Source organism: Doryrhamphus excisus, linkage group LG15 (assembly GCF_037039965.1).
Source record: "Doryrhamphus excisus strain RoL-2023G ecotype Guam linkage group LG15, RoL_Dexc_Guam_v1.1, whole genome shotgun sequence".
NCBI lineage: Eukaryota > Metazoa > Chordata > Actinopteri > Syngnathiformes > Syngnathidae > Doryrhamphus > Doryrhamphus excisus.
This window is the reverse complement of record NC_136371.1, coordinates 13880724-13950318: the sequence shown is the minus strand read 5'-3', so window position 1 is coordinate 13950318 and position 69595 is coordinate 13880724. Positions and strand designations below refer to the sequence as shown.

The following is a 69595-nucleotide window of genomic DNA, read 5'->3' as shown; positions in this document are numbered from 1 at the left end:
AGCCTCATTCCAAACTGAATTAAATTCATCTCTTACCTCAAAATTCTACACAAAATACTCCATTATGACAATGTGAAAAAAGTTTTTTTTGACATGTTTTGAATTTATTAAAAATAGAAAACAAAAAAATCACATTTACATAAGTATTCACAGCCTTTGCCATGAAGCTCAAGATTGAGCTCAGGTGATTCAGTTGATTGGACATGATTTGGAAATATAATAACTGTCTATATAAGGTCCCACAGTTGACTGTGCATGTCAGAGCACAAACACCAAGCGTGAAGTCAAAAGAACTGTCTGTAGACCTGCGAGACAGGATTGTCTTGAGGCACAAATCTGGGGAAGGATACAGAAAAATGTCTGCTGCTTTGAAGGTCCCAATGAGCACAGTGGCCTCCATTATTCGTAAATGGAAGACGTTTGGAACCACCAGGACTCTTCCTAGAGCTGGCCGGCCTTCTAAACTGAGCGATCGGGGAAGAAGGGCCTTAGTCAGGGAGGTGACCAAGGCCCCGATGGTCACTCTGTCAGAGCTCCAGCGTTCCTCTGTGGAGAGAGGAGAGCCTTCCAGAAGGACAACCATCTCTGCAGCAATCCACCAATCAGGTGGATTGAATCAGGTGGATTACTGCAGCAATCCACCAATCAGGTGGATTGCTGCAAAAACATCCCCACAGCATGATGCTGCCACCACCATGCTTCACTGTAGGGATGGTATTGGCCTGGTGATGAGCAGTGCCTGGTTTCCTCCAAACATGGCGCCTGGCATTCACACCAAAGAGTTCAATCTTGGTCTCATCAGACCAGAGAATTTTGTTTCTCATGGTCTGAGAGTCATTCAGGTGCTTTTTGGCAAATTCCAGACGGGCTTCCATGTTCCTTTTACTAAGGAGTGGCTTTCGTCTGGCCACTCTACCATACAGGCCTGATTGGAATGAAAAGCATATTTATATGCAAGAGGCTTTGTACACTATTTACTCAAGGTGACCTTGCTGCTTAAGGGGTTCATTTGGTTGGCATGGCAATTAGACTAATGAATCACATCCAGTATGATTGACCCCTAATTCACATGTGTCATGTTCTTTGACGCATTACTATTCAAAATATGAATCCAGCTTTTGTCTGCTTTTCACAGTGGCAGCTTTCAGCACAAGCATCATCAAAGTAAAAACGTTGTGGTTGCACCAAGCTTAGAAGATCGATAATTTCATTGGAGCATGCCTTGGCAAAAATCACTCCAGCTAGCTTGTGCTTTGCTTGTGCTAAAGTACAGCAGTGACTGTTGACCTTTCCAAGGGTACTTCGATTTCTTGTTACAGAGCTGCTAATTTGGGCTTGCATTCAAGAGATGCTAATTGAACTTAGCATATGTGTGTAGTGGTGGAAAACAGGCATTTTCATGCCCCATTTGGTTACACTGTTTCATGGTTTGAAATGAGCTAAACTCAGAGATGCTGGATGTTGCATTTGTGTTTCTTCTCTTCTTCTCTGTGTTCATGTACCATGTATGATTATGTCATTCCACCCTGTGCCTCTTTGTCCAGCCAGAAATACCACAGTATGAACTAAAAGGCTCTAGAGCCCACGTCGTTCTTTCTGGCTCTCAGGATTGTCAATTGTCAATTGTTCAGAAGACCCATATGAATAAAAACAATAAAAACCTCGCCCGGATGTGGGATACCAGGGCCTCACCTTGAAGCCAGGCCCGGGGGAGGGGCTCGCAGGCGAGCGCCTGCTGGTCGGGCCTTCACCCGTGGGGCCCGGCCGGGCCCAGCCCAAAGAAGCCACACGGGATCTCCCCCTCGTAGACCCACCACCTACGGGGGCAAGCATAAGGGTCCGGTGCATTGTGTGTTGGGTGGCGGTCAAGGGCGGGTGCCTGGGCAACCTGATCTTCGGCGGCCAAATCTGGTTCTTGGGACATGGAATGTCACTTCTCTGGTGGGGAAAGAACCTGAACTTGTACGAGAGGTTGAGATATTCTGACTAGACATACAGTAGTTGGACTCACCTCAACCCACAGTTTGGGTTCCGGAACCAAACTCCTCGAGAGGGGCTGGACCTTGTTCTACTCTGGAGTTGCTGCAGGGGAGAGGCGGCGAGCTGGTGTGGGCTTATTAATAGCCCCCCGGCTTGGTGCCTCTGTGTTGGAGTCAGCCCCTGCGGGCTGGGGAAAGGGTCCTGACTGTCATTTGTGCGTACGCGCCAAACGGCAGTTCAGAGTACCCGGCCTTCTTGGAGTCCATCAGGAGGGTGCTGGAGAGCACCCCAGCTGGTGACTCCATCGTTCCACTGGGAGACTTCAACGCCCATGTGGGCAATGACAGTGTGACCTGGAGGGGCGTGATTGGGAGGAAAGGCCTCCTTGATCTGAACCTGTGTGGTGTGATGTTACTGGACTTCTGTGCGAACCACAGTTTGGCCATAACTAAAACCATGTTCGAACATAGGGATGTCCATAAGTGCACTTGGCACCAGGACACCCTAGGCCGCAGGTCTATGATCGACTTTGTAGTCGTATCATCAGACCCGCGTCCGCATGTTCTGGAAGCATGAGTAAAGAGAGGGGCTGAGCTGTCAACTGATCACCACCTGGTGATGAGTTGGATTTGATGGCAGGGGAGGATGCTGGACAGACCTGGTAGACCCAAACGAGTAGTGAGGGTGTGCTGGGAACGTCTGGCAGAGTCTCCCGTTCGTCGAGTCTTCAACTCTCACCTCCGGCAAAGCTTCCAGTGTGGCTCCTGGGGGAGGACAGGGATATTGAGTCCGAATGGGCCATATTCCGTGCCTCCATTGCTGAGGTGGTTGACCGGGGCTGCGGCCGCAAGGCGGTTGGTGCCAGTCGTGGCGGCAGGCCCCGAACCTGATGGTGGACACCAAGCTGAAGAAGGAGTCCTATCGAGCATGGATGGCTTGTGGGACTCTGAAAGCAGCTGACATGTACTGTCAGGCCAAACGGTTCGCGGCTTCAGCGATTGTCGAGGCAAAAACTCAGTCTACATGTGCTTTGTGGATCTGGAAAAGGCATCCGACCGTGTCCCTCGTGGTGTCTTTTGGGGGGTGCTCCGGGAGTACGGGATTGGTGGCGTGCTACTGCGTGCTATCCGGTCCTTGTACAAACGGGGCAGGAGTCTGGTTCGCATTGCTAGTAGTAAGTCGAGCCTGTTTCCGGTAAATGTTGGCCTCCGCCAAGGCTGCCCTTTATCGTCGATTCTGTTCACAATTTTCATGGACAGAATTTCTAGGCGCAGCCAAGGTGTTGAGGGAGTCCAGTTCCGGGGCCTTAGAATCTCATCTCTGCTATTTGCAGATGATGTGGTTCTTATGGCCTCTTCGGGCTGTGACCTTCACCGTTTACAGGGACGGTTTGCATCTGAGTCTGATGCGTCTGGGATGAGACTCCAAATCAGAGGCCATGGTTCTCAGTTGGAAAAGGGTGGAGTGCTCCCTTCCGGTTGGGATTGAGGTCCTGCCCCAGGTGGAGGAGTTTAAGTATCTTGGGGTCTTGTTCACGAGTGAGGGAAGGTGGGAGCGTGAGGTCGACAGACGGATCAGTGCAGCCTCGGCAGTAATGCGGTCGCTGTACCGGACCGTTGTGGTGAAAGGAGAGCTGAGCCGGAGGGCAAAGCTCTCGATTTATTCTATGTTCCCACCCTCACCTATGATCATGAGCTTTGGGTCATGACCGAAAGAATGAGATTGCGGATACAGGCGGCTGAAATGAGTTTCCTCCGTAGGGTAGCTGGACTCACCCTAAGAGATAGGGTGAAGAGCTCAGTCATCCAGGAGGGATGTAGAGCCGCTTCGCCTTCACATCGAGTCAGTTGAGCTGGCTCGGGCATCAAGTCCAGATGGTCCCGGACGCCTCCCTGGTGAGGTTTTCCGGGCATGCCCAGCTAGGAAAAGGCCCCGGGGCAGACCTAAGACACGCTGGTGGGATTATGACTCACAGCTGGCCTGGGAACGCCTTGGTGTCCTCCCGGTGGAGCTGGAGGAGGTGGCCGGGGACCGGGAAGTCTGGGCTTCCCTACTAAGACTGCTGCCCCCGCGACCCGGACCCAGATAAGCGGAGGAAAATGGATGGATGGGAGTGTCAAAAGAATATCAAACCAAGATTTTTTTATTGGATAATGATGCTATCAGCAAAACTCAAAGTGGTCTCCTTAAACAGGTGACTTTGTTTAGCTGGGGCCAATAATCAAACGGCGGTGTCAAACAGGATATATTGCGAGTTAGTCGGCTTCTTGTTTTCAAAGTAAAAGCGGTGATTTATCACTATGTTTTTTGTATGAGAAAAGTAAGGGGATATTTTATTTTGTGAAAATAACGAAAGTGTGTTGCTCACTTGGGCTAGCTTAAATTTTGCTGAATTCGTCCAAATGAAATTGTACCATCACCAAATGCTATTGCAATTGCAGCACTAATCACAAAATGTTTCCACATAGACACACTTGCCCTTCTGATTATTCCAAAAGTAGGGATTTTGTCACGGTTGCGCAATACGACCCCAGGATGCAGAGAGCAGGACCAAAAGTGCAAATAAAAGGTAGTTTAATGCAGGAATGGCAGCAGCAGGAAAACACAACAAAAACAACCGCTACAAAGCAAAGACAATTCACAATGAAACCACAACAGAAAGAGCACGCACCTGAAGTAATTGGGATAATGAAATTAGAAGCAGGTGTGTGAAAAGAGCAGGGGTAAGGAAAACAGAAGAGAACAACAAAGGAAGTGGTTAACAAAATAAGGGCATGGAAACCAGAACAGAGGCAAAGAAGAAAACTAAGAGCTGTGACGAGGGGGTGAAGCCCGCTCGTGACAGTACCCCCCCCCCCAGGACGGATCCCAGACATCCCAAAAGTTCCACAAGCAAAGAGGGATGGGAGGCAGGGGGACCGGAGGTGGGTTGCTGGCCGGACCTCTCCGGAAGTCGGCCAGGGTGGCAGGGCCACGCAGGGGGGCGGCCTGAAGGGTGAGCAGCCCGAAGGGAACCGGGCTCCTCTGGAGGACGCCCCTGACGGCAGGCCCAGCAGCAGCCATGGATGAACCCCTCTGGGGGGCGGCCAGGGTGGCGGGCCTGGCAGGGGAGGCCAGCCCGCCGTGGAAGAGGTGGCGCCGGAGGAGGCGGCGGCCTGGCGTCTCGCCGTGGAAGAGGTGGCGCCGGAGGAGGCGGCGGCCTGGCGTCTCGCCGTGGAAGAGGCGGCGCCGGAGGTGGCGGCTGCCTGGCGTCTCGCCGTGGAAGAGGTGGCGCCGGAGGAGGCGGTGGCGGCGTGGCGTCCCGCCGTGGAAGAGGTGGCGCCGGAGGAGGCGGTGGCGGCGTGGCGTCCCGCCGTGGAAGAGGTGGCGCCGGAGGAGGCGGCGGCCTGGCGTCTCGCCGTGGAAGAGGTGGCGCCGGAGGAGGCGGCGGCCTGGCGTCTCGCCGTGGAAGAGGTGGCGCCGGAGGAGGCGGCGGCCTGGCGTCTCGCCGTGGAAGAGGTGGCGCCGGAGGAGGCGGCGGCCTGGCGTCTCGCCGTGGAAGAGGCGGTGCCGGAGGTGGCGGCTGCCTGGCGTCTCGCCGTGGAAGAGGTGGCGCCGGAGGAGGCGGTGGCGGCGTGGCGTCCCGCCGTGGAAGAGGTGGCGCCGGAGGAGGCGGTGGCGGCGTGGCGTCCCGCCGTGGAAGAGGTGGCGCCGGAGGAGGCGGCGGCGTGGCGTCCCGCCGTGGAAGAGGTGGCGCCGGAGGAGGCGGCGGCGTGGCGTCCCGCCGTGGAAGAGGTGGCGCCGGAGGAGGCGGCGGCGTGGCGTCCCGCCGTGGAAGAGGTGGCGCCGGAGGAGGCGGCGGCGGTGGCGTGGCGTCCCGCCGTGGAAGAGGTGGCGGCGGCGTGGCGTCCCGCCGTGGAAGAGGTGGCGGCGGAACACGAGGAACGGACCCACGGTCTTGGCTGGACTGTGGAGCAGAGGTACGGCAAAGTGAGTCTTGGACGAGAGGTAACCTACCGGACAGCACATCCCGGTCAGCTGGCAGAACCGGTTGCGCTGGCGGTCCGGCGGGCTGTTCCTCCTCAGGCGACCAGCTGAGGGCATCATCCCCACACTCCTCGGACAGGGTGTGATGTGCGTCCTCTGACGCACTGCTGGTCGTACTAGCCCCCCCTTCCGAAGGCGGATTCCAGACGCCGTATGCCGCTGGACGTGGAACCAGGTAAGGGAGGAGGGGGACCTGGAGGAGGGTCTTGAGTTCCACCTGCTCAGCTGCCTGGACCAGGTCTACAAGGGACCTCAGGCGGGGTTTGGGCACAGGAGGAATCCGGGCTGTCACGCTGCTTGGCTCGGGAGCCGGGGTTTGGGAACCCTTGGGGCTGCGCGGTTTGGGCACAGGAGGAATCTGGGCCGTCACGCAGCTTGGCACGGGAGCCGGGGTTTGGGAACCCTTGGGGCTGTGCGGTTTGGGCACAGGAGGAATCTGGGCCGTCACGCAGCTTGGCACGGGAGCCGGGGTTTGGGAACCCTTGGGGCTGCGTGGCTTGGGCACAGGAGGGGAACGTGCGCCCTGGTCCTCTTCGTGTTGCATTGGAGGCAACGGGGATTCCGAAGAGGTGGGCAGCTGGGGCTCGGCGGGCAGTCGTGACGTGGGAGGCAGCAGCGAGATGGGCCAGCACTCAGTGACTGCGTGAGCTGAGGGTTGTGCCCTGGCTTGGCGTGACGAGGAGGAAGAGAGCGGTTTCACCTTTTGACGCCGTGGAGCCCTGGCTGGAGGCGGCCGTGACCAACGTCAGTGTCGCGGCCAGGCTGGTTTGTCGTCTACGGGGCCCGGATGAACCCACGCCATGGGTACGAGCGTGCCATCCGGCCCCCACACCATGTCCTCCGCGAGGTCGTCGTTTGGTGGTTTCATTCTGTCACGGTTGCGCTTGGCAGTGTTGCGATACGACCCCAGGATGCAGCGAGCAGGACCAAAAGTGCAAAAAAAAGGTAGTTTAATGCAGGAATGGCAGCAGCAGGAAAACACAACAACCGCTACAAAGCAAAAACAATTCACAATGAAACCACAACAGAAAGAGCACGCACCTGAACTAAATAGGGATAATGAAATTAGAAGCAGGTGTGTGAAAAGAGCAGGGGTAAGGAAAACGGAAGAGAACAACAAAGGAAGTGGTTAATAAAATAAGGGCATGGAAACCAGAACAGAGGCAAAGAAGGAAACTAAGAGAGCTGTGACGAGGGGGTGAAGCCCGCTCATGACAGGTTTTATTATTTGAATTCATCAAACCAATGTATTCCAAACATTCTGCCTTTTTTATACCATAAAACAATGAGTATTTTAATTCTGTTTCCAAGTGAATTTAAAATGAGTGCCAACAGCATATAGACAGTGGTGAGACATATATATGTATATCTGTGGTGAGACAATGTGTATATACTTCAGGCTTCAATGCCTTCCAATAAAGTAGCATGTTCTATGGCCTACACTGCAACTACTGGTATTGGTGGAGGGTGTATTGAAGATGTTTTGATTAGTTAGAGGGGTCCAGTAGATGGATACATCATAGAAACGAGACAATGGACCATATGTGCTTGAGCGAGAAGTGCTGTTTTCTCTCCTATTACTAATTTATTAACCCTAATGAGAGAGACTGTCGGTGTCTTTCGGCAAACCAGTGACGTTAAGTCAAGCTGTACATTATATATTTGAAAAATAATCAGACTGTGGATGGAGCTGAATGAAATGAGCCACTTTGTCTTTAAATGTATTCCTTAACAGTGTACGTTTTTATATCTGCTGGGCAGTCCATTTCCATGATAGTATCCTTTCCCAGCAGCATGATGATCTGTACACTCCCGGCTGGGTAAATGAAGAAAAATGTAAAGGCTCGTGCAAAGGCGTGGAGTGTGGATGGGTGAAGTGAAACTTGAGTGAAACCAATTGATGTATAGCACCTCGTCTCCTCAAGGAATGAAATAATTTTTACTTTTACTCTAATCTCCTCTCTCAAGTTTGAATGTGGACTCACTCTTCAATGTGAAATATGGTATTGCTGTAACTTATAATAGAATCTACCTGCCCCTAATTGGGGGGACTGCTGTCCTGATCAGGACCTATGGAGCATCTTTTGTATATGGACCGACACTCTCCACAAACACACCTCACGGCACTCACAGCTTTGATGCAATTAAACTGCATCTAAAACCAGAGCAGTTGATGGCCCAAGATTTAAACATAATTAAATACAGAAATTTGGTGGCAATAAAATAATAAGTCTTAATCAATAATATGTCTCCTACACTACTTTATGCTATATAGTATCAGGGATCACCAATGTGGTGCCCATGGGTACCAGGTAGCACCCCAACAACCACATGAGGTGCCTGCATGCCTGCTGTTTATTCAGGTTTTCAGATAATAATGTGAGCAGATTTGTTTTGTTTGGTCTGAAATAAGCTATGAAAATAAATGTTTCCAAAATGAGCAACTCTTGGCCATTTTCATTTTGTAAAAGTAGATGTAGATGTCACAAGAACAAACGTTGGAGACCACTGCTGTATGCATTTGAAAGGTGCGATATTTACACAATACTAGGATGCTTACATGTAAAACTGTCATGAAAAGAAATCCATATTGCTCTCAATGTAAAACTCGCATTGACATGTCATCTATTTGTCAGGAACTAGCGCCCCTCTGTGGCTATATGTTTTATGACAGCCAATGTAACACAACCCATGGCGAATTAGTGCCTACAATTTCATCCTTGTCTTTGTATTAATGTCGAAACCTTGAGTGTTAATAGTGTAATTGTGCAAAATTACGCCACCTCGGTCCCACTATCAAGTACCCGCTTATTAAATTAGGTGTTATAAATCTGCAAGCTAAGCAGTGACCCGCCTGTCCAGTGAGGGCTCTGTTCCATATCTAGTGAGCGGATGTGCCGGTGTTGTTTATCCGGTATTGAGCCGCGTCGTCGTTGGAAGTGGAGAAGCGATGTCTGCCAATGTGGCTAAACAAACGTCTAAAAATGTCTCTAAAACCAATGCAGGAGGCGCGGGGGCAGCGGGAGGGAGCAGTGTCCCCCCAGTAATACCGCTAGCCTCTCCGCTCATGGGGAAAAAGAAGAAACCGTTCCTGGGCATGCCCGCCCCGCTTGGTTATGTTCCCGGTCTTGGCCGAGGGTAAGCTAATCTTTTTAGCTAGCTTGCTAACTATTTCGTGTGTTTATCACTGGTACTACCTTCCATGGAATTAGAATGTTAATGAAATCTAGCGGTACGTTAACATTTAACTGTTATATGTTGTTGTAATTGCTGTGAAGTGTAGTCACCGTTGTCTCACATTAGTGGAGCTGATATATTGTAACTCTGCTACTAGCAATGTTGCAAAATTTAGAAATGCGCTAAACCAAGTCTGTGATTACTTCTACCTGATAAAGCATGACTTGAATTTTAATTTGATATCGTGTTCACTTCTCTACTCCAAATATTAAAGACGTTAGAGCATATTTGATGTGGGAAAATAGTGCATGTGGAGTCAAGACAAAAGCTGTGATCGACCCACGGACCTTGGCGAGTACAACCGAACTACAAAATATATAACTTAGGCTGTGAACATCTGTTTTAAAAGCCAAAAGTGTAGCCATTTACATTGTTTTGGTGATCAAAATGTCCAGGGAAGAAAGCGGTGTGAGATATTTAATGTAATGGCACACTGCACTGCAGCAGCACGTAGCATACCAAACCCGCACTGTAGCATGAAAAAAAATCTCATAGTGAGAGTCCGTGCAGACGTCATTACAAATTATATAGATATCGGGTGCATTTTCATAGGTGATGTTTTTTAAAGAGATTACTTATTCATCTTCAGTTTCACATCGGATTTATATTGAGTGTTGGACCACACCAAGTCAGTTCGTGGGCTGTGTTTGAATTCCGGGTCTGCGTCCTAAAAGTGCGCATTGTTAGGCTGCATGACGTCATCTTGCTGCGCGAAAGCTGTCCGAATTAAAAAGTCACTAAGGCTCCTCCAAATGCGTCCTCCATGAAGAAGTCTGCATTCTAACCAACCTTCGTGGGCCATCATATCCCAACATTCTTTGCGCACTTAAAAAAGTCAACATTACGGTGCAAAGCTCACAGAATCAAGCATAAGTATTGATTAATAAGTATTCAATTGTTTGTACATCATAAGTTTTTTGTTGGGTAAGCAGAATTTGATGTGCGCAGCGTTTGAATGTAACATAATTCTTTAATAGTTTGTACAACGTGAAGAGATGTGACTTTTGATATTACTACCGTTTATACTTAACACTTCATATTAACATAAATGGAGCATTATTTGTGTACATAACGTACATGTTTTATTGGCAAATTCAGTGTGTTAACGTTTATGAATGGAAATATTAAGATGTGTTGCTGCTGATCAGCGTTGAAGAAATAAGGAAGTAGCCAAAAAGGCGCTATGAATATTGCCACTGTTTAATATGTCAGGTTTAGCTATGAAATGGAGATACATCTGTAGGATGCAAGTTCTTCTCTCTCCTGTAAAAACTAATAAACATGGATAAACATGAGAACACGTGACACAACTAGGAAGTGTGGGGAAGGTTAGAACGTCTAAATTCACCAGAACAAGACCCCCCAAAGGTCTGGTCCTCGTAGACCGGGTAAGCTACTGGCCTGGTAGGATTCCAGCCGTTACCCCAATGTACGCTAGTGTATTGAACGCTAACCACAATGCAAACACGACATGTAGTATTTCCGGGCAAAAAAAACAAACAAACAAAAACGACCAATTCAATTTTCAATCAAATTTTGCCTGTAGATATTCAAAATAAATGAATCTTCCATAAACGGTTTATCTTCTTCCATAGCTCCTGTCCATGAACATAAAATGCTTTAAATTGGAATTTTCCAAACACTTAATTTAAATACGGTGTGAAATGTAAAGTAATGTATCGGATCACAGCATGTATATCAGACGATAAAACGTTGTTCTAGGTTTTTGTAGAGGGCTTCATAGTCGAAATAGGAGGGACCCAATGTCGTGCATTGGTACGAAAATTACCCCAAAAAGTCCAGGTTCCTGTTTTTTCAAAAATTCATGTAAAAACCATAAAAAACGGGATCTATAGTACAGAAATTTCAAACCACTGGAAATGATGTTTAATTCAATACTTGGTTGCAGCTCCTTTTGCATGAATCACTGCTTTAATTTGGTCTTACATGGGAACAATCAGCCTGTGGCACAGTTGAGGTGTTACGGGGGCTCAGGATGTTCGATAGCAGCCTTCAGCTCATCTCAGTTGTTAGGTTTGATGTTACTCATCTTCCTATTCACAATACTGTACACTACTTTTTAAATGTACCAAATCACGGGGGAATTTGCACCTGCAATCGGCTCAGTATCGCTCATACCAAGCTGAAGCTTTATACAGTATCGGCTCGGAAATGAAATCAATGGTATCGCATGTCACTGGCGCTCACACTGCAGCAATGTTTACTTCCATAAACACATGGAAATGCAAGTGATATCTTGCTTTTGGCCATGCAAGTCACTTTCCATATGCTTTCCCATATTAACATATGGTACATGTTAATATGCCATATGAACATGTAGTATTTGTTTGCTGATAAACAAAAAATCTGAATTGTGCATCATAGCCTGAAGTGTGAATGTAGCCTTATTTGTCCTTATTTGTTCACTGGCTAATGTTGGGTTTTACAGCATTTCCATCTTTTCACTTGAACTGCAATGATTTTATATCTACAGCAGAGGTCACTGTTGAGTGACCAACAGAGTTTGTGTAATGTGTCAATGCACTCCTTGAGGTATCATCAACCCATCACTAGTTTGAGCTTCATAATCCAGAATTTACGCACCATTTCCCGGCTGCTTGATGCTAGCTAGCCAGCCTCACTCTCAAGCCCGCCGACCAGTGCAGCTGGTCACATTTTCGAGTTCCAACGTTGTTTTGACTTTGACTTCAGTAAAAATTGTAGATAACGTTTGTTATCTGAATATTGACAAAAATCAGAGAAATAACCTGCAAATACTCTGAAATACACACTGTGTAAATGTAGACGTCAGCTCGTTTGCATAGAAACATTCTTGATTCACTTACAGTGTGTGTGGATTACAAGTATTTACTTTTAAAGGGGAACTGCACTTTTTGGGGTGTTTTGCCCACAATGGGAAACAAGAACACATTTCTTTCCCTTTTCTGTGCATTGTAATGCGAGAAAACTAGATAATATGAGCTAGCTAACAATGCACGTCATTGGGACATACCTATTTTGATTATTTCTTTGGAAAAAAACCTCTCAACAACATTGCATTGTTTGATGTACATGCTGTGATCATGCATTAACAAGTATGCTGATGATAGCATGCAATACCTTGGGTATCTTGCTGTATTTTGATGATTTAAAACACTACCGAAACTCTCATTGGCATGGCTGTTTGTTCCAGCACATGACGCATGCTCCAGTCCTCGTGTGAAATAGAAAATTAGCATCTTTGTAGCGAAATAACTGCTAGTGAGGTGTCATTTTAGGCCCAAGATAAATAAAAATTTTTTACAACGTCGCTGTAGGTTGGTTAATATAGAAGGCCGACAAAGAAAATATTCGCTCATGTGCACTCTCTCGCACCCTGCCTCACCCCACTGGGACAAAGATACTGAATGACTGACCGTAGGGTTCTAGAGCCCTCCTTCATAATTCATGCAACATGTTGGAAAGTTAGCACCCTGCATGCAGTACCAGACAAAGGTAGACTGCACTACAAGGGGAATAAACTTGACATGCATCCAAGGTCTCATTGTTTATGTATTGCATTTGTTGTCGCTGTTTTTCTTCAGTGCTACTGGTTTCACAACCCGATCTGATATTGGTCCTGCTCGTGATGCGAATGATCCAGTGGATGACCGACATGCACCCCCAGGGAAGAGGACAGTTGGGGACCAAATGAAAAAGAACCAGGACGATGACGATGAAGATTTGAATGACACCAATTATGATGAGGTGAAAATAAAAAAAAAATGGCCAGATGACTTGCAGTATTTTTGTCATTTAATACATGCTCCTCTCCATGTCTTCTAGTTTAATGGATATGCTGGGAGCTTGTTTTCCAGTGGACCTTATGAGAAGGATGACGAAGAAGCGGATGCTATATATGCAGCTCTGGATAAAAGGATGGATGAAAGACGTAAAGAAAGAAGGTTGGTAGAAAAGCATGGCTAAAAAAAAGAAGAAAAGCACAGCTACAATGAGCGCTCTTTCTTTTAAGCACAATATCAAAAACAAGCATATAGTTCATATCTAGACTGGATTTAATGCGGTGGTGTCATGTTGAAGATGGCCTCATCTGAGTACAAGCTAGTTATGGCATCTCTGTGTCTTCTGTGCCGTTTTTAGTGTTTAATAGTGCTTTATTTATTACTTTCTTCAGGTTTTTGGTGCCAGACCGATCCCTTAACAAGTGTCCAGCAATGGATGTTCATATTGTTCCATTTGGCTGCATAGAAGAAGTGCACATCATACATGTTTACGACCAATTTTACTCATTGACACGCAAAATTGCGTACCACTACGGGGATACATTGCATGCAAGTGTAAATTTGGCTTAAGATGATGTCTGACCTCTATGTTTTAAGGGAGCTGAGAGAAAAGGAAGAAATAGAGAAATACCGTATGGAGCGACCAAAAATTCAACAGCAGTTTTCAGATCTAAAGGTACAGATTTACTGTTTACTGTTTGTCTTCCTGCTACATTTATTTCCATCATGTCATGACCAGTATATGTCATTGCCTAAATTATGGCGCTCGTGTTTCTCTACACAGAGGAAACTGTCAGAGGTCTCAGAGGAGGAGTGGCTTAGCATTCCTGAGGTGGGAGATGCCAGGAATAAGCGCCAGAGGAATCCACGCCATGAGAAACTCACTCCTGTCCCAGACAGTTTTTTCTCCAAACACCTTCAAACTGGAGACAACCACACCACTGTGGACCCTCTACAGGGGGTCAGTATACATGGTCAAACTGCTCACAGGCTGTTCACATCACCATCAGCAATTGGGATGTCATTGTCAATACTTTTTAAATACTGTTTCTTACACTGTAGTTAAAAGAACAAACACTGTCAAATAATGCGTTAACTAATATATTTCATTAATTATGTAAAGAAAATGTTGTGTCGTTAATGCATGTGCACCACTCTCTGTTATGACGGCGAATGGAAGCACAGTGGCGCATCCCCACAAAGTCACACAGAGTCTGATGTTCTGAACTGTGTTCTGAACTGAACACACCAACAGCAGTACAATTCCAACACCATATACTGTATGTCTCTCCAACTTTAGTCCGTTCATCCTGGGAACAACACTTGACTCATTGTCATTACTAGAGCTAGAGTTGTGTTCGGGGTCACTCCAAACAACACAAAAGCAGTTTTATAATGCCTGTTTGTGTGTGTGTGCGCGCGCGTGCGTGTAAATAAACAAGAAGAAAAAGAAAAACAAGAAGTGAAAACAAGATACTGTTATCACACTTTGTAGCTCTGAATTCAGATGTACAATTCACAATGTTTAATTATGCTTGAAAATACACTGATAAAAAGTAAATTTACCTGGTCTTTGAACGCATTTATAATTTATCTTTTAATTAAATAGAGTAAAATAAGGCATATATCAGTTATTATTGTTAATGCTGACTAATTATGATCAATTAATTTTAAAACTGCGATTAATCAGATGAAACTTCAACTGTCATTCTTTCTTGTCTAGCTTGGTGGACTTAATACACCGTACCCAGGAAGCATGACACCAGGCCTGATGACGCCGAGGACTGGAGACCTGGACATGAGGAAAATCGGTCAGGCCAGGAACACACTCATGGATATGAGACTCAGTCAGGTAATTGTCGCAACATATGCAGCTGATTGCAATGTTAGCGTTTTGTCTGATGTTTGGAGGGAGTTGAGGTCAGTCTAACACCAGTAATGCATGCAACGGAAGTTACAGGTTACAGCAGTCTATATTTTCTAAGATACTGAAATGTTACATTTGTTTCTCAAGTGTGCACCTCTTTTTCTGCCTTCAGGTGTCTGACTCTGTCAGCGGTCAAACAGTGGTAGATCCCAAGGGCTACCTTACAGACCTCAACTCTATGATTCCCACACACGGAGGAGATATCAGGTAGATGTGCACTCGAATGCCAGTGTCATATAACAAGTTCTTAATAGCTGGCCTTCTTTGTATTATCCAGTGACATCAAAAAGGCTCGTCTGCTGCTGAAATCTGTGAGGGAAACAAACCCCCACCACCCACCTGCCTGGATAGCCTCTGCCAGACTGGAGGAAGTGACTGGTAAACTGCAGGTGGCCAGGAACCTCATCATGAAAGGCACAGAGATGTGTCCTAAGGTAAAGAACATATACTGTAGCTGTTGGCTAAAGACCATGTTCAATGACTGAAGTAGGAAGTTGTCTTGCAGATGATTTCCATGTCATTGATTTAGGACTTGCCATGAAAGTTTTTGTTCGCTCTGCCCATCAGAGTGAGGATGTGTGGCTGGAGGCAGCCAGGCTTCAGCCTGGTGATACAGCCAAAGCTGTGGTCGCTCAAGCTGTCCGGCACCTGCCGCAGTCAGTTCGGATCTACATCAGAGCTGCGGAACTGGAAACCGACGTCAGGGCTAAGAAAAGAGTCCTCAGGAAAGGTAAGGTTGCAGTTATTAAATGTTTATTCTTGTTTGCATCTTTCAACAAACATCAGTAAATTGCTGTGTAAATAGTAAATAGTAGCGTACTGTATGTGGATAACAAAAGTCTCCATGTCTTAACAATAAATACAGATCTTATCCCTGCGTCCACAAGAAAAATGTTTTTATTTGTGTGATTTACTTTGGCAGACGTGATTATATCTTATTTATATATATATATATATATATATATATATATATTTTTTTTTTTCCCCCAAGTAAAAAAAAATAAGTAGAGGCTTATAGTCTGGTCAACTTATATTGTTTTATACACTTATACATTTTCAAATGTGTAAAAGACCACATCGTATCCCAAAGCATGAAGTACGGCGCTCATAAAAAGACAACAGACTAAAGAATAACAAAAATTCTTTTTCTATGCCGCTTATCCTCACAAGGGTATGCTGGAGCCTATCACAGCTCGTAAAGAATAACATGTTGAATCAAATCTTATAAGTTGGCAGCAGCCCTGGAAAAACTGGTACCATAATCGTCTCCCTCGCTGGTCAAGATTTGTTGTGCGACCAGTGGACTTCAGAGCTGCTCGAAATAGCTGACAAATGATGTGGCTTTTGTCCAGTTTTCTGTCCTCGTAAAATCTAAAGACGTTCCAAACTTTAGTTTTTTGTTTTGCTGATCTGGTGAAATTATTTCTATGTGACTAATCCACACAAGCGAGGTTGTGTTTACAATTCTATTTTCTTGTTATTTGGAGCGGGTTGCATACAGCCCCTCTTTGAAGTTTCTTGAGGGTCTAAAGTTTCTTGATTTTCACACAGCCTTGGAGAATGTGTCCAAGTCAGTTCGCCTTTGGAAGACAGCTGTTGAGTTGGAGGAGCCAGAGGATGCCAGAATTATGCTGAGCAGAGCAGTGGAATGTTGTCCTACAAGTGTAGAGGTACATTTACAGCACATGCTATCCTTTGTGTCCCACCACATACAGTATAGCGTGAACTTGGTATAATTAACTCATCACTGTTGTTGTCCATTATCTTTTAGCTTTGGTTGGCTTTGGCCCGGCTGGAGACTTACGAGAATGCCAGACGTGTCCTGAACAAAGCTCGAGAGAACATACCCACCGATCGCCACATCTGGATCACTGCTGCCAAGTTGGAGGAAGCCAACGGCAACACACAAATGGTGGACAAGATCATTGAGAGAGCCATCACCTCGCTGCATGCTAATGGTGTGGAGATCAACAGAGAGCAGTGGATACAGGTATGTTTGGCTGCAGATAGAAATCTTGTGTTCATCTCAAAGTAATGAGCATATCTGAGGCAGTCTTGCAAACTGATGTGAGCAGTGGAGATTTGTAAAGAAGGTGCAACATCTGAAAATGAATGCTGTGGCTCATACTGTAATATTAATTAATGTAATAATAATCATTTATTGGGGAGTCCCGATACAACTTTATCGCTTCTGAGATATATATATATATATATATATATATATACATACATACATACACACACACATATAATCATAATAAAAATAATCATTAATTAATATATTTTATCTTCTTTCCTCCGACTCTGGCCATTTCAACATCCTCATCGTCCTGGACCTCACTGCAGCTTTTATCAGCCATTCCATCCTCCTGACTTCTTGTATCAGAGATTTAGATGCAGGCCAACATGATCTGATATTGTTTTTTTTTTTTTTTTTACATCACCCCAATATCCGATATCAATATCTGATCAGGACATCCCTAATAATTATGTAGTACCGTAGTATCACGGTGGTGAAAGTGAAAATGGAAATGATGAAACTCAAAGCTATTCTTTCCTTGAAGGATGCAGAGGAGTGTGACAAAGCTGGCAGTGTGGCCACCTGCCAGGCCATAGTCAGAGCAGTTATTGGGATTGGCATTGAAGAGGAGGACCGCAAACACACCTGGATGGAGGATTCGGATAGTGTGTGTATATGACTTTAACTTAAGACATGCTTAGACCTGGACATCTGCTTGGGTCATCGAGATAGAATCGAATGTAAATGCGATGAGCTTGTGTTTTGTCTTTCAGTGTGTGGCCCATGGAGCCCTGGAGTGTGCCAGGGCTATCTATGCGCATGCTCTGCAGGTGTTCCCAAGTAAGAAAAGTGTGTGGCTTCGAGCCGCCTACTTTGAAAAGAACCATGGTACCAGGTAATAACCAGAAGCTCGGTGCAAATATGACTTTTTGTATTGTATAATCCGGTTTGTATTGTTAGCAATAAATGTGTTTTTATGCCTGTATCTATTAGGGAGTCTTTGGAGACCTTGCTGCAAAAAGCTGTCGCTCACTGTCCCAAGGCAGAGGTGCTTTGGCTTATGGGAGCCAAATCCAAGTGGCTGGCTGAGGATGTCCCTGCTGCGAGAAGTATCCTCGCTCTCGCCTTCCAGGTAATGCGTGTCTCCAAATGAACTTGAATAGCGATGATCCTGCTGGCCTGACACGTGGTGTCTCCCTGTGTGCTTCAAGCTTCTTTTATGGTTGTCTATTGAGTTGACTATTGGGCTGATGGGTTTATCTGCTTGCATCTACAACTCATCTAGTCAGAATATGACATCAAATGGCACAATAAATGCATTGAAGTTTACAATCCCTGTAGTCAAGCATTAACTTGCATGATTGTTCTCAGTGATTATTTTGACTTTTGGTCTGACTCTGGCAGCCTTGTCAAGAATGGTTGTGAATTTTGTGCTATATACAATATTTATTTAAAGGGCACCAGATATGCTCATTTTTCGACCCTTTGTATTGAGTTGAGGTCTCCTTTAGAGCAGCTACACACAATAACCCACACAGAAACCCTTTTTAGATTTTGCAGAATCTGCACCTATTCCAGCTGTATTTCCTTTGATTTGTGCTTCCTCAGGGCTCGACAATAACGATGTACCGATGGCCCTGGGCAAGTTAAAACAAAATTTGGGCAAGTAAATTCAATCAGTGATATTCCCGTCGGGCAAGTGCACTTTAGCATGCCGTACTGCCAAGAGTTTTTTTTTTTTTAAAGCGGTTCTTGTTGGGTGTTGGTAAAACACGGACTGCGTAATTCCGGTGGTAATTTGCAAACCAATCCTTGCAAATCTTGAAATGGACCAATCAGAATCGTTTATTTAGACCGCGGTCCGTAATCCACAGTCCGTGTTTTACCCACACCCGTTGTTCGCGATCAACCAATCAACGATCGTTTGACTACGAAAACATCCATCATGGCGTCGCGGCCAACATCGTCTAATTCTGAAGGAAACAGCAAAAAGTAATGAACCAGTGCCTCCTAAACAAGTATTTTATTAGCAGCAGCAAATCAAATGATGGCACAGGTGAGTGAATCACATTGCTGTGACAATTTGAAGTGGTCACAATGAAACACCACCGATTAGATCCAATACCAAGTGCTGATTTTGCACAAGCTACAAAATCTAGCGCTTCCATTTCTCTGTGTATTTTCCTCACCTTTGCTTCACATATTATTGTTTGACCATTAAGCTTTTTTTCTGGATTAAAAACACTTTACTAGTACACAAATGTGTCTATTCAATAATGTTTCATTGTGGTGCACAACTTATATCACTGCTTGCTACGACTACGATGTGTAAGGTATTTATTTTATTTATTTGAAATTCTCATTATGGCAGTCTTTTCATTTTACATGGGGCAAGTTCAGGCAAGTAGTTCTCACCTTAAGGATTCCCTATGGGCAAGTCATTTTGGTTTTTAATGTAGAGCCCTGTTCCTGCCAAAACGGTCTGTTTGATTTATTCCGCCCACGGCTCGCCACTGATTATTATAGTTTACATACTTAAATTCACACCCTCTCCACAGGCTAACCCAAACAGTGAAGAGATCTGGTTGGCTGCTGTCAAGCTGGAATCTGAGAACAATGAGTATGAAAGAGCTCGTCGACTGCTGGCCAAGGCCCGAAGCAGCGCCCCCACAGCCAGAGTAAGTGCTCCTTTCCTACTTTTCTCTCACACAGTTTTGAAACTCTGGCTTTATCATACCACGGTATACCTGGAAACCGCTAACAGGCCCATGGGTAGCAGGGACCCTGTTTTAATTGCCATGTTTATAAACATAACTACCATAAATCTAGCTTTCAATAACATTGACTTGCTGATTCTTGTAAGTTGTTAAGTACAGTACAGTTGTTAAGCACAGTAGAACAACAACTTTCACCAATAGTTCTGTGGAATTTCAAATGTTTATAACCTCGCCGTACATACTTTCAGTTTGAAATGTGTGGTGGTGTTATCCTTATAGGTGTTCATGAAGTCAGTGAAGCTGGAGTGGGTGTTGGGGAACATCGAGGCCGCTCAGGAGTTATGCTCGGAGGCCCTGAAACACTATGAAGACTTTCCAAAACTTTGGATGATGAGAGGCCAGATAGAGGAGCAATGTGACAACATGGATAAAGCCAGAGAGGCCTACAACCAAGGGGTGAGTTATATGTACACAGTGGTGTGAAAAACAGTTTGGCTGCTTCCTGATTTCGTATATTTTGTTTGTCACACTTGGTTGCACAGTGGCTCTTTGGTCTGTGCCACACGTCTGGTTGGGTGGTAGCTAGCATTCCATTGATACAACACACCTTTTTTGCATCTGTTGCCCATTTTCTGTCCTAACAATTCCACCGGCTTTCCCACAAACGTTGAATGTTTAGTCTCCAGATTTAGTCCAGGGTTTTGTCCGTTTATTTTTTAACCTAGATCCTCTTTGCCGTAAATACACATACGGAACCCACTTCTGTGACTGTCCGTTTGCCCCATGTCTGCGTAAACAAAACACAAGTGTCTTAAAAAATATCAGTATCAATATCTGCAGTATAGGCTCCAGCACCCCCCGCGACCCTCGTGAGGAAAAGCGGTAGAAAATGAATGAATGAATGAATGAATATCTGCAGTTGGAATGGCATTGGTGACTATCTTCCTTCATGACAGCCGCAGGCATTACAGTTTGTTGGACATTTAGTAGCAAAGTGTGCAGAGGTTGACATCCCATAGAAAAGTTAGCCAGATTGTTACCAATAAATACATGTGCTGTACAATTTGAGACAAGTGTATTTCATTATATGGCTGAAGGTTTGTAGATTTTACACAAGACTCTTCTGAATTTCAATTTCATATTGTCATATTGTGATATGTACAAAGGGCCAAATACCTTAATAGGAGGGAATACAGACGAAATCATTAGAAAGGTCAGAGAAGAAATGCTCACACTAAAAAGATGGTTTGATGATAATGGATTGTCCTTGAACCTAAGTAAAACTAAAATCATGCTGTTTGGTAACAGCAGAAAGGACACGCACCAGCAAATAAAAATAGACGGCGTAGACATTGAAAGGGTGAAGGAAAATAAATTTCTGGGGATCACAATACATGTAAATATGAGCTGGAAACCTCATTACAAATATACAACATAAGGTGGCCAGAAATATTTCAATATTGAACAAAGCAAAATTTGTTCTCAATCAGAAATCACTCCACACTCTTTATTGCGCTCTGGTTCTACCATATCTTACTTATTGTGTGGAAATATGGGGTAATAACTATAAAAGCAATCTTCACTCGCTAAATGTACTGCAAAAAAGGGTAGTAAGGATAATTCATAATGCTGCCTACAGAGAACACACAAAGTCCTTATTTCTAAAATCACAAATACTTCAACTTGCTGATATAGTTCATCTTCAAACAGCTAAAAGTAACCAATTACCGAAAAATGTCATCCAATACTTCTCTACAAGAGAGGAGAAATATGATCTCAGGGAAGAACTAAATTTGAAACACTTCTATGCTAGGACTACGTTAAAAAGCCATAGCATTTCAGTATGTGGAATCAAACTATGGAATAGATTGAGTAAGATCGTCAAACAATGCACAATGATGAGTGAATTCAAGAAACAATACAAGCAGTTGATGTTTGCTAAATACAAGGATGAAGAGTCTTGAACCAGTCATGATGTGCTATACATATCACTATATTGACACTTACTATGGTACCCATTATGTCACTGTTGGTCATATCACCTCGTACTTCGGTATGTGACCAAAAAAAAAAAGAAATTACGAAAACTTCAACTGTTTTAGGAAAGAAGGAAGTGAACAAATGTAACAGTTACTGATTGTAAAAGTACCAAATGGAGGGGTAGGATTTAATAAGCTTTGCTTCTTCCTACTCCTTTTGGACATGTGGAACTGTGAACTGATTATGTGATGCACTCAATTGTAATCTGATGCATGTTCAAATGAAATAAAACCATTACTATATCGCCTATAGTCCCATTTTATATAATTTATGTATGTATTTATTATATTATCTGATTAAAATCATGGTATATATATGGTAATGTGATGATGACCGGATGATATTATCGATCCGGTCCACTTTGATTTTCTTCCATGCGGCCCCTGAGCAAAAATGAGTTTAACACCCCTGGGTTAGAGCAACACTTCCCATGCCAGCCCCTTGCAACATGACACAGCAGATGGGCACAGTGAGGGGGAACTACCGCTGTAGCCTAATAGCCAACGTCCCAAGTGAAACTAACTTCACCACGGTACACGGCGGACATGTCTGCATAGTGGTGTTGCCTTTTCTTCTTCATGCGGGTGGCGGGAGTCGAGCGGCAACCAGCTTTGAAGAGCATTACTGTACCTAGCAAATTGGTGTGTAGCCCTTTGTTACTTTGAATGTGATGCCGCAACCGGATCGGCCCAATCTCATGGCGGAAACCAATATTATCCGATCTTCAAAAATACAGTGGATTGGCCGTCGATCCCGATCCTGGAGATCGGATCGGGACATAGTTAAACTTGTTTCAGTGTCCTTCTATGTAAAGGTATTGTTGTCTGTTATTCTGCTTCAGTTGAAAAAGTGTCCCCACTCGGTGTCCCTGTGGCTGCTGATGTCACGTCTTGAAGAGCGAGTAGGACAACTGACTAGAGCCAGAGCCATCCTGGAAAAGGCACGACTCAAGAACCCCCAGAGTCCAGAGCTGTGGTGAGAAACACACGGAAAAGGCTTCAATTAGGCTATGTTTTTGCTGTCTTGGCATCGCACTGTGAAGAAAATAGCTGGACATGTCACTCATGTGTCTCCTGATACCAGGTTGGAATCAGTCAGGTTGGAATTCCGATCCGGACTGAAGAACATTGCAAATACCCTGATGGCAAAAGCTCTGCAAGAATGTCCTAATTCAGGTGAGAATGTGACCAGTCAGGAGGAAGACATTCATTTCATTTCCTTTTCATTACGTTTTCCCCAAGGCATCTTGTGGGCTGAAGCAGTGTTTTTGGAGGCCAGACCACAGAGGAAGACCAAGAGTGTGGATGCTTTGAAGAAGTGTGAACACGACCCGCATGTGTTGCTGGCTGTGGCCAAGTATGACTGCATTCCAAGCCTCTATAATATTTAGGCGTCGCCTTAATCCTATGTTTTCCACTGAAAATGTATTCACTTAGATTATTCTGGAGTGAACGCAAGATCACCAAAGCCCGAGAGTGGTTCCTCCGCACAGTAAAGATAGAGCCCGACTTGGGAGATGCTTGGGCTCTCTTCTACAAGTTCGAACTGCAGCATGGAACAGAAGTAAGAATTTGATCCTTTACCTGCCGACCTGTGGGATTGCCGTTATAGCCAAGGGGAAGCATCCCATACCCTTCCGAGTTCATTTTACTTGTCCCCAGATGATTGCTCTGAGTATGAATAACATGGGACAAACAATCGTTTGGTCCCATCCATATTCCAAACCAGATGGATCACCAGGGGAATAATGCCATGATTAATAGATTAATATGCATATGGGTGTGCAATGACGTCCTCATGCCCATTGTCTGTCTCAATAAGGAGCAGCAGGAAGAAGTGCGTAAGCGTTGTGAAAATGCTGAGCCCCGTCACGGCGAGCTGTGGTGCGCCGAGTCCAAACACGTCCTAAACTGGCAGAAGAAGACAACAGAAATCCTTGCACAGGTCGCGAGCAAGATCAGAAACACATTCTGATACTGAGGAGGTGCACTACAGGAGAACGCTTTGAAATGACCAATATGAAAGTGAAGCATCTTGGACTCATGCACATGATCTTTTCTGCAAGTATTCATCAATTTGCAGCAGACGCAACGTGTTAGATATTGATGTGTGGAGTTATGATTTCATTTCATGTCAAAGTAAATGTCGCGCCGAGACGGTGATTACCTTGTGCAACCATTATGATGATAGCCTGACGTCTTTATCCATGTGGGCAGCTACTTCTTGGCTATTCCTAAATTCTGGCATTGAAACTGAATACCTGAATACCACATAATGAGTCTTTCTTCTGGTGTAATCAATTTCATCACCCGCACAACCACACGTGGACTTGTCAAATGAAGTCATTGAAAAATACTTTTACAACTAAAGAGAGACAAATGCGTGTTGATCCTATTTTACTGATTTTAGTTGATGTAGTTCTTAAATTGCATTTAGTTTGTATGCTATCTCTTTGTATAGGTCATCATATGTCAATATGTTTCCGACCTCCAATAAACAGTTATTGTGCCACTGTTGTGGAAAAAATATGTTAACTAAGAATGAGAATACCTGAAATAAACTCATAACTCAAGAACTTATACTCCATCACATCAAAACATTAAAAAACAACAATCCACCAGGTGCAAGTGTATCACCGACAAGAAATTATACACAACAAAACTATTTTCTTTGACAAAACCTGAACTGGAGATGATCCTTTGAGCTCATAAAATTCCTGTCAATGTTTGTCTATATGTGGCCTGTGATTGGCTGTTGACCAGTCCAGGGTGTACCGGCCTCTCACCTGAAGTCAGCTGGGATAGGCTCCAGCATACCCCTGCAACGCTAATGGGGATAAACGAAAATGGATGGATGGGTTGTATATAGCATGAAATTCACAACCATTCTTAAGGGCGCCAGATTGAGACCAAAAGTCTGTGTAGCCAACATGCTTACCACTCATCCACAGTGTGGCATGTGATGTTTTTGTGTTGATATTAATGATGAATTATTAATGATTCATGAATTTGTTATTAATACTGTAGCTTTTGCCACAACATTGAGAGCTGAATAGGCGGGCGATTTTCTCAGAGTGCGAAATTCTCAGAGGCTTGAGCATGTTGCGTTCCATAAATCCAAATGTGTGGGTTTTTGTTTTTTTGTGTTGTAGAATATTTTATATTTGACAGATTCAAGTGGTCCATCTAAAGGGAGAGATCCCTGTCCTGGAAAGGTAAATGTAGTCATCTGCAGCAGCCAAAGGCCAATACTAAGATCCGTTGACTTACAGTCTATAATTTCCCCACGATTTTTATTCCACATATTACCTACCATCACTACCATACGTTTTGGTGGTTTCAATAGCAGGCGTATCGGATCATGTGTTCCATCTTTGTGCTGACTCGGCACACTCGCTGCCAAAGAGTTGGTAATCATCTGTCTGACCTGGATAGGCCCCTACAGAACATGGAGAAGCTCGTTGTTTTTAACTGCAGCCCTGGTTACCTGGTAAGGAGCCGAACACAATGAGTTATTTCAATACAAACAGTGTCAGAGTTGAATAAAAACTCATATTTTGTTAAATAATAACTATTTGTCTCTATCAGTATCTTGTTCAGCTGTCAAGGAAAGACGAGAAAGAGGCTCAGGTCAATCAAATCTACCAAAGCATTGTAATTATTATTATTATTATATGCTGAAAACAAAATCACTTGTTTTCGGGATTGCAAATACAGTGGTGTGAAAAAGTTTAGAACAAACTATATTTTTTAAGATTTTCCTTTCAAAATGACTGGTTGTTGGGACCATCCATTCCAGATAAATGTATTATATAGTAGACCAACACAGGGATACATGAGAGGTCAAATGAACTTTATAGGATTTACAGAAAGTCTGCAATCATTATTCAAACAAATGTAGGCTTGTGCATAAATTTGGGCACCCTCAGTATTATCAATATTTTGTAGAGCCTCCTTTTGCAGAAATAAATGCTTCCTATAGCTTCCAATGAGGGTCTGGATTCTGGTTGAAGGTATTTTGGACCATTCCTCTTTCCAAAACATCTCCAGTTGAGTCAGGTTTGATGGTTTCCAAGCATGGACAGCCCGCTTTAAATCACCACAGATTTTCAATCATATTTAGGTCTGGGGACTGAGATGGCCGTTCCACAATGTCTTACTTGTTCCTCTGCATGATTGCCTTAGTAGAATTGAAGGAGTGTTTCGGGTCATTGCCTTTGTGGAAGTATCCAGACACGGCCTAACTTTAATTTTGTCACTGATTCTTGAAGACTGTTGGCAACAATCTGCTGATACTGACTGGATTCCATGCCACCTTCAACTTGAAACTGGCCACTCAGCCCCCCAGTATGATGGAACCACCACCAAATCTTACTGTGGGTAGCAAGTGTTTGTCTTGGAATGCTGTGTTCTTCATCCACCATGCATACCACCCCTTGTTATGTCCAAATAACTCCATTTGACTTTCATCAGACCACAGCACCTTATTCCAAAATGAAGCTGGCTTGTCCAAATGTGCTTTAGCATACCTCAAGCGACTCCCTTTGTGTCATGTGATCATGCTCACTCTGGGCCTTAACTAGAACTGTGCCTGTGGGCTTCCATTTCCTCGCTATGTTCCTCAGAGCAGAACCTGACAGCTGAAATCTCTGGATTATGTATCCTTCCCCTAGAGCATGATGTTGAACAACCTTTGCTTTCAGCTCATTTGACAATTGTTTTGAGCCTACCATGTTGCTACTCTTCAGAGAAGATGCAAAGAGGGCAACAACTTGCCATTGGCCACCTTAAATACCCTTTCTATGATTGGCTTCACTTGTGTATGCAGGTCAAGGGTCAATGAGCTTACCAAATACATGTTGTGTTTCAATAATTACTATTAAAAGTATTCAAATCAATAAAAAAACAAGGGTGCCCAAATGTATGCACCTAAATAATGATTGCAGACATTCTGTATTCTGTAAATCCTATAAAGTTCATTTGGTCGGCTATATGATATATTTACCTGGAATGGCTGATCCCAACAACCAGTCATTTCGAAAGGAAAATCCTGAGAACTTTTTCATACAACTGTATTATTCCGACATGTTAAGAAATGTATGTACAACAAATTAACAGTAAGTATGGTCAAAATGTAACATCATGGATGTTTACGATCTTTCACTACATTGTCTTTGGAAGTGCAAAACGTTTTGGGGGATGCCACAAATGTGCTGAAATATATAAAATATGCTAAAAGTGGTTTTGTATGTTTTCATCATTGCTTTTTTTCGGACAGGGACATAAATATGCTGAAATTACCACAATATTTTTTGAAATGAACATTCCCTCTGTTGTGTTGTATGTGAACATCACAGATATTAAGGATGCAAATTGTTCTTTGATTAGTTGTGTGAATAAAACCATATTTAAAAACTTTCATTTATTTGTTTTGTGTAGACAAAACATTGTCATTGTCACTACCGCCACCGCTGTTTTACAATAAATATTTCTGATGAAATGTAAAAAAGAATAAACACCCTGGTAATTTTGGAGTGTTTGTCCGTACCGTACTGTCATAATGGTGGAAGGAACTAATTGTTAAAACGTTGGTTCCTACCCGGAGCCAAATTTCAGCAGGACGCGGTTTCTTTCCGATTGGCAACATCAACATGGTTTAGGGTGTGGTAAATAGGAATTACTGCTACAAGTATCCCTTACATATTACATTTATCTTTAAAGCTAGCATCCAATCCGCATGGTTCTGTGACGACTATTGACGAGGGCCTACAAAAACTGTGAGTATGAACGCTGTCGGTTAGTACTGGGAAGTGGAGATCGCTTATTCTAGCCGTTTTTCAACACTGTTCACAGATTTAGGTGACAGACATGGCTAGCAGCAACAGCGTAGACATGGACCCTGATGTTGCTCGGAGGCTGTTCGAGGAGGGAGCTACCCTGGTGTTGCTCGGGGTTCCTCAGGGTACAGAGATTGGCATTGACTGCAAGAGTTGGCAGGTTGGTCCCCGCTTCCGGGGAGTTAAGATGATCCCTCCGGGGCTGCACTTCCTCAACTATTGCTCTGTCAATCCACCGAGCTGTGGAGGAGAAGTTGGTCCCAAGACAGGCATGTTCCTCAGTCTCAAACCCAGAGACGTACTGCTGGCTAACTGGGACCCCAAAGAAGAGGATCTGGATTTCTCGGCCTCCCAGAACGAGGAGGAACTCAGCCGAATCAGAGCGAATCTCCAAGATCTAGACCCATACCTTGGACCCTATCCATATGAGGTCATGAGGAAGTGGGTGTCCCTCACAGACCGCCTGAGTGAAGAAATGGCCATCAACCTGCAACCCCTCTCAGGTCGAGTGTGTGCCTACAGCGATGTTGTTCCCGAGACTCATTTTAGACACACCAAGGACCGTGTTGACCAACCGAGGAACGACACAGCCTGCCAGACCATGAGGGAGGGTCTCGACAGGCTCCCCAAGATGAAGGAGAGAGAGGGGACACGGCTGCGGTTCTCTGTCCTCCCAGAGAAGACTTACCCTCCTGGGGCCACGCCAGCCCAGATCACCCAGTGCAGCATGGACCTCACTTATGCCCTGGAGACTGTGCTTGAGAAGAGCCACCAGCAGAAGCCCCTGAACTTGCTGGGTGAGTGCCTTGACTCTTTTTTTTTATTATCCCCCGCACCCCCAAGACATGCTCTAACCTGAATAAAACCCATTTCCTTCTTCAGGTGAGCTCCAATTTGCCTTCGTGTGCTTCCTTATTGGAAATGTATATGAGGGCTTTGAGCACTGGAAGCGTCTTCTGACCTTGCTGTGTCGATCGGAGTTGGCCATGCAGAAGCACAAGGAGCTCTACCTGGCGCTCATTGCTGTGCTGTACCACCAGCTGGGAGAAATCCCCCCCGACTTTTTTGTTGACATTGTGTCTCAGAACAACTTCCTCACCACCACACTGCAGGTGCATACCTACCTCATCAGCTTTAATATGGCGGAATAGCTAAGCCTCCTATCGTTGCTGTGTGCGTGGTCCAAAATAAATCACCTCCGGGGTTACGCTGTAACTGTAGTCAACCTCCAGATGAACTCCAGGGTAGCTGCATTTGAAGAATAATGCTCTATTATCTGTAAATGTTGGTTGTGCTCCCCAGCTGTTGGTGTGAGACTCATGCACGTTACACTTGCTGTACTGTTCTTTCCAATAACTTGCTCTGCAGTATTAGTGCTGGCTGAGGATTGTACAGCATTGGGCTTGTTGCTTGTTTGTGGTCTGGTTTGCTTTTTCAAGTTTGAACAATTCCATTCCCGTTCCGGGTCGCCGGTGCAGCAGTCTCAGTAGGGAAGCCCAGACATCCCGGCCTCCTCCTCCAGCTCATGACTAAAAAAATAGTTGTACAAAAGCTCCTAAATGAATGTCTTTTAGCCAGGTGTTATTTTACCAACTCCTTGTTTCACTGGACTACTGCTTCTATACTTACAAATGAAAAACTAATTTTGACTTCTTCTGCCAGGACTTTTTCCTGTTCGCCAGCGGTTCTGGAGTTGATGGCGCGCTCCGCAAGCGAGCGGAGAAATTCAAAGCCCATCTGACCAAGAAGTTTTCCTGGGATTTTGATGCAGACTTGGATGACTGCGCCCCCGTCGTGGTGGAGCCACCTGAGGGTGTTACTGTGGACTGAGTTCACGTATTGATAATGATCAGGACTGGGAAAGATCATTCAACACTAGGTGTTGGCCCTCACCAGATGCGCCACCACTTGTCTACATGCCACACATTGAGGAAACCTGACCTACTTGTTCTGTTGCTTAGCTGTACACACCAACTATGCCCCCTGCTGGTGGGTGGTAGTAACCCTGTTAAGCTTTTTTTAAATAACGTGTTCGCATAGGATTTAAGGGTTGTAATGTATTGATAAATGACGCAACATTCATAATAAATAATACATGTATGATAACTAGTGCTGAAACATAGTTTGGTTACACCGCCTACAGTGCATTGTCTTTAATGCTACCACTCATTCAAATGGTTCTCCCTTTTAGAATGCATAAACTAAGCTATTTCAGTGAATTATTTTGACTAAATTAGCTGACGAGATGTACTACAGCATGCAAACACATCCTCGTTGGTGATGTCTGTGTACTAAACTGGTGTACTATACTTCTGTCATGTCATTAAAAAAATCTGCAATGTCGCGTATCGGCCACAATAGGCTACAGTGCATCCGGACAGTATTCACAGCGCTTCACTTTTTCTACATTTTGTCATGTTACAGCCTCATTCCAAACTGAATTAAATTAAGCTCTTACCTCAAAATTCTACACAAAATACTCCATTATGACAATGTGAAAAAAGGTTTTTTGACATGTTTTGAATTTATTAAAAATAGAAAACAAAAAAATCACATTTACATACAGTGAAGAAAATAAGTATTTGAACACCCTGCTATTTTGCTATTTCTCCCACTTAGAAATCATGGAGGGGTCTGAAATTTTCATCGTAGGTGCATGTCCACTGTGAGAGAGATAAACTAAAAAGAAAAATCCAGAAATCACAATGCATGATTTTTTAACAATTTATTTGTGTGATACAGCTGCAAATAAGTATTTGAACACCTGTGTATCATCTAGAATTCTGACCCTGAAAGACCTGTTAGTCTGCCCATTAGAAGTCCACCTGCACTCCATGTATCATCCTGAATCAGATGCACCTGTTTGAGGTCGTTAGCTGCATAAAGACACCTGTCCACCCCATACAATCAGTAAGACTTTAACTTGTAACATGGCGAAGACCAAAGAGCTGTCCAAAGACACCAGAGACAAAATTGTACACCTCCACAAGGCTGGAAAGGGCTACGGAGCAATTACCAAGCAGCTTGGTGAAAAAAGGTCCACTGTTGGAGCTATCATTAGAAAATGGAAGAAGCTAAACATGACGGTCAATCTCAATCGGAGTGGAGCCCCATGCAAGATATCACCTCGTGGGGTCTCAATGATTCTAAGAAAGGTGAGGAATCAGCCCAGAACTACACGACAGGACTTGGTCAATGACCTGAAAAGAGCTGGGACCACCGTTTCCAAGGTTACTGTAGGTAATACACTAAGACGTCATGATGTGAAATCATGCATGGCACGAAAGGTTCCCCTGCTTAAACCAGCACATGTCAAGGCCCGTCTTAAGTTTGCATATGACCATTTGGATGATACAGAGGAGTCATGGGAGAAAGTTTTATGGTCAGATGAGACCAAAATAGAACTTTTTGGTCATAATTCCAATAAGCGTGTTTGGAGGAAGAAGAATGAAGAGTACAATCCGAAGAACACCATCCCTACTGTGAAGCATGGGGGTGGTAGCATCATGCTTTGGGGGTGTTTTTCTGCACATGGGACAGGACGAGTGCACTGCATTAAAGAGAGGATGACTCGGGCCGTGTATTGTGAGATTTTGGGGAACAACCTCCTTCCCTCTGTCAGAGCATTGAAGATGGGTCGTGGCTGGGTCTTCCAACACGACAACGACCCGAAGCACACAGCCAGGAAAACCAAGGAGTGGCTCCGTAAGAAGCATATCAAGGTTCTAGCATGGCCCAGCCAGTCTCCAGACCTGAACCCAATCGAAAATCTTTGGAGGGAGCTCAAACTCCGTGTTTCTCAGCGACAGCCCAGAAACCTGACTGATCTAGAGAAGATCTGTGTGGAGGAGTGGGCCAAGATCCCTCCTGCAGTGTGTGCAAACCTGGTGAAAAACTACAGGAAACGTTTGACCTCTGTAATAGCAAACAAAGGCTACTGTACCAAATATTAACATTCATTTTCTCAGGTGTTCAAATACTTATTAGCAGCTGTATCACACAAATAAATTGTTAAAAAATCATGCATTGTGATTTCTGGATTTTTCTTTTTAGTTTATCTCTCTCACAGTGGACATGCACCTACGATGAAAATTTCAGACCCCTCCATGATTTCTAAGTGGGAGAAATAGCAAAATAGCAGGGTGTTCAAATACTTATTTTCTTCACTGTAAGTATTCACAGCCTTTGCTTAATACTTTGTTGATCCACCTTTGGCAGCAATTACAGCCTCAAGTCTTTTTGAATATGATCCCACAAGTTTAGCACACCTATCTTTAGGCAGTTTTGCCCATTCTTCTTTGCAATAAGTCTCAAGCTCCATCAGGTAGGATGGGAGACGTCTGTGCACAGCCATTTTCAGATCTCTCCAGAGATGTTCGATCGGATTCAAGCCTGGACTCTGGCTGGGCCACTCCAGGACATTCACGGAGTGGTTCTGAAGCCAATCTTTTGAGATCTTGGCTGTGTGCTAATGTCTACTGTCTATATGGTCAAGGTACATGACCAGTCTACTGAGGTCAAGAGCGCTCTGGAGCAGGTTTTCATCCAGGATATCTATATATTGCTGCATTCATTTTTCCTTCTATCCTTTTTCCGTCTGCCAGTTCCTGCTGCTGAAAAACATCCCCACAGCATGATGCTGCCACCACCATGCTTCACTGTAGGGATGGTATTGGCCTGGTGATGAGCAGTGCCTGGTTTCCTCCAAACATGGCGCCTGGCATTCACACCAAAGAGTTCAATCTTTGTCTCATCAGACCAGAGAATTTTGTTTCTCATGGTCTGAGAGTCATTCAGGTGCTTTTTGGCAAATTCCAGACGGGCTTCCATGTTCCTTTTACTAAGGAGTGGCTTTCGTCTGGCCACTCTACCATACAGGCCTGATTGGTGGATTGCTGCAGAGATGGTTGTCCTTCTGGAAGGCTCTCCTCTCTCCACAGAGGAACGCTGGAGTGACCATCGGGGCCTTGGTCACCTCCCTGACTAAGGCCCTTCTTCCCCGATCGCTCAGTTTAGAAGGCCGGCCAGCTCTAGGAAGAGTCCTGGTGGTTCCAAACGTCTTCCATTTACGAATAATGGAGGCCACTGTGCTCATTGGGACCTTCAAAGCAGCAGAAATTTTTCTGTATCCTTCCCCAGATTTGTGCCTCAAGACAATCCTGTCTCGCAGGTCCACAGACAGTTCTTTTGACTTCATGCTTGGTGTTTGTGCTCTGACATGCACAGTCAACTGTGGGACCTTATATAGACAGTTATTATATTTCCAAATCATGTCCAATCAACTGAATTTACTGCAGGTGGACTCCAATTAAGCTGTAGAAAGATCTCAAGGATGATCAGTGGAAAAAAGATGCACCTGAGCTCAATTTTGAGCTTCATGGCAAAGGCTGTGAATACTTATGTAAATGTGATTTTTTTGTTTTCTATTTTTAATAAATTCAAAACATGTCAAAAAAACCTTTTTTCACATTGTCATAATGGAGTATTTTGTGTAGAATTTTGAGGTAAGAGATTAATTTAATTCAGTTTGGAATGAGGCTGTAACATGACAAAATGTAGAAAAAGTGAAGCGCTGTGAATACTTTCCGGATGCACTGTATAAAGAACGCATCGGGTCTCAAAACTCCAAATGACAGAAAACAAGTAGCAGATCAATACAATGAAAGTGTTTCAGTAAATGAAATTATATGCTGGGTCAAAGGACAAAGAGGAACATTTTAGGACAGTATGTACTGTAGGTAATAGCGATAATGATAATCTGCATGGAATCAGACTATGTAGTTGCTGTTGGGTTTTGATGCTAAACAGCATGGATACGTGGAAACATGTTTTGTCATATCACTAGAGCCGGCCATTCAATAGTAGTGTCATCTCTACTCCCCCCAGGTTTTTGTTTCTTCTGCTGTATTTAATTGCTTAAATTGCCTGCGAAAGTACAACCATAATGTAATTATCGGAATGGAGATAAAATGAATGTTTATGGGCAAATTGCATCCACGAGTACACATGGGGTTATAATGCAGATTGTGGTCCAGTATCAGACCACAGGTTCTGAATGTGGCTTATTTTCCAGGATGCAAGTAACCAGTTTGGATCACATGATAGAAGACATGGTAAACAGTAATGAGCTTTTTCCAGTCTGAGGTTGAAATCGGATGAGTACGGTCTCCAGAATGACCCCAGAGGGATGTGTTTGGTGTGCCAGGCCCTCCTTTAGTGAATGACAGTAAACAGCAAGATGGCACAATTAGGCCACATCTATCCCTCTACTGAAGGGCAACGCTACATTTGGGGCATTCACCTGACTGGGAGCTGGAGCATGCCGTTCTATTTGTCTGCCATGATGGAACTTATTATAATAGTTGCACACGGGGGCGGACCTACCATTTGGCAAACACAGGCATTTTCGTAGGCCCCCAGGATTTCCAGGGGCCCTACTTTCAAACAAGACAGGATATGCTCAAAAAATAGTAATAGGCCCAATTTACATTTTTGGCTTCCAATCTGATTCAATTGTATTTTTTATAGGTCTTCAAAGCATTACTAATAATGCAGCCAAAGTATTGCTGAATTGACTTTTTTTATCACACAACATGACCAACAGTATTGTTTGGATTTTGTAACGAACCTCTGTCAGTCAGGTCCCTAATCCAGTGCTTCTCAAATGGTGGGGGCGACTCAGCATGCAGTTTGACTCTTGGATATGCTTGTATGCTTCCAAGCTCTCCATTTTGTTGGAATTTCCTGATATCAGTTTCAAGTTAAGTCTATACAGCACAGATAAATAAATAGATATCAGTTCCTCAATACTATTTGAAATCGGGTGTGTGCGAAACATTTCTGTCGCCGAAGGGGGGCATGACAGAAAGTAATCCAATCCTAAACCAATAAATGTCCATCCAATTAAGGATACAATTGTAAACAATGGGGATGCAAAATACTTTTCAGGTCATTTGACATGGTTATAGATCAATTTGTGGTGGGATTTAGAAATGTTGCTTTATTTTTTTAAACAAACTCTCTTAGGGGCCTATGAAATCAGCTTCATTTTTCCCCAAATTAATTTTTAAGTTAACTTGTTTTACAATGCCATTTTTATACCATGTCGGAGTGTGGCCCAGCTTTACAAAGGTTATACGGCAAACAGATTGGCCGGATCTCATTCTGAAAGCTGTTATTATCCGACCCTCCAAATATGGCCTGCTGATCCGGGACACTTTGGTGCAGTTTGGGCTCGATCATATTTGGAAGTTTGGTGTCCAGACATATGGACAGGGCAGTTGGGGGTGCACTCAAAGGGATTGCAGGCAGACGCTCAAAGCAAAAGCAGTACACTTCTTTTGAGGCTTTGGCTGTGTTTGTTTATCTGCCTGTGTGATCACATACCCGCATATGTGATTTCAAACTTGCAAACACATGTTCCCATGCAGACTGACTGACCAGGTGAAACCATGTCAGTGGCACAACAAATACTCGAATAACATGCCAGGCCATGTTTTACTGCACTAATAAATGTGTCTGCACCCATGAGGTCATTCTTCCATGAGAGCTTAACTAAACATTGGGCAAGTATTTAATCAGTAGGGTATAGACACGCCGCAGGTCTTTTCATGAAATGATCCTGGGCCACAGTCCAGCAGATAGCTGTCACTTCTTTTTTCTGGTTGAAGGTATTTTGGACCATTCCTCTTTCCAAAACATCTCCAGTTGAGTCAGGTTTGATGGTTTCCAAGCATGGACAGCCCGCTTTAAATCACACCACAATCATATTTAGGTCTGGGGACTGAGATGGCCGTTCCACAATGTCTTACTTGTTCCTCTGCATGAATGCCTTAGTAGAATAGAAAGGAGTGTTTAGGGTCATTGTCTTGTTGGAAATATCCACTGATTCTTGAAGACTGTTGGCAACAATCTGCCGATACTGACTGGAAGCAATGCCACCTCAAACTTGAAGATTTCCAGTACCTGTACCGGCCACACAGCCCCCCAGCATGATGGCACCACCACCAAATGTTACTGTGGGTAGCAACTAATCAAACTGTTGTTATCACATTAATAAAACATTAATGTTATAAACTTGACGTTTCCTCCTTTAATATACATTTCTTTATCATTCCATTGAAATTGGTCGCACACAATCCCGCACACAATCCCTCCACTGATTGGGGAAAGACTCAAGTTGATTTGGGTGCTCCATTACCCAACGCTAAGCTTGATAACGTGTCTAAACCTGAACAAGAGGCACTTATGGATATATTATAGGGATGAGCCGGATACTCATTATAAATGAGAATCCATAACGGATAATGCAATTTTGCCGGATAAGAGTATGAAAGGAGTATATTTGTTCATTATCCGTATTTGAGTTTAAGGAAAATGCTCATTATGTATTCCCCCTTCATGCTCTGTGCTTGGCCAGTCACACAGCCACTGCCTCTCTGAGACGGATCTGCTCTCGTCTAATTTGGATTGTGAGATAAAGTCACTTGGAAAACTTTGCTTCAAGTACTGAACGTTGTGTCCTGACAAAAAAATACAGTGAACAAGGCTGACAGATGATGTCTCATGCTGAGTTATTGGCCTTTTAGAGACTTTTCCGTCTCTTTTCCATCCTGCTCCCACTCCCAAATGGGCCAAATGTACCTTAGCTCTCAACGTTAAGGGATTTAAAACATGAACCAAAATCTCTCAATTGGTCATTGGGCGCTACCCTCACAGAAGGAAGGTCTCAACCATATGTTGAATTTACACACAGGAAGACAAATTGCATTCTTGCTTTAGATACGCAGTAGAACATCCATGAATGAATACCTCCACTACTGATGTTCTGTATTAAAGATGAGAACATACAATAGGTAATTGTTGCTCATATTAGAATTGTAGTATTAATATAGGTGAAAAATGTAAAAGCATTTGATAGGTCAACACCCCAGCCTTTTTAAAAATGTGTGTAGACTGTATTCCTGTTTTGTTTAAAATCATATGTTTGTATTGTAAAGTAAGCTTGGGTATCCCTTTGCATATATTAGGGATTATTTGTAATGGATGTATCTGTATCTGTATCTGTATCTGTATCTGTATCTGTATCCATCCATCCCCCGCTTATCCGGGCCCACAAACGTAATAAACCACAAACGTAAAAGAAATCTGCAGCTTTGAATGCAATAATCCCGCAAACGTAATAAATTTCCCACAAACGTAATACAAATTGCCGACTGCAAACGTAATACTGAATTTCCTGCAAATATAATAACTATTACATTTGCAGAAAATTATTACATATGTGGGAAAGTGAAAATCTGCAAGTGTAATAACTTCCCACAAATCTAATTCTAAGACAAAATAATGATCTTTGTGGTTGTTGTTGTTTGTTCTTTCTTCTTTTAATGAGGGAGAAGGTGTAGATGTCATTCTGAGGATTTAACAAGATAATTATTTTTTCTTTTTTTTGTGGAAAAAATATTATTCAAAGAGTATCATTTGAATACATGAATTGAATTTTAATTATTAAATTATAATTTATTTTAATAAAAAAATTAACAAATAACACCAAATAAGAGTATTGGATACTTCCAATACCATTTTACTTCCAAAAGAAGGCTTTTACTTTGTATTACTTTGTAGGTCAGAGTCATCCAAGCTCTCGTCCACCTGTTATTTTTGGAGAAAAGGTCTCTGATTTGTTGTGCTAACTCACTGCTCCACAGTCTCATAACGCGGACACAGATGTCAGTGTTATGAGACTGTCCGATGTTAAGTTGGTCAGACAATGATGGCCTGATATAAATCCAGTTAAGGTAATGGTGATGGTTTTATTTCATTTGAACATGCATCAGATTACAATTGAGTGCATCACATAATCAGTTCACAGTTCCACATGTCCAAAAGGAGTAGGAAGAAGCAAAGCTTATTAAATCCTACCCCTCCATCTGGTACTTTTACAATCAGTAACTGTTACATTTGTTCACTTCCTGCTTTCCATAATACAGTTTTTTTTTTTAAATAATGCACCTCGTACCGAAGTACAAGGTGATATTGTCACGGCGCGGCATGTCGATGTTGCGGTGCGACCCCAGGATGCAGAGAGCAGGACCAAATGCAGGTAAAATAATATTTATTTAATGCAATAATTGCAGCAGCAGCGAACACAACTCAACTTGCTGGCGGACCAACGATAATAATCCCACAAAGGGGAGATGCACACACCTGAACTAAATACAAACACAAATTAGGGACAGGTGTGAATGATTACGGCAACCAAGGACGACAGGACAAAACAGGAAGTTAAATACAAAATAAAGAGTTCAAAACGGAAACCAAAACCTAGACCGGGAACATAACCAAACTGTCACGCACGAACCCACACAGGGCGTGACAGATATGACCATACAATGACATAATGGGTACCATAGTAAGTGTCAATATAGTGATATGTTTGGCACATCATGACTGGTTCAGACTCTTCATCCTTGTATTTAGCAAACATCAACTGCTTGTATTGTTTCTTGAATTGGCTCATCGTTGTGCATTGTTTGAGGGTCTTACTCAATCCATTCCATAGTTTGATTCCACATATCGAAATGCTATGGCTTTTTAACATAGTCCAGCATTTAAGTGTTTCAAATTTAGTTATTCCCTGAGATCATATTTCTCCTCTCTTGTAGAGAAGTATTGGATGACATTTTTAGGTAATTGGTTATTTTTAGCCTTATGCATTATTTTAGCTGTTTGGAAATTAACTATGCCAGCAAGTTGAAGTATTTGTGATTTTAGAAATAAGGAGTTAGTATGTTCTCTGTAGGCAACATTATGAATTATCCTTACTACCCTTTTTTGCAATACATTTAATGAGTGAAGATTTCTCTTATATTTATTACCCCATATTTCCACACAATAAGTCAGATATGGTAGAACCAGAGAGCAATAAAGAGTGTGGAGTGATTTCAATTTTGCTTTGTTCAATACTGAAATATTTCTGGCCACCTTATGTTGTATATTTGTAATATGAAGTTTCCAGCTCATATTTTCATCTATTGTGATCCCCAGAAATTTATTTTCGCCCTTTCAATGTCCACACTGTCTATTTGTATTTGCTGGTGCATGTCCTTTCTGCTGTTACCAAACAGCATGATTTTAGTTTTACTTTAGGTTCAAGGACAATCTATTATCATCAAACCATTTTAGTGTGACCATTTCTTCTCTGACCTTTCTAATGATTTCGTCTGTACTCCCTCCAGAACAAAAAGCAGTGGTATCATCTGCAAATAATAGCAGCTTTAAGTCTTTCGTAACTTTGGAGATATCATTGATGTACAAGTTGAACAGTTTTGGCCCCAGTATTGACCCCTGGGGAACTCCGCACGTAATATATGAACTTGCAGATGTGTATTCTCCTAGCTTTACGTATTGCTTCCTGTCAGCTAAGTAGCTTTTGCTAGAGGGGTTTATATCTATATACAGTAAAGTCTCATTATATCGATATCGGTTATAACGAATTACTACTTATTACAATACTATTTTCATTTCCCGGCAAATTTCTAGTCTTTTATGATATAATTAGTTCCGTTAGTATGATATCCGGTTATTATGATAATCCAGTTACTACGGTGCCCTTTTCATCTCCCGCCAGCCAATTTGGTCTGCTTATATCGATACAAAAGCAGCTTAAATCAATCTTTGCTTAAAGATTTCAATACCAAAAAAGAACACGGCGAACGGCTGCTTCCAGTCAACTTTATTTTTCACACTTCCACCACCAGAGCGCAGCACACACACCGATTCCCGCACTTCCTGGTTCACAGGTCATGCTCAACCCGCCCCACATAGCTGGCCAAACACATGCCTGCAACAGAAGAACCAACTGCGTTCGTGGTTTCTCTCCACGAACGCCAGCATGTACATATGAAAAACAGTGATTATTGCAAGCAATAAAAAGATATCTGAATACAACACAATTAAATACATGTATTTGTACGCATGTGTCTTCGTTGAAATAGGTGTGTATGCTATGTCAGTTGGTTCTTCTGTTGCAGGCATGTGTTTGGCCAGCTATGTGGGGCGGGTTGAGGATTTTGCATTGGTTGAATTTTAGAAAAGAAATAGTCATTAAAAAAGTGACGTTTTTATTTAATGCATTGAAGCGCCGAAAAACTGGAGTCTGAGGCGGAGTGTCGAATTTGGGAGAAAACTTTATTTTTCTTGCCAACATTAACTTGCACTCTCTTGCGACGTAAAGGCATGAAAGACATGAAAGCCACAACAGGAAGCGGAAAACCCCCGTCCCTCGCGCCTACCCCTCCGGGTGGCAACACCTTCCCTATTGATTGTTCCGGGGTGAATTATGTCCCGGTAACCTATCACTACAGCGTAAGTTTATTTTTATTTACTGTAGTACAAAATTTATTGTAGTACAAAAGCATGCTAGATACACAATCCATGAACTCAAGGAGAAAATTACATGCCATATCAAAGATCCGCCTACTTTTAATGCAGTTCGGCGCAGGATCGGATATATGGATAGTCCGGTTATATTGGTATTTTTTCCGACTCCCGAGAATATCGATATAACGAGACTTTACTGTATGTATCTACGTATATCTATAGCTATATATGCATATATACGCATAGCTATATATCTGTATCCATTTATCTGTATCTATAGCTGTATATTTATCTATATCTGTATATTTATCTATGTCTGTATATTTATCTGTATCTGTATATTTATCTGTATCTGTTCAGCCATCTGTATCTGTACCTGTATCCATACTTGGAGTGGGTGGGGCACAAACCACAAGTGGGTGTGGTTTAACCAGAAATGAGCAGGGCTTAAATTTTACATTGAAGTTGCTATATGTATCGTTTATTCTTCACATGTATGTGTACTGTGTATGTGCGTAAGCGATCCTTGAAATTGTATTCTTTTATTATTTTCAATGAGCTATGTGGTGATTCATGCAAACATGGCAAAAAGGGAAATAATCTGTCAGTCTTGTTGACTATTTTTCTCAAAGGCAGCGTTCAGTACTATAAGCAGTTTTGACTTTATATCACCAGCAAGCAGATGTAAAAAAAAAGCACCACCAGTGACTGATGCACAGTCATGTATGTCATCTATGTAAAACAAGTGTAAGATTACAAGAGGCATATTGCAACATATCGAGAGGGATGTACTATTTTAGCATGCTTATGTCAGACATACATGCAGGTTACTTGATGCCGCCCTAATGTTGCGGCCAGTCAATGAAAGTTTATATAGCACTGTGCACTGCGCATGTTACGGAACAGGTAACATGCGCAACAAGTACCTTCAAATAGAAACCAAAATAGAGGCCAGCTGAAGAAAACCCAATAAAGTGTAGGCATTGTGACAAACACCAAGCCATTTTCAACGTCCCAATTGCACCTGCTGCTTGCAGTCTTGGGAGAGGCTGTCGCTGTGTGTGACTGGCCAATCACAAAGCGCAAAGAGTGAACACATAATGGCCGTTTTTTTAAAACTCAAATACGGATAATGTAACCAAATGTACTCGTTTCATACTTGTATCCGGCAAAAATGCATTATCTGTTATGCATTATCCGCATTATCTCCTTTATTACGAGTATTTGGCTAATCACACCTCGATATATTAGTAATATCTCAGCCTATTACTGTCGGTGTATTACCTAAAGGAAGTGTTGTTGGGGTTTCAGAGTTGAGTTTTAGCTTGGCGCAGATTAGTGCGGGAACAGTAGCCCATGTTTTTCTTGGGGATTTTTGTGCCTTGTGAGATAACTCAGACCTGCAGTAAAAGCCTTTTCTTCTGGCAATCAAGTCTGATGTTTGTGTATTGCATTTCACATTACAGTAACGTGTACTGTAGAATACTAGTGTAGAATACAACATCTCATTTACATTCACAGCCTTGGATTAAGTCTTCTGAATGCCTTATATGTGTATAAGGGGGTTGAAGATGTGTCAGTCAACAGAGAATGAATGGAATGTACAGTATACAGATAATCCATCTTTCAAAAGTATACTGTCTGCTACAAAAACTATTTAAGCTTCTTCTCCCTTTGGATAAACTACTGCAAACATGCTTCAAGCGAATTCAAAGCTAATCCATCAGAGGCATTTCAGGGGTCATGCTGAGTGAATAAACTGGGCCTCAAGTTCAACATCTCAGCCTTGAATGCACATATCCTTATTTCAACAAGCAATAGCGTGAGAAAACCTGAGAGCAGACTGGAATGTCAGGCGTTCTTTATCTCTCTCTCTTTCACGCACGTTACTGCTCACCACATGTTGTGTGATTATCAAATTTAATTCATTATTCCAGCACAAAGAGCAAAGATTTGTTTGTTTTTGAGATTCCTGGATGAGGGTTTAAAGGTGACCTATGACACTTTTTCCACTTTTCTGACCTATAAATGTAGTTAGAATGTTGTATTCTCATGTTAAACCATGGCCAAGTTTCAGATAATGAGTCCTGAAAAAAGCTTGTGATGAGTCTGAACGCTTGGTTTCAGAGAGTTTGACGTCAAAGTGAGCTGGACGTTCTAATATGGGTATGCCCGGGTACAAGCTGTAGACTTGTCTTCCCTTCCTTGCAGATTGCAGGAAGCATTAAAAGAGAAGAGGCAGCAGGCAGCAGCAGAGCGACAACGGATGATGTCAATAATACCTTCTAGTGAGGATAGTATAGTCTTGTGTAGCAACGTGATGAAGAGAATCAACTTCCTTCCTGTTGCTGTCATTGTCATTTTCTTCTTGAGCTAATACAAGCACAACATTGTTTTTTAAAAAGCAAAACATTTGGAAAAATGTGTACCGGAAGGTGATGGAGCAAGAGGCTAGCTGATATTAGGTTTCCTTACCGTCTGGATTTTTGACCTTGGTGCCTCATTTTGCATTCAATTTGAAAAGGATACAAGACGTTTATCTGCTGTCCGTCCTGTACATGCAAGATGGAACAGGAGGGGAGACAAGCAGCCTCCCATATTATAACCTTGACCTTGTACATTGCTGCTTTGACTTCTGCCACATCATTCCTGCAGGAAACTCTTATTCTGTGGTCTGAAAAAAAGATTATTGAGTCAGACATGGAGGTAGGTGATCAAGGCTCCATCATTTACACCATCTCCACATCTGATGTCAGCTCAAAGACATCACGCATAATGGGAACTCAATCTGACCTTTGAGCTCCACTTTGTCTGATCCCTCACCTAGGACCCGTCATGGATGACCGTACCAGGGGCATAAAAGCCCTGGACTGCTTAGCTCCTAGGATCATTGGGACACGCAAACTCCTCCACCACCATAAGGCTCAGGGAGGCCACCTCATACACCAGCAAAGGCCAGAGTACCCGGGGAAGGAAGCCATGCTGGTACATCCATAGCTTAAATTTCCTGACCAGACTTCTCTACCACCGACAGCCACATGTTCTTTTTCTTTCTTTTCTTAATTTATTTCAGACATGCATACTATGTTACATTATTCTTTCTCACATATACACTTACAATATATATATATGCATATATATATATATATATATATATATATACACACACACACACACATATACATACACACATATACATACATACACATATCTACATATATATATATATATATAGTATATATATATATACACATACATACACACATACATGCACACACACAACACCTCATGACTACACATGTCTGAAAAGGAGCAGGAAGAAGCAAAGCTTATTAAATCCTACCCCTTCTCCACACCATAGCAGTTACCAATTCAATAAGTGATTTTTTCCACACATATATTCACAGAATCTTACATAAGACAAAACAACTAAAGAAGAGTGGGAACATCGGACACCCCAGCAAAACCCCAGGACATTGCTGAAGCACACCACCAAGCCCGCCAGCCAACCCACCTGGCCCCGACCCCCCGAGCCCCGGAGTGCACCCACCGAGTGCCCAGCACCCCAGCAGTCCCCGCACACCCCGCACCCCTTTGATTGACATACATCTCTGCTTTACATTTGTTCGTACTTTCCCTTTTGCATACACACTCATTCCTCGTAGATCTTATTGACTAGTACGAATCTGAAACATCCCCTGGACAACATTTGGGAGCATGTTTTTATTTACCTTAAACATCATTTGCGCAATTTTGAAATCAATTAGATCATAAAATTTTACAATTTGCGAATTTAAAAAAAAATTACTTGTTGGTGCTTGGTAAGCAGCTTGATTGATTATCCTTATTACTCTCTTTTGCATCATGTAAATTGGTTTTGCAATGGTGTTGTAGGTGTGTCCCTAGATTTCAATGCCATAAACAATATATGGCTCTATAAAAGTTCAATATAGTAATTGTAGAGAATGTTTATTGAGGATGTACTTTAGTTTATGTAGTATTGCAATTACTTTTGATATTTTGTTTTTTATATGCTTTATATGTGATTTCCAGCTTAGTTTGTCATCTACAATAATTCCTAAAAAAGTACTTTCCTTTACTCGTTCAATTTCAGTATTCTCTATTTTAATTTGTGTTTTTTAATTTTTTTATGGTTTCCAAATAATATATTTGGTTTTATGTAGGTTTGGTGATAATTTATTTGTGGGGAGCCATCTTTTTATGGTTCCAAGCTTCCTCTGCACTGTATCCAGGAGATGTTTCAGATCCCCACGAGTACATAGTACATTTGTGTCATCGGCAAACAAAACAAAATGTAACAGCTTAGACACGTTACAGATGTCATTTATATATATAATGAATAATTTAGGACCCAGCACAGAACCTTGTGGTACCCCGCATGTCACATTCAGTGGATCAGATTTATTATCATTTAGTTTCACATATTGTTGTCTATAATCTTGTAACCACCTTTGTGCTATACCTCTGATCCCATATCTTTCCAGCTTCTTGATTAATAAGTTGTGGTCAATAGTATCAAATGCTTTTTGTAAGTCCATAAAAATACCTATTGCATATTCCTTATTATCTATTGCTGTCGCTATTTTTTCTGTAATTTCCATGATTGCTAATGTCGTAGATCGCTTTGATCTGAACCCATATTGATGTTCAGTTAGTACTTTTTGTGGAGAATTGTGGAAGCATAGAGATGGGTCTATAATTAGCGAATATATGTTTATTTCCGGTTTTATATATTGTAATGACTTTTGCTATTTTCATTAGATTAGGAAATATGCCTGTTTGAAATGACTGGTTGCAGATATGGGTCAGAGGTGTAGCTATAACTACAACTTCTTTTATTAATTGCATATCAATTCCAGTATAGTCAACTGATTTTTTGTTTTTACATGTATTTACCACATCCACAAGTTCTCTTTCAGTTATTTTCTTGAGGAAGATGGTATTTGGATTTACATTAATAATATTCTCATCTACATCTTGAGTTGCTGTTGGGTGTACAATTTCTTTTGACAAGTCATGGCCCATATTCACAAAATAGTTGTTAAAGCCATTTGTAATTTCATTAGCTCTCTTCTCTTTAGTAAAGTAATTAGGATAATATAATTTAGTAACTCCTTTTTTAATGATATTATTAAGCACTTTCCATAAACTCTGTGTGTCATTTTTGTGCTCTTCTAATTGTCTATGATAGTAATCCTTCTTATTGGTTCTCATTATGCTAATTAATTTATTTTTATATTTTTTATATTTATTCTCAGCTGCCTTTGTTCTTGACTGTAAAAACTGTTTGTAAAGTAGGTTTTTCATCCAAGGCTTTCCACATTGTATTTTCTTCTTCTTTGTTGTAATGGGACAATGTTTATCATATAATTTGGTAAAAGTTGCCAGAAATTCTTCGTATGCTTTATTAGGGTCATTGTTTGAGTAAATACCTGTCCATCTTTGCTCTCTTAAGTCCTTCTTAAGTGCCTCTATGGATTCAGTTGTTCTATATCTTATTTTGTAGGTATCAGAGTTTGCCTGTGTTTGGGTGTCATGTGAACATTGTACTGTTATGAATACAGGTAAGTGGTCACTGATGTCATTAAGAAGAAGTCCACTTACTATTTTTTTTCCATTGCATTGGTAAATATATTATCTATTAGTGTTGCAGTGTCTGTTGTTATTCTACTAGGTTTTAATATGGTAGGAAATAAATTTACACTGTACAATGATTCAATATAGCTTTTTGTCTTGTGTTCATGTGGGTTTAATAGATCTATGTTAAAGTCACCACAGACAATTACCATTTTTCTATCATTCATCTTATGATACATTTCAATAAGTTTATCATTAAATAAATCTATACAAGATCATGGTGTTCTGTAGATGCAACTTATTATTATATTACTGGTTTTCCCCATATCTATTTCTATTGTGACACATTCCATGATGTTTTCTATTTGCACTGACATATGCTCAATTTTTTTTATACTTTAAATCACAGCTCACAAATAGGACAACTCCTCCTCCCTTCTTATTGCTCCGATTTGTGGTAAATAATTCATACCTATCTAAACTAACATCAGCCTCTTTCTCACTGTCCAACCAAGTCTCTGATATTACAATCACGTTAAAGGTAGGAATTTGTTTTAAATAGTCCCTGATTTTGGTGAAGTTTCTACTCAAACTTCTGCTGTTGAAGTGTATGACTGAAAAGGTTCCATCCATTAATTTTTTTTCTGTAAATGTCTCATCTATGTAGTAGTCACAGCTACAGTTAATTGTGTTATAATGATGATTTTCTGAATCAATACCATTGTCTATATCATGCATCTTGTGTTCAGTGTATGCAAACGTTTCCAAATTCAGCTGTTCAAAATCATGATGTTCACTGCTCACGCTGTCTGCCATGGTCTCAATCAGTCCATCATCGTCTAAATCACTGAAAGGAAGTCTATATTCATTGTTCAGTTCCATTATTGGCATCATAGTGTATCATACAAGCACAGTTATAATTTGGGATAAATTCACTATTATTCATTTACATCATATTCATTTGTGCTGGACCCTCATTTACATCATATATTTCACTCATATTATCAATATCTATATTTATATATGCATCCATGTTCTAGTACATGCCCATTTTCTATATCCCACCACAACATATTGTCCATAGCCTGTGTCTTCCAATCAACATTATAACAACAATTCTTCATTTCCTTCTTCTAATTTGTTCAAGGTCTTTCAAGTCTCTTATCATCCTCGGCTGTGACCCTTCTTGTTCTCTTATCCATGTGTTGCCATTTCTGGTCCATGTTGCGACAATGCTTTTTTGTTTTCTTAGTATCCTTGCCTCTCGTGCAATGTCCCCATTTTTCTTTGTCAAGTGCTCATTTAAGTATACATTTGTACCTTTAAGTTTCTTTGCTTGCATTAATAGATCATTCCTATGCTTTTTACTGATAAATCTTATGATGATATCCTTCTCTGTCTTTCTGGGTAATACGTGACAGATAGATATATCAGCACTTTGAATGTTTATGTTCTTACTGTGTAGAAATCCCACTACTTGTTACTCCAGTGTCAGTAGTTCTTCCCGTGGTGCATCTTCTGTTGTCTCCAAGTTAGCTGTAGCTTGTGCATAAGTTTGGTGTCGCGTTTCCAGACCTATTAGTACCAAGTTGTCTCTTTTCGTGTATTTTTTAATCTCTTCCATGTCGTCAGCTGTTGCCGTGTCTTTATCTTTGTCCCGTGTATTGCTTCTTCCACTCGGCATTCTCGTTTCACTAGTCAGTGATTTGAGGGAGGGTAAATAATAGGAATAGTCCGAGTAATTTCCGTAGCGTTGTCTTCCGGGTTTGCGTAAAGCTTGCGTAAAGTTTGCTTAACGCTTTCAAAAGTAGCAACAAGACGAAAACACGTTCTTCAAATCGTTGCCAATCATTAACTGTAGATAACTGGTAATTGTATTTGTATAGTTGACTCTGTGTGTTGCAAAGGTAGGAACACACGCTGCTCCAAAGTCAAGCCACTCGAGCCTGCCTGCTCTCTCCTTCCGCACGCTCTCTCCTTGCTGCTCTCGTCATAGCGGGCCTGAAAGCCATCAATTCCTTGATGGTTGTTTGGATAGCTGTTGTGTCCCTAATACTGCAGTTGAAGATCTTGCCTCGGCTCTTGACTGGCTTCTCGGTGATGGAAGTGTGGCAGTGGTAGGGAGTGGAAGAATACTGGCTTACACCAAAGATTTTCGAGGACCAGACAACGCCACCCTGGGAATTTCACCCAGAGAGTCAATTTCTTGTTCTTTTCCCTCTTAAAGCATACAGGTGCTGAGGCTTACTAGGTGGGCAATGGGCTAGCGAAGGGGGGGAGGGATCCACCCCAAAACAACCCAAAAAGCACCCAGTCACACGTGACACACACACAGGGTTGTGCAAAGAAAACCAAATCCCAGAGGAGCACCGCACACAGAAGGAGGGGATACCGCCACCCAGACCACCAGCACCACCACCGATCCTCAGCAACTGAAAAGGTTTCCCGCTTCCCCTTCTTGTGTGTGGTATTTTAAAAAGATATTAAAACTTGTTAATAAAATCTATTAATTTTTTTATACTGTGAACCATGTCTCCAGCCTCATGAGTATAATGAACCTGTGTATGCTTTAAGAGGGAAAAGAACAAGAAATTGACTCTCCCAGGGTGGCGTTGTCTGGTCCTCAAAAATCTCTGGTGTAAGCCAGTATTCTTCCACTCCCTACCACTGCCACAAACTTGCCGTTGTCGGCAGGATTTACTCAATTGAAAGGCTGAGACGTGTGTTCCTTTTGTTTTTGTTTTATTTTTAACTTTCTGATTGTCTTGTGTATTGATTTTGTTTGTTTTTGGTCCTGACAGATTGGAGAGCTTGGAGACAAAGCAGCGGTAATTCACAGCGGATCTTTGTGACAGTCCTGGTGAGACTCTGTTTCAGCAGGTTTGTTTTTTTTGTGGTACTGTTGCGCCATACTAACTACCTGTAGTATACTGAGTTCGCTGTAGTTATGGAGGAAGAGATTCAGGAACTCAGAAATGTAATTGCACAGTTAAAAGCTGACAATGAGCGGTTGCGACAGGAACAGGCTGGGCCTAGTGCTCCTCCTTCTACTTCTGCGCCACCTACTGTCCCCTCCACGTCTAGTGTCTCTGTACCAGAGAGACTCATTTTTGTGCCTAGAGATAGGAAGTGTCCAGTCTTTAGGGGAAAGGTAGGCAAAGGTTTGAGTGAGTGGAAAGAGGATGTGCAGGCGTGTATGAGAGCCCGGCATCTATCCCGGTCTGACCAGGCATTCTTCCTGTTTGATCACTTAGAGGGTGAGGCCAGAGATGAGATCAAGTATCGCTCTAGCGTGGAGAGAGAGGATCCTGATCGCATACTTGCCATTTTACAGGAGCTGTACGGGTGTTCAGATTCTTATGTTGCACTGCAGGAGGCTTTCTTCTCTAGGAAGCAGACAGAGGGGGAGACTATTCAAGAGTTTTCCCTCGCTTTGATGGGTCTCATGGAGAGGGTGAAGCAGTGTGCCCCAGCCGGTATGTTGAACTCTGAAGTCCTCCTGAGGGACCAGTTTGTTGAGCAGGTGTTCAACAGTTCTCTGCGTCGTGAGCTGAAGCAGCTGGTGCGTAGACAGCCTAATTCCACTTTGCTTGACGTTAGGGCAGAGGCGATCCAGTGGGAGCGTGAAGGGTTACCTGGTGGCGCAAGAGGCCGTAGTCACTCCGTCCCCCTAATGTTTGGTGTTCAGTATGGGGTTCGTGGTGGTCCTCAGGTGTCTGTCCCCTCGTCTTCCGTATCAGAGATGAGTGAGATGAAAGAAATGCTAAAACGTCAGCAAGAGCAGCTCAATCAGCTCACTGAGAGCCTTGCTCGGCTGCAGAATCCCCAGCAGTACAACCCACCACCTCGTACTGGCACCATTGTGTGCTTGCGCTGTAATCAGCCTGGTCATATTGCCCGACATTGTGATGGAGCGCGTGTCTCTTCCCGCTCACAGGTCCCCTCCCGACCCCCTCCTACCCCGGTAGGCAGTCCCACAACGCTCCGGTGTCGGAAAACTAGTGCCCACCGAACTGCAGAGCCACAGTTTGGGTGGGGCCGCCACTGGCTCACAGGAGGTTTCAGATAGCTTTGAGTCTTCTAAGCTGATTTCATCTTGTCCCCATCTAGATGTGGACATGGGTGGAGTTAAGGTTCCCTGTTTGGTAGACACGGGTTCCATGGTCACCACGATTTCTGAGGGCTTTTTCGCCAGTATTTCGAGCCTTGGGGTCAGGAGCGCCTGCGGTCGTGTCACTGGTTGGAGCTCAAGGCTGCTAATGGTTTGGCTATCCCCTATCTTGGCTACCTAGAGCTTGAGGTGGAGCTTTGTGGTAAGTTGATGCCCCACTGTGGAGTGTTGGTGGTAAGGGACCCCCCTGATGGTGCAGCTGCCCGGATGTCTGGTGTTTTAGGGATGAATGTGATGCGCAAGTGTTAGCACGAGCTTTTTGTGCAACTTGGCGCTACTTTGTTTTCGCAGCCTTGTGTTTTGGAGGCCCCCAGGCCTGTTATGCAGGCCCTACAGCAGTTGACAGCACTCGGACCCCTCGTGACGTTCCAGGACAAGTAAAGATCAGAGGTAAGAGAACCTGGCGGATCCCTGGCGGAGCCATGAAAGTTGTGACTGCCACATGTTCAGCGCAGTACGCTGGTTCCACTGTCCTCTTTGAGCCCTCTGATTCTGGTTTGCCTGCTGGGTTGCTTGCGTCCCCTGCCCTGGTCCGAGTAGTCAGAGGTACAGCCTACATACCTGTTGTTAATGTGGGCACCACCCAGGTGTTGTTGTATCCCCGTACAGCTGTTGGCACGCTGGACTTTGTGAATGTGGTCAGTCTGCCTGCAGGGGTCACCGAGGTGCCATCAGGTGTGGCCACTCTGTCCTCCCAGACAGCTGTTCCCAGTGTGCAACAGCAGCTGGGAGACATGGACCTGTCCTCATTGTCTGCTGAGGAGCAAGGTAGGGTGAGGGCTGTGCTTCAGCAGTACACCCCTGTATTTTCAGCCCACGAGGGAGACCTTGGGTGTACCAACCTCATCTCCCACGACATTCCTCTGGTTGATAATGTCCCGGTCCGGCAGCGCTACAGGCGTATTCCACCCTCTGAGTATGAGGTCGTAAAGGAGCACATTAACCAGCTGCTGTCATCCCAGGTCATTCGGGAGAGCAGTAGCCCCTATGCGTCTCCTATCGTGTTAGTGAGGAAGAAAGATGGTTCAATTCGCATGTGTGTTGACTACAGGCAGCTCAACAGTAAAACCCATAAGGATGCCTTCCCTCTACCACGCATAGAGGAGTCCCTGGATGCTCTGTGTGGTGCTCGCTGGTTCTCGACCCTGAACTTGGCCAGTGGTTACAACCAAGTCCCAGTTACTGAGGCAGATCGGGCCAAGACTGCCTTTTGCACACCCTTCGGCCTGTTTGAGTTGAACAGAATGCCCTTTGGGCTCTGTATCGCCCCCAGTACCTTTCAGAGGTTAATGCAGCGTATCTTTGGTGATCAGCAGTGTCAGTCATTATTGTTGTATATGGATGATATCGTTGTGTTCTCCTCCACTATAGAACAACACCTGGAGAGGCTGAAGTTGGTCCTAGGCCGATTACAGCAGGAGGGCCTCAAGGCAAAGCTCAGTAAGTGCTCCTTCTTCCAGAGAGAAGTGAATTACTTAGGCCATGTGATTTCTGGTGAGGGTGTCTCCACCGATCCGAGCAAAATTGAAGTGGTCGCCAACTGGCCAATTCCCACTACTGTCTTGTAGTTACACTCTTTTCTCGGGTTCGCCAGTTATTACAGGCGGTTTGTGGAGGGTTTTGCCAAGCTGGCAGCCCCTCTGCACAAAGTTGTAGCTGAGTGTAGCAACACTAGGGCTGGTAGGAGGTCTGACCGTGGTGTTATCAGGTGTTGGACTGACCAGTGCCAACAGAGCTTTGAGGCATTGAAAGCTAGGCTCACCACTGCACCTGTGTTGGCTTATGCTGATTTCTCCCTTCCTTTTGTCCTCGAGGTGGATGCAAGCCATGGCGGCTTGGCCACTGAGCAGAGGTGGGCAGCTCAGCTGGCCTCTTTTGACTTTGAGCTCAAGTATCGTTCTGGTAGAAGCAACAGGAATGCAGACGCGCTCTCCCGTCAGCACCCGCCTGGCCCTAAAGATGTGCAAACGATGCTTCCCGGCACCGCCATGCCTCAGCCCTTGGAACAAGCCCTGAGGTTGAGAAAGGTGGAGGTAACTCAAGCTTCTGTCGCTGTTATGCCACAGCGCTCTGCCCCTGAACTTCATGCCCTTCAACAGGCTGATCCTGTCATCCAGGAATTGCTAGAATTCTGGCAAAGAAAGCAGCGTCCCACTCGGGAGGAGCGGGCACAGCTGTCTCAGTCTGCACTGGCCTTGCTTCGTCAGTGGGACAGACTGGTTGAAAAGGATGGGGTGCTGTATCGCCAGGTGTTCCGCCCCGATGGTGCTGAAGCTATGCTTCAGTTGTTGCTGCCGAGTGCGCTGTGTAAAGAAGTCCTGACCAAAGTCCATCAGGAGCACGGGCACCAGCGAGTGGAGCGAACGTTGGCGCTCCTACGGTCCCGATGCTACTGGCCCAGCATGTCTGCAGACGTGACCCGATGGTGTCAGACATGTGAGAGATGTCAGGTTGCCAAGGATGTACATCCCAAAGCTAGCGGCTTTATGGGGCATTTGTTGGTGTCACGCCCCAATGAAATCCTTGCCATTGATTACACCACCCTGGAGCCTGCCCAGAATGGTGTAGAGAACATCTTGGTGATGACAGATGTGTTTAGTAAGTACAACATAGCTATTCCGACCCATGATCAGCGTGACCAACAAAAACAACATATAACCACGTTAAGATTTATAGATTTAGACTCAGCTGGAAAGGAGGTATCAGCCTCAGACAAGTCTCGATTAGCTCTGTTTGGTGAGGCTGGAACAATTTTCCATTCCCCCATCCTCCCAATTATGTACAGTTGGAGCAAACCCATCTGGTTTTAGTTACACTGGTTGGCTCTCAAGTGTTTTACACTACGAACTAGGATTCTTATATTTGATGCTCAATGGGCTTTATTATGATCAGAGCTCTCTTTGAATTGGTCTTTAATACAACAGAGCACGATAGGAAGGAATGTGGACTCCCAATCGCCTGGCAACACAAAAGGAAACTTACAGCAGCACATTGTGAGTTTTCAACGGTTCTTAATAGAAAAACCCTGGGTTTTATCCGGGTACTCTGGTTTCCGACCACATCCCAAAAACATGCTAGGTTAATTGGCCACTCCAAATTGTCCATAGGTTTGAATGTGAGTGGGAATGGTTGTTTGTCTATGTGCCCTGCGTCCAGGGTCTACCCCGCCCCTTGCCAAAGACATCATAAGTCCGGCTCCAGCATACCTCCGTGACCTTAGTGATGATAAGCGGCATAGAAAAAAGCTGGATGAGTCACGCATGTAAATGATCTGTATCTGTAACCATACTCGGAGCAGGCGTGGCATGAACTTGAAGTGGGCGTGGTTTCACCATGAACATTATTGGACATTATTTTATGTCTGAAATTGACTTTAATTGATGTGACGTTGCTATATAGTGGGTTGCAAAAGTATTCATACCCATGAGCAACGCTCAATTTTTTGGCACAGAACAAAGGAAAGGTGTGTTTCTCCTTTTTACATGAAAGAAAATAGCACAAACATGACAGTGTATCATTGGTTTTGTTCTGAAGCGTTCTGAACTATAGATAGATTGCACGAGTCTGTATCCGGAAGACCAAGGCGAGGAAGGCTCCAGGCTCCTGAAGTCCTGCTCGGACAAGCTGTGCAGGATTGTCGAGCACATCTTCAACCTGAGCCAAAGCTGGGGAGGGTGCCACAGGTGTGGAAGACATCCTGTGTGGTTCCTGTCCCCAAGACGCCGCACTCCAAGGACCTCAGCAGCTACAGGCCGGTGGAATTAACATCCCACCTGATGAAGACCCTAGAGCGGCTGATCCTTGCCCATCTCTGCCCCCTGGTGAGTCCTTCGACAGACCCGCTTCAGTTCGCCTATCAACCTGGCACCGGGGTGGATGACGCCGTCATCTTTCTCCAGCGCTCTCTCACCTGGAGAAACCTGGGAGCACTGTCAGAATCATGTTCTTTGATTTCTCCAGTGCGTTCAACACTATCCAGCCAGCACTTCTAAGGGACAAGCTGGAGAACACAGGGGTGGACTTGCACCTCACATCGTGGATACTGGACTACCTCACCAACCGTCCACAGTATGTGAGGACACAGGACTGTGTGTCCAACACGGTTGTCTGCAGTACGAGGGTCCCGCAGGGAACAGTCCTGGCTCTGTTCCTTTTCACCCTTTACATCGCAGACTTTTCATACAACACACTAACCTGCCACCTGCAGAAGTTCTCTGACAACTCTGCAATCGTCTGCCTCATCACAGATGGGGACGACAGGGAGTACAAGGACATCTTACAAGTACCTGGGTGTTCTCTCACCTCAACAATAGACTGGACTGGACTCATCACACAAGCTGGCCCACATGCTCACGGACATCTTCAACACCTCACTGGCCCAGGCTGTCGTCCCCCCATGTTTCAAGCCTGCCACAATAATTCCAGTGCCCAAGAAATCCTCCATCACATGTCTAAACGGCTTTCGGCCCATTGCACTTACATCCACCATCATGAAATGCTTCGAGAGGGTGGTTAAGGACCATATCACCTCCAAACTCCCCCCATCACTCGACCCATTCCAATTCGCATACCAGCCAAACCGCTCCACTGAGGACGCCATCTCCACTGCTCTCCACCTGAGCCTGGATCATCTGGAGAAGAGAAACACTCACGTACGGATGCTGTTCCTGGACTTCAGCTCAGCATTCAACACGATCATCCCCCAGGACCTGGTATGCAAGTTGGCTGCTTGACTTCCTCACGAATAGAACCCAGTATGTCAGAGTGGGCAACAGCACATCCAGTGTCATCTCCCTGAACACCGGGGCATGTGTTCTCAGCCCCCTGTTGTTTACCCTGATGACCCATGACTGTCGCCCCAGATACAGCAGCAACCACATCCTGAAGTACACAACAGTTGTGGGCCTCATTCAGGACAACAACGAACTGGCTTACAGGGAGGAAGTGAAACACCTCGTGGATTGGTGCAAGGCGAACAACCTGGTCCTGAACGTTGACAGAACAAAAGAGATCATCGTCGACTTCAGGAGATCCAGACCCAGCCACACTCCACTCTGCATCAATGACACAGCCGTAGAAGTTATGAGCGCAACCAAGTACTTGGGGGTGCACATCACAGACAACCCAGTGGAGGTGGTGGGAGAGAGGAGGATGTTGGCTAAGCTGTCATCCATGTTGGAGAACAACTCCCACCCCCTGCAGGACACTTTGACAGCACTAGAGAACTCCTTCAGCGATCGACTGCTTCACTCCAAGTGTGTGAAGGAGCGATATCACAAGTCCTTTCTTCCTGCAGCTGTCAGGCTGTACAACCAGCACTGCTCCCAATAAACTTCTACACCGCAATGTACATCTGTGCAATACTTTGATTACAGACTCCATTTACTATGCAATATCTGATCAAGTGCCACGTGCAATATCAAGCTCTCAGGGCAATATATTAAGTTCCAAGTGCAGTATTTTTATAATGCCTCATATTTAACTCACTAGCAAGATCTCATAGTGTATAGACCGGTCATATATTTCATCTCATATTTCATATTATCTTGCAAACTGTATTTGTATGTAACCCTGGGAAAATTGTTAATACTTGGGTTGTTCATATTGTTTATTTTTTATATTGTGTATTTTGTACTGCTTAACTGATTCTGTTCTCTTGTTGCTGTGCAATGCACAGGTCCCCACCGAGGGACGAATAAAGGCATATCTTATCTTATCTTATTCTAACATGCAGGCTTATGAGTGATCAGTTGTGAACAATGTTGTTATAATCGGATTGTTTGTTGGATTGCCTTGGTGTCATATACACAAGAGTTTTGCCAACAAGAACACTAATCTGGCCTGTATTCACTCAGTCAACATTACCATACATTTTCTCTGATGAGAAAAAATATAACCTTCCAACGTTACTGGCATGCTAAGCAGATCCTACCTGAGATGTTTCCCCACACAGCACAGTGGCGTGGGAGCTATCATGGTCCAGGAGGCTTTTTCCTTCAAAGAAACGTCAGGTTGTGCAGAGGCGTGAAACAACAATTGGCTCCGTGGAGATGTTCCAGGTGGCATCCCTCATGAGGGACGGTCCTGGTCTGTGTGGTCATGGCAGGGTTTTTCAACAGGACAATGCTGTAGTTCACAATGCCTGATGACAAAGGACTTCTTCCAGAGGAACGACCTCACTCTTTTGGGCAATCCTGCATGTTCTATGAGCCTACTGAAAACATTTGGGGATGGAGGTCAAGGGATCACTAGCCTCCTGGAAACACTTGCATCAAGCATGGCCAAACCAATTTTTGAGGGAACAAGAATGATGGCGCTACTCTCAGTGAGTCCTTCTTGGAACATTTTATTTCTGTTTTAGGGGGGTTTGGTTTAAACTTTTGGTCAGATGATGAACTATTTCACTTTAATGCTTGTTTGCAATAACTTGCTGACTCAAAAATGTATCCCTCCCCTTCTTCGTTTTGCATTTTGAAGCTCTACTTAGAACTGTCATAAGATCCAACGGTGTAAAATGCTAATTCTTGCAATTCTGTAACTGCTCTTAACATTTTGATCAGGAGTGCATTATACATTATATTATATAAATCATTATACATTAGGTTTTCCCAGTAGGTCCACAGGGTGTATTTAAAGAGCACACTTTTTTGACTGATTATTTTTTGACACAAAAGTCAGACTCTTTCCTGCCTTTCAAAAATGATTCATTGGGTTCCAAAAAAGTAATAAAGTAATAAAGCCTTGTTAGTGGATATTTGCTGCCAAAACCAACATTGGAATAGTGCCTGCTTTCATCATAATGGCCGGGCTAAGCAGATGTATTGATGTTATTATCCATTTAACTTTGCAAATGTGCATTTAAACCATATGATTTACAGGCTGTGTTCCTGTTCCTGTACTCTAATGATGCTCAACAGCCTCTCCATGTAGCCACACGTGCACATGCCACATGTAGTCTCTGTGCCCACGCACACATACACAAACACACATCGATTGTGGACACCAGCACCAGCTGGTTCATTTGGAATCCCACCTGGCAAGAGGCCACGTAGGCGCATGACTCCTGCCTCTTTATTTGGTCTTTTCTGTCTGGAAAAAAACATCTAATAAAGCTCTCCCACGAAACAATATGGCAGATTTGGGGGCTTGTGTTTACTTGTGGGGCACTGGAACCTGTCAGTGTGCATTACTAAATAAGTCAGTAACACTTGCATGCGTGAATAATGCTGCACTGATAAAGAAAAAAGTGTCTAGCAGGTGGAAAGAAGTAACTTCATGGGTCACGAGGTGCTTGTGAGTCAGTGAACTGTGTGACAGTGAGCCTAACTCTGTAGTGTACGTTTCCATCTGGAATGTTCATATTGGAGCAGTGATGAAATACATAAATTGGCTAAAAAGTACACCTGTGACCTGAAAAAGTGAGAGAGGAGTTGTTTGAAAAACAATGAGGTGGAAATATTTCCACGACTGAAAGGGAATGTATTTAGGATTCTTGAACTTGAGACTCCCCGCTGTGGCATGAAAGCTACCCGAATGAGATCGTGTGTAAGTGAAGAATGGACATTGGTGGTGACATGCAGGACACACAGAGTTTGTATAGTATTTATATTCGAGTAAAATTTAAAATCCCCCCGTCTTCCTCTCGGGTCACCTGTCTCTCTCATGACCTTTGCCTCCTTGGTCATTTCCTTCTCTCTGTTCACCTTGTCCGCAATCACATTATTGAACCTGATCTAAAAAAATACGTTAAACAAAAACGTAGCTAATGTTGAAATGGTAACAACCAGATTTAAAAGTGAGTGATTTAAAAGTGATGTTTTAAAAGTCCATCATCACCATGGTTACCGCTCTGACCACCCCAGATACCTATAAAATTTAGAAATGCCTGGAGAAATGTAGCTTCTGTGTAGGTTATGGTGCTATCAGTAAAATATCTTCAAGATATTTGATGTGGAAAACAGCGACATTACAATCCCTCAACTGAGAAATGTAGTTGCTGGTAAGGCCGCTGGCCAACAATGTGTACTGGAGCAAAATCAGCAGAACTGACATCACCTCACAGTACACTGGCGATCAACTACCTTGCCAACTCCCCTCATAAATCATCACCTAACTTAAGAATACGACTATTTGTCTCTTTTTGGTCAGGATTTATTCTTTTTTTATTCGCTGTAGGTGTAGACAGATAATGGACACTTCATCCTCAACAACCAGGATCCAAACTAGAATTAGAATCAGAAAAGGGTTTATTGCCAGGTATGATCAAACACATACTAGGAATTTGTTTTGGTGAAGTAGGTGCAGACACATCTACTAAAAAAGAATGAAAAATACAAAATATACAGAATAAACAGTATAAATATATGTACACAGTCTGTTTTTTGTTTGTTATTCCGGAAGTGCAATCTGATTCCAAGAGTCCAAACTGGGCGTTAATGTAACGCATATAGTGATAGTGTCAAAGTCAAAGTTTGTTGATGAGGATGACAGCAGACGGGAAGAAACTGTTCTTGTGGCGTGAGGTTTTGGTCCCGATGGACCGCAGTCTCCTGCCAGAGGGGAGCGTCTCGAAGAGTCTGTGTCCAGGGTGAGAGGGAACAGCCACAATCCTTTCCGCCTCAGGGTCCTGGAGGCGTACAGATCCTGGAGGGACGGAAGATTGCAGCCAATCACCTTCTCTGCAGACCGAATGACACGCTGCAGCCTGCCTTTGTCCTTAGCAGTGGCAGCAGCGTACCAGATGGTGATGGAGGAGGTGAGGATGGACTCAATGATGGAGGTGTAGAAGTGCACCATCATTGTCTTTGGCAGGCTGAATTTCTTCAGCTGCCGTAGAAAGTACATCCTCTGCTGTGCTTTCTTGATGAGGGAGCTGATGTTCGGCTCCCACTTGAGGTCCTGGGAGATGATGGTACCCAGGAAGCGGAAGGACTCCACAATGTCAATGGTAGAGTCACAGAGGGTGATGGGGACAGGCTGAGTTCTTCCTGTTGTCTACAACCATCTCCACTGTTTTTAGGGCGTTGAGCTCCAGGTTGTTTAGGTTGCACCAAGTCACCAGATGGTCAACCTCCCACCTGTAGGCGGACTCGTCACCGTCAGAGATGAGTCCGATGAGGGTGGTGTGTCGTCCGCAAACTTCAGGAGCTTGACAGACTGGTGACTGGAGGTGCAACTGTTTGTGTACAGGGAGAAGAGCTGACTGCTAACAGCTGTCAGTGCGGCATCATCTAACTCCTCGGACACAAATTGCTGCTGTATTCAGGGACACTTGTAAATCACAGTAAACACACCCAAACATGCAGCCCAAAGTACGTGGTATTTACAAAACCATCCACTTGTTGCTCATACAACAATAAGAAAATGATACAAAATATTCTACTTAGAACAGACATCAATGTTAACAAATCTGGACAGATACTGCATCCTAATTTTTAAAGATTCATTTGGAATGAAATGAATATGCAGACTTAAACCATAAACCTTAAACCTGAGTGGACAACAAGTGAAGCGAGAGTGGGCATGAAGAACTAGCATGAAGAACTTTAGACTTCTAAACCATTACATTAAACCATTACAAAAACACAACAATTGTTGTGTGTCTCTTCAGGGAATCATTTTTGGGAAGTAAACTGTAACGTCTTGTTTTCAGTTTTGGTCAATCACTTGGCTGTGGTTTAACTTGGAAAGTTCCTCACTCTCCACTGACATGATGGCAAGATGGTGAAGCCTATCCTGCCTCATTTTGTTTCTCAGTCAAGTGTGGAGCCGTTTTCTGTGAAATAAACTTGAATGGTTTAAAAATGTGGCTCACAACTTGATCTTAGGGGAAAATGTTTTTCTTCCTGAAGATAGACCATTTGAGAACCACTGCACCATCCATAGGCTATATTTGTCAACTAGCACAAGCTTACTCAAAATCATCATTGATGCAGAGTTCAGGATGCTCAGGATGCTGGTTCCTGAGCAGAAACAGCAGACCATGAACAGACCATGAACCATGAAACTCACTGGAAGTTCCCCCAACAGCTCGTACAGCAAATTAATGTAGTTGTCAGCAAATTAATGTAGTTGTCTTGATAAAAGGAATAACGTTAGCTAACTTAGCATTAACTTAAGACAGACTTCTGTTGCCTGTCTAGCTAGGACTTCAGTTACTTCGCTCATTCCTTGCTGCTTTGTCCCTGCTGCAGGCGAATAACCTTCTGATATCTAGCTAGGAGTTACAGTTAAGAGTCAAATCAAAATCAAAATAGTATATTTAACAAGTTGTTGTCGGCTAACATTACCTACCTCACGCAGGGATTCTCATCGCCTGCCTCTCCCGCTCTCGCTCTCTCTCGCTCGCTCCCTTTCTCTCGTTCTCTTGACTTTGAGTTGACACACAAGTATTATCAGCTGAAGTCGCTACACGTGAATAAATTACCATATTAATTATCCATGTCCCATTGTTTATGTGGAGTGAATACAGCAGCAATTAATTACCAAACTAAGTAGTATGTGCCTTAGACTTAAAACTCTCAAGTGATTTTTTTTTTTAATTGGTGACATTTTTACTGGGGCACTGTAGATCAATACTGGGGCACGTGCCCCAGTGAAGTCTGTCTGGTGACGCCGCTGGCGGCATTAGTGAGCCTCTCCTCCGGTTATCACCCGCAGACCAACGGCCAGACAGAGCGGGCCAACCATGACCTGGAGGCTGCCATCGGAACCCGTTCGCCTGGTCCTCCCATCTCCCCTGGGTAGAACATGCGCACAATTCACTGGAGAGCTCGGCTACAGGTATGTCTGCATTTAAAGCTGCTTATGGCTACCAGCCTCCGATGTTGCATTGGGGTGGCAATCCCCGCCGTTCAGGCGCATCTCCGGAGGGCCCACCACATCTGAAGGGAGACCAGGGCCGCACTGTCTCGGACAGCCGCACTGAACCGGAGAGTACCGGACCGTCACAGGATTCCGGCACTGGACTACCAAGTGGTCCAGGAAGTATGGCTATCCTCACGGGACTTACCATTGGCGGGTTCCAACCGTAAATTGTCACCCAGATTTGTCTGACCCTATCCCATAGACTCTATCATCAGCACAACCTCTGTCAAGCTCAAGATTCCACCCTCTCTCAAGGTACATCCAGTATTCCACGTCTCCTGCATTAAACCTGTTTCCTCAAGCCCGCTATGCACCCCGGCTGAGCCGCCACCACCCCCGCGTCTAATTGATGGTCAGCCAGCCTTTACCGTGAAGGCCATTTTGGATGTAAGAAGACGGGGCAGGGGGGTGCAGTACCTGGTTGATTGGAGGGGATATGGACCAGAGGAGCGTTTTTGGCTCCTGTATCCTCGACTCCACGCACATTTGCAATTTCCACTCTTTCCATCCTGACAAGCCAGGTAAGCCGCCAGGTGGCGCCTTATAGGAGGGCGGGGGGGATACTGTCATGATTGTGTTTTGTCACTCTGCTGCCGCCTGCTGCTTTCTACTTGCCGTGCATCCTGACCAGCAGCAGACCGGCCACCCCTCCATACACCTGATTCCAATAATCCTCCTGACTACTAAAGCTCTGCTCACAGTTGTACTGATCGCCAGATTGTCCCTCAAGCTACCTCTAGTTCCTGTCTGCTGCTCGTCTTCCGCCATGTGCATGATTCCCTTCCTCCCTCGTGCTTTTAATCTATATTTTGTAAGTACTAGCCCGTCTTTTTTGGCCACAGTGTTTTGTTCCACATCTTGTTTTTTCTTTTGCCCGCTGACCTTTTGTCAGTGGTGTTTTTGGTTCCTGCATTTTTGCAATTCTTCGTTTGATCAGTGTGTTTAGTGCCATTGTTGCCTGTACTTTTCTCTTTTTGATAAATAAACTTTTTTGTTTCCAACCTGCTTTCGCATCTTGGATTCCAGACCAGTACTACAGTTCTTGACAGCGTGACTGTAAAAAGGGAACCACTGCCATAGTCAATCACAGGACACATGAAGACAAACAGCCACACTCACATTCACACCTTTTGGATGCGTGACTGTGTAGTATCCAGAGGAAACCCACACAAGCACTGCAAGAAAATGCAATTGGTGAGATTTCAACCTCATTTTTGATCAGATGATGTTGCAGACCCACACAAAATTAATTCAACACATGAACATCCCTTGATGCATGTGAACATAACACTATTTCAGCCTGCTGTTTACATGCACAATAAATCATCATATTTGACAACAATTTTTTACAGATTGTTTTGCTATCAAAAAACATGCTGAGCATGTAAAACTAAATTTCGAAGATAACATGATACATGAATGCACTTTGGCTCGCGACAAACTGGAAAACTGGAAGCTGAGACCGACCACACATAACACAAAAACCACCATACAGCAGCTGGAACAAATCATGGAACAATATATAAATATATGATTCTGCTGATAAGAAATTGTTTATTACTACTGTGTAGTCTCTTTCTGTACTTTTACATTTTATTATTATTGATATTGTCCCTGTGAAAACACAGTCATGTGTGTGTCCTGAAGACAGGAGGCTGGTTCAGGGGCTGATACATGGCCATGCTTTCTAACTTAACACTTAGAGCATGTGGATACAGTATGTGAATATGACAGAGAATCCAACAGGAGGGCTGACATCTTAAAAGACAAAAGAGTCATAAATTCTGAAAGCATTGTGGAAGAACATGCAGAGTTGCTGAGCATTATTTCACTTATGACCCGTATGCTGGGCATCAGCAGGGCATCGATATTCTTCCAAATTAGATTTATGGAGCACATTTTATGTCAAATAGCAGTTGAAAGGATGTGTCAGATGTCATGAGGCAAGGTTCAGCTATGTGTATCTGTGTGTGTGTGTGTGTGTGGGAGGGTCTGTCTGTGGGAATGTGCAAGTCGGTTCCCTGGGTGGGTCCTCAACTCTGGCAGGGATAATAAATATTTTTCTTCTACAACCACCACAGCACAGTACCACATGCTCTGACCTCCAACATCTTAACTTGGAACCTCAAAGATTGTCCACGTGAGGTCACACGTGTTGTACAGGCGTGTTTGCTGAACATCTGATATAAGACTGGAAAGAGGTCTTTTGCGCTCATTTTATTTCCCATCTGAAATTATGAAGGTAATGACATGCCCAAATAGCATAACAACCAGGGTAGGTAGGTAGGTAGGCTTCAGGCCTCAAGCCTTATTATTAACAACACTCCCTCTTTCCCCCACCAAACACATCTGTCTCGCTGCATTAAATTCCACCCATAACTTCAGGCACACTGGTCCAGGCCTCACTTGGTCCACATGTTGAGCTGTTGAAAAGTCGGATTGGACTGATATGTTGGACCAGGCCCAATGTTCCAAAATGTTTTCACACACATTCACAACACACAGTGTTGTCTGAATAAGCTAGGGCAGGAGATGGGGATGGTGGTAAAACCTTACACCAAAATATGTGCAATACACAACAGGTGTAATAGGCATTCTGCTTTGCCTTTTTTCTACCTTTTCGGAATCGGGATCTCTCCCTTATGAGAACCGAGTAGAGCACATAGCATTAACATTGCATTTGCGGAGATTGCAGCAAAATACAATTAATATTGGTCATTTAAATGCTTCCTGGGAAGGATATTGCCCTACTCAAGCAAGAGCAACATCAGAACTCATAATGACCCCACCAGCTTCTGTCCCTTGGGAGGGGCACGACAGAAAATAACTGAGAAACTGTTTGACAATACAACAATTTTACTCAATACAAATATATGTGATGTTACACATATGAGTATTGGTTGATATCAGAATTGGAAATTGTGAGTATAAGCATAAAATAATGAAGAAAAAATGCAAATTGTAGATAGGGATGAGTCGGATACTCGTCATAAACGATTATCCGTTACAAATAATGCATTTTTGCCAGATACCAATATGACATGAGTAAATTTCGTCGTTATCAGAATTTGTTAAAGAAAATGCTGAAAATGAATTCACTCTTCATGCTCAGACAGTCACATATAGTGACTGCGTACTCTGCAAGCAGCAGCCACAGAGGACCTGAGCGGTGTCTCATTCACGAACAAGGTGTAATTGGGAACGGCTCAGCATTTGTCACAATGCCTTGGTTTATATCTAAAGTTATTTTACTTAGTAAACTTCCGTCACAGCACTGTAACAGCGTTGTGCAGTAGGGCAGCATCAAGCATAATAGATAAAATATGGCTAAAGTATTACACCTCTCTCAATGTGTTGCAGTGTGCACCTTGCAATCTTAAACTGATTCATAAAATACACAATGTTTTTAACAAGACAGCGGGCACAATCGTGCATCAGTCACTGACGGTGTTTTTTTTGTTGTCTACTTGCTTGTTGGCGATATAAAGTAGTACTGAACGCGATGCTTTTGAGGAAAATACAGAGAAACATTTCAAGAAACAATATAAGCAGTTTATGTTTGCAAAATACAAGCTAGAACAGTCTTGAATCACTGTGTACAAAATGCTAATTACTATAACACTGACTTCATTCTTGTGCGTGCATTGCCAGTACACACCCATTATTCCAACTATGTTCTATTATCTATTTATACTATTATTTATTCTGACTGTTATATGAATTATTATTTCTCTCCAAAACAAATACACAAATAACGTTCAATTTGAGAAGGACGCAAACAATCTTTTGCAGAGTGTGCTCTTGCAGCTATAGTGTCTCCAGTAATGAGAAAAGAAATGAACCCAAGGATAGAGACCGGCTGCTCCCAGAGCCCACTCCACCCTTAACCCAAAACAGACCTGCTTCTCATCATGGTCACATTAAAACTGCTGCTTACTGTATGCTGCACAACCTGCACACACAAGTACTCACTGGCATCGCCTAGAATCATTTATCAAATTGTGGGCCGCACCTTTATATTGCCGTTTTGGGAAGACACCTAATACACATTACATTAAATGCATTGACCTGCTGTTTAATTTATGTCTTACTATATAATCTGCATGAAGGAAGGATTTAATTGAGTGCTAATGTACATATTTGTTGCATTTTGGATTATTAATGGAGAAAAAAAAATCTGACAGAAAAGACAGACCTAGCCCTGTGTGAAAATGATGCCAGAAAACATCTTGATGATCCCTCCAAGTGTCTCAAGTGTTTAACTTTTTGGACGGTGTGTGTGCCATTACTTCAAGTAATGCTCCATTTCAGAAAAAGAACATCATATCAAAAGTATAAAAATGGCTGTGGTGGTGTTTGGGGGTGTTTTGCTGCTTCAGGGCCTGGAAGACTTGCCTTGACAAATGGAACCATGAATTCCTCTGTCCTGAAGGAGAATGTCCAGGAATCTGTTTGTGACCTCAAGCTGAAACCAACTTGGCAACGATCCAGAACACACAAGCATCCCCAATGGCTGAAGAAAAACAATATGAAGACTTTGGAGTGGCCTAGTTAAAGTCCTGACCTGAATCCCATTGAGATGCTATGGGATGACCATTAAAAAACCTTTAAGTGTGACAATAATTCCATTCCGAACTGCCCCTTCCTCTGTCCACTGTCAGCAGGAGGTCTCTATCCCGATGTGAAAGAGAAGCGTCCTTGGACCTTGACTATTGTTGGTTAATAGGCCAACCCCTATGCCTATCACAAATTGTCATCCTCAATTTGTAATATAATCTCACCACCAGAACTTCCAATCCATTGAAGTTTCTGCACTACATTGAAGTTTCACTCTGTCAGACAATTGGATGCTCTGAAAAGATTGGGTAATCTAATGTGTTACTGAGGAATATTTGTAAAAAGACACTGTGATAAACAGTGGTGGGGAGTGTCAGCTCAGTGTAACACAGTGAGGAAAGAAGAGAAGGAAGGAGGAATGCAGAGGAATGTTTTGGGATGTACAGATTCCTGAGATCACATGTAGCTGTAAGCAGCAGCTACATGTGTGAAAGAGCTCTTTGTTTGTGGCCCAGGTTCTTGGGTTCAGCTAATCAAATGGATTAGAGACGGCTTTGAAAGTCCACCCATTGGAATTGGATGTCTGCACTAAAACAAACACACAGCAGCAACAGTTTTCACCAACATGTTTATGTTCTTGTGTGTGTGTGTGTGTGTCTGTGTATGCGTATGCCTGCATAGCTACATACCAGTGCAACAGACTGTATGTGACTCGTTGTTTTCTATTTTTGTGAGATATGCACATCTCCTGACAAAAAAATGCACTGCAATACACTGTTTGAGTCAATTTAAACTGTTTTGTAAATACTAGATTGCAAATCGAGAATTAGATTTTCATATTGTAACCGATTACCATTGAATTGTGGCTATATTGTGTATAAATTATATACATTATATGATATAAATTAAAGCTCTGCTTCTCTGTTTACAGCGTTAGCAATATCTCCCAGGACGTGTTCAGGTGACTGGGAAAGCTAAATTTGTTTACAACATCAGGCAGAAGTGGTTGGAGTTCCTGATTTGCACTAGCAAAAGAAACGTATTTTAATCAGTCAACAGCATTTCACACTGGACTGTGTTGTGATCATGGGCAGCTGGACTAGCCAACAAACTGTTGCGGAAGCCCAACGCCTTCCTACCTTTACTTTTTTTTACTTAAATTTAGACACTGGTAGTCCTGCCAACCATCCATTCACTGTCATGACTGACCACAGGAACCTGGAGTACATAAAGACCGCCCCGAGACTGAATCCCTGGCAAGCCAGGTGGGAACTGTTTCTGGCTCGCTTAACATGGTCATCACCTATAGGCCTGGGTCCCGTCAAAAAACGTCAAAAGTCAAGGATCTTTTGCCGCATGGAGGTGGAAGCATTGCCAGCAACTGTATATACTTGTAGCCTGGGAGCTAGGAGCTCTTCAGTGGCAGGCGGAGAGAAGGGTGTCCGATGCCACGCAGGGTCAAGCACCACCTGAGGGGTGTCCCCCAGACAAACTGTTTGTTCTGACCACATTGCAATGGGGACAGTCCTCCAACCTCTCCTGCCATCTCGGGGCCAGAAGCACACGGTTCGTCTTGGCCCAGATGTTGTGGTGGTCCACCATGACCACAGACATCAAGGACTTTGTCTCAGCCTGCTCTCTCTGTGCGAGAAGCAAGCCCTCCCACCATTCCCCCTCCAGGGCAACACTGTTATCCTGAACATCATCGACCGTGTTTCCAACATGGCTCACTTCGTGGCCCTACCCAAGGTCTCGTCATCCTTGGAAATGGCACGATTACTGGTGAGACGCGTCTTCCGGATACCACCCCCAGACCAATGGCCAGACAGAGCAGGCGAACCACGACTTAGAGGCGGCCCTGTGCTGTGACACCATTGGGCCTCCCACATTCCCTGGGTTGAGTACGCTCACAATTCCCTGGAGAGCGTGGCTACAGGTATGTCACCATTCAAGGCAGCCTATGGCTACCAGCCTCCACTATTTCCAGCACAGGAAAAGGAAGTGCTGATCCCTGCCGTCCACACGCACCTCCAGAGGGCTCGCCGTGTGTAGAGGGAGACCAGGTGCACGCTCAATCGGACGGCAGCTCAGAACCATAGGATGGCAGATCGCCACCGGATCCCGGCACCAGAGTACCGAGTCTGCCAGGAGGTATAGCTGTCTTACCTCTTGTTGTCTCTAGGTGAAGGGTGAAGGGAAATAAAATTCTAATAAAATTAGAAAAGCAGGAAGTGAACAAATAGTTACTGATTGTAAAAGTACCAGATGGAGGGGTAGGATTTAATAAGCTTTGCTTCTTCCTACTCCTTTTGGACATCGTTGTAGTTTTTTTTTTTTCATTGTACTTGTTTGGACTTTACCCTACGGGGACATCCTGTGTTAATAAACATTTTTGTACTAACATCTCTCTCTGAATTTGGGGTGCCGGTCCGTCCACTAGTTCCTGACAGATTAGTATTAATTTTCCCATCACATCTGATGTCAGATCAAAGACGTCATGCATAATGGGAACTCAAACTGAAGGCAGCTGAAAGTATGATGCCAACCAACGAGTTCACATGTCGCAGCCACAACTACAAACAAGTTTTAATCTTTTATCAGGGCACGTATACCCGTATACACGTATCAAGCACTTACAGTCAAAAATCAAAGCTCGCTTGAGTTTCCTCTATCGCAATAAGTCCTCTTTCACCCGTTCAGCAAAACATACACTTGTCAAAATGTCCATCTTGCCCATTTTTGATCATGGTGACACCATCTAAAGTCATCTGCAAAGCCACGTTAAAGCAGTCACTTCCCAATGAAATCTTAATGGTTGAAGCCTCTCCCATCAACCCTCTTCCTGCAGGTGTGCTGTTACAGCCACGAGTGATACCAAGCAATGCAGTGAACACAAACCCGTTCATGATACTTGTCCAGAATGAGACATCCAAAGATGCCACTATACCAGTTGGAACTGTTCTGGGTCTGTGTATTGCATATGTTGTTACAGTTCCAAAACAGCAGTCAGACTCTGAGGCGTTTGATGCCAGCTTCGTCAACCGTTCTACTTCATCAGAAATTGTGTGAAAGAACAGATGTCTTCTCGCTGCATGAACTGGATGTGGGACTCGCAAAATGGGTGTAGTACACTATTCGTCTGTCAGACCCACTACCTTTTCGCGAACGCTCCAGACGCAATGCTCCTGCAGATATTGATGATGTGCGGTGCCACATCCAGAAGTTGTTAGCCGCAGGCATCATCAAAGAGTCCAAAAGTCCATATGCATCTCCAATAGTCATTGTCAGGAAGAGGAATGGAGAGGTACGGATGTGCATTGACTACCGTACACTCAATAGCCGCACTATTCCTGATCAATATACCACACCACGCATCAATGAGGCTTTGGACTGCCTCTCAGGCAGTCAAGGGTTTTCTGTCTTGGATCTAAGGAGTGGTTATTATCAGATAGCCATGAGTAAAGAAGATAAGGAGAAGACTGCTTTCATCTGCCGTTTAGGGTTCTACCAGTTCGAGCGGATCCCACAGGGCATCACCGGGGCACCCGCGACTTTCCATCGACTGATGGAAAAAGCAGTAGGAGACATGAACTTCTCCTTCTCGTCTATCTTGATGACCTAATCGTGTTTGGAAAGACCCCGGAGGAGCATGAGGAGAGACTGTTGAAAGTTCTGGACTCAAGGAAGTAGGACTCAAAGTCTCACCGGACAAATGCCAGTTCTTCCAAACAGAGGTCAAGTATGTGGGGCACATAGTGTCAGCAGAGGGTGTCGCAGCCGATCCTGCAAAGGTTGAAGCTGTCACTACGTGGCCCAAACCCACCAACCTTAAGACCTTGCGATCTTTTTGGGGGTTTTGTGGGTATTATCGGCATTTTATCCAAAACTATTCGTCTATCTTCCGTCCCCTGACTGACCTCACTAAATGATACGCCCCCACCCAGCGTGGGAGGAAACCCAAAAAAGGGCCAAGTGATGTCTACTTTGATGAGCAAGACCCATTTGGAGCCCGGTGGGACCAGGAGTGCATCAAGGCATTTGAGAAGATAAAACATTGCCTCACCAATTCCCCAGTTCTGGCATTTGCCGACCCCAACAAACCATATGTGGTGCATGTGGATGCCAGCTTGTCTGGACTCGGCAGTGTTCTTTATCAAGAACACGCAGAGGGACTGAGGCCAGTGGCATTCACAAGCATTCACTAAGCTTTTCAGAAAAGAAATCCCATTCATCAGTTGGAGTTCCTCTCTCTAAAGTGGGCAGTTGTAGAAAAATTCCATGACTATCTACTATATGGAGCCCGTTTTACAGTACGCACGGACAACAATCCTTTAACGTATGTTCTTATCACAGCAAAGCTAAACACTACGGGACATCGTTGGCTGTCGGATCTGTCAGTGTATGACTTTGACATTATCTATCGACCTGGCAGGAATAATATTGATGCTGATTTGTTG

At 43.7% G+C, this 69595-nt stretch overlaps 2 protein-coding genes across 2 annotated transcripts; both read left to right on the top strand.

The window, feature by feature from the left end:
• The first annotated feature begins 8901 nt into the window (after positions 1-8901).
• Positions 8902-24238, top strand: prpf6 (PRP6 pre-mRNA processing factor 6 homolog (S. cerevisiae)). Its single transcript, XM_058052055.2, has 21 exons — positions 8902-9144; positions 12828-12990; positions 13069-13187; positions 13623-13701; positions 13810-13986; positions 14749-14877; positions 15065-15159; positions 15230-15386; positions 15520-15682; positions 16504-16622; positions 16724-16942; positions 17517-17639; positions 17746-17867; positions 17966-18104; positions 19531-19650; positions 19969-20145; positions 22571-22704; positions 22813-22904; positions 22971-23085; positions 23166-23292; positions 23551-24238. The coding sequence occupies exons 1-21, from the start codon at positions 8957-8959 to the stop codon at positions 23701-23703; spliced, it is 2910 nt and encodes a 969-aa protein (XP_057908038.2). The 5' UTR covers positions 8902-8956; the 3' UTR covers positions 23704-24238.
• Positions 24239-27305: 3067 nt separating this feature from the next.
• On the top strand, positions 27306-30040 carry aar2 (AAR2 splicing factor). The gene is made up of 4 exons (XM_078796739.1): positions 27306-27505; positions 27582-28362; positions 28448-28677; positions 29228-30040. Exons 2-4 carry the CDS (start codon positions 27597-27599, stop codon positions 29393-29395), a joined length of 1164 nt encoding a protein of 387 aa, XP_078652865.1. The 5' UTR covers positions 27306-27505; positions 27582-27596; the 3' UTR covers positions 29396-30040.
• The last annotated feature ends 39555 nt before the right edge of the window (positions 30041-69595 follow it).

Coding starts and splice junctions, on each gene's coding strand:
- prpf6 (XM_058052055.2), top strand. CDS start 8,957: ATGTCTGCCAATGTGGCTAAACAAACGTCTAAAAATGTCTCTAAAACC. Junction 9,145..12,827: donor GTTCCCGGTCTTGGCCGAGG/GTAAGCTAATCT, acceptor GTTTTTCTTCAG/TGCTACTGGTTTCACAACCC. Junction 16,623..16,723: donor GTTGTCCTACAAGTGTAGAG/GTACATTTACAG, acceptor ATTATCTTTTAG/CTTTGGTTGGCTTTGGCCCG.
- aar2 (XM_078796739.1), top strand. CDS start 27,597: ATGGCTAGCAGCAACAGCGTAGACATGGACCCTGATGTTGCTCGGAGG. Junction 28,363..28,447: donor GAAGCCCCTGAACTTGCTGG/GTGAGTGCCTTG, acceptor TTCCTTCTTCAG/GTGAGCTCCAATTTGCCTTC. Junction 28,678..29,227: donor TCCTCACCACCACACTGCAG/GTGCATACCTAC, acceptor TTCTTCTGCCAG/GACTTTTTCCTGTTCGCCAG.